The sequence below is a fragment of the Phascolarctos cinereus genome, unplaced genomic scaffold (genome assembly GCF_003287225.1).
Source record: "Phascolarctos cinereus isolate Bilbo 61053 unplaced genomic scaffold, phaCin_HiC Scaffold_5;HRSCAF=322, whole genome shotgun sequence".
Lineage (NCBI taxonomy): Eukaryota > Metazoa > Chordata > Mammalia > Diprotodontia > Phascolarctidae > Phascolarctos > Phascolarctos cinereus.
The window spans coordinates 181,262,618-181,334,706 of NW_027555958.1; the positions used below are offsets into that span (position 1 = coordinate 181,262,618).

General features: G+C 38.6%; 1 protein-coding gene across 1 annotated transcript; it reads left to right on the forward strand.

Moving 5' to 3' along the window:
• The first annotated feature begins 19,984 nt into the window (after nt 1–19,984).
• TBX18 (T-box transcription factor 18) lies at nt 19,985–58,696 on the forward strand. Its single transcript, XM_020969933.2, is given in 9 exon segments — nt 19,985–20,835; nt 22,540–22,762; nt 25,233–25,334; nt 28,911–29,082; nt 36,336–36,503; nt 43,577–43,641; nt 53,339–53,433; nt 55,132–55,643; nt 55,645–58,696. Coding segments are annotated over 9 exon segments (1,878 nt in total). The 5' UTR covers nt 19,985–20,507; the 3' UTR covers nt 55,858–58,696.
• Nucleotides 58,697–72,089: the final 13,393 nt, after the last annotated feature.

Here is a 72,089-nt window from a genome sequence, read left to right on the forward strand (position 1 = left end):
TGAAGTGGATAGAGTACTGGGCTTGGAGTCAGAAAGACTCATCTTTCTGAGTTCAAATCCAGCCTCAGACACTTACTCACTGTGTGACCCTGAGCAAGTCACTCAATCCCTGTTTGCCTCAGTTTTCTCATTTGTAAAATAAACTAGAGAATAGCAATAAGAGATAGATATTCAATTAATGAAAAAGCAGGTTTATAAGCCTGAGCTGAAAAAAAAAAAGACTTGAAAAAATACATAGCCAGTCTTGTCCCTACTGCCTTAACACCCTCAATCCCAATTTCATCATTATATCAAACACACTGCTAGAAGTTTCAATCACCAAAAGAAACCAGGTAGCAAATGATCACTTAGCATTTCTCCAGGTTGCACAGAATTGAGTCAGAGCTACAAATGTTATGTTCCCAAATGTATCCACTCTCCTACTATTGTATCTATCTGTGTGTTCCATAGATAGACTAAGTAAGCTACTGTATTTTCTCTTTTATTTACTAAAGTCTGGGCACAAGTGTCCAAAGTCTACTCTTAATAAAAAGATGTCACCTGGCACAAAACAATAAGGAGGAGGAGGAGGAGGAGAGAGGAGGAGAAAATGGCAAACCACTCCAGTATCTTTGCCAAGAAAAGCCTAATGGGGCCACAGAGTCAGGGACAACCAAAACAACTGAAGTCAACAACATTATTTGTGAAGTATTATGAACATATGCCGTGGAATATGCAAAGATGAATAAGACACAGTCGTGCTCTCAAAAGTCTTAAAATCTAGGAGACAGATAAGGCAAGGACCCAGACCAAGGGGGTAGAGTCAGAATAGATAACAAAGAGCATAGTCAAAGTTCCATAATGAAGGAGAAATCATTGGGATTTGATGAATGAGTGGCTCCATAGCTATATCGATGAATCATAGAACGCTTTTCAGTTATTTCCTTAAAGTCTGAAAGAGAGGTGGCACAGAGAGTTAATGTTGGAGCCAAGAAGATCTCAGTTCACATACTACATACTAGTATACAAATTAGCTCTTCGACCCTGAGCAAATCATTTAACTTCTTAAGGCAATATGTAGTTGAAGAGGAGATGCATATTTGCATTGGCAGGGGGAGTTTTTGCTAGGACTTTCTTATAAAAATAGTTGCTAACATTTATATAGTGTTCATGATATACTAAGAACTCTACAATTATTATCTCATTTGATCCTCACAACAATCTTGGGAGGTAGGTGCTATTATTATCCCCCATTTGACAAATGAGGAAACTGAGGCAAACATAGGTTAAGTGACTTGTCCAGCTAGGTAATGTCTGAGGCCAAATGTTGAACTAATTCTTGACACCAGGCCTGATATTCTGTCTACTGTGCCACCTAGCTGCCAATGAAATGAAATGAATACAAACAACGCCAATGAAAACAAATATGAAAACCCAAACTGAACCTATTACAGTCTGGTATAGTGGAGTGAGTGCTGACCTGGAAGTTGAGGCTAGCTATAATACACAGCGCACACATATAGCTGCTTCAGTGTTAACATATGCTAACTAGTGGGATAAAAGCTCTAATTAAATGAGTATTTCTCGATGCATAAAGTCAAACATTATTAATCAAAGGAACAAATAATATTATCCTCTAACAACAAACCACCAATCTGAGTCTTAGAGGTTCTAATCAGTGTATTACAAGTGACTCATGGTAAGGTTTCCTCTCTGTACGGCCTGGAGGTTAAGTATCTCCCTTCAAGACAGTCTTCTGGCAAGTGTGCTTCACTTCATTCAGAGCTTCTCTCAAGCAAACATAAACCGCTTGAATATAGAGCATAGTATGAATGAAAAGTCTGAGAGACAGGTTCTGGGTGGTTAATATCCAATGTATTTATTATACTATATTATAGCTAAGAAATGATTAATAAAATGAGGTCAGTGGCACTCTCAGGAACCAAAGACAAACTTTGGGGGCCCACAGAGTGGGTGTTCCTGACAGATGGAAATCAACTTTGATTGGTTAACAATTTTAACTGGAGAATAGATATTATAATGAGAGGTGGGCTTATTCTAATGAGGAGCTGGGGGACATGCTTTTATTCTGTTACTCTTAACTATATCTACCCAGTCCTAAACAAAAGGATCTACCTCCATCCGAGCCATTTAAGTCCCAGTTGGGCTGGGTCCCATCCAAGATTGAGGAGACTGTTACCCAAATCTCATTATCAGCCCTGTCTTTCAGAGGCAGCTTTGACTTAGTACAGAATAAGGAAATAGAAAGGGATCACCTGATATTAATCTGTTATTAATATAAGAGAAAAACAAACATTTCTTTCAATAGGAAACACAAAAGCCAAACCGAGTACTCAATAATCTGGAACCTTTGGTGTTTCATTTTGTTCTATTTTTTTCATAGTTCTAGTTAATTATGGGTGTTCTTAAGTTACCACTTAATCTGATTGCTAATTTGCTATATAGATTACTGATAAAATTGTTTTAAATATTTTTTCAGTAGTCTTTGTCTTATGAGAGGGTCCTCATATGTTCATCAGTTGTTTAAGAATGAATTCATCTTATTTCCTATATCATACTGCATAAATGCTTAGATTCTTATTGAAAAACAACTTTCTCAAAACAGCTCAATCACAAAATGGAGGCTTGATACAAAATGAGGTCAGTTATGCTAAATTGAAAAATGAATGCCTCCTAATCTTATTAAGGTGCTAAAACTCATTCATATTACATGAGCTTTGAGACCTTAGACAAGTCACCTTCCCTCTTGGCCTTAGTTTCCTGGTATATAAAGTGTGGAAAATGGACTAAATGATATTTTAAATTCTTTCCAACCATAACAATCTAACAGTCTCTTTCTTTTCCCAATCTGTGTTTCTTTCCCGAATAACTCATTTTTATTGGTAGAGTAGTACCCCAAAAAGCTGGTGCTATTCTTGGTGTCAGGAAGAACTTAAATTAAAATTCAAACCTCTGGCACTAGCCATGTGACCCTGGACAAATTATATCCATGGGCCTTGGTCCTAGATTAGATACTAAATCTACTACTTATGTGGATATGGTAGAGGAGTACAGGGAAGAAAGGACAAAATCTTCAAGTTTCCACTCCACAGGCTTGCTCTGGCCCCAAATTCCATTTGCATGGGCCCAAACCTCTCATTTCCTGATTAGAGAAAAGGCCTGAAGTGCATATAACCTGAAGGAAGGTAGAGATTCACTTAAATTCCCAATAAGGTGCAAAAGATTGGTATCATATCCTTTCCCAGAAAACAAATTTCTATAGAGTTAAGAGAGCAGGATGAGGTCATTGAGAGGCTATAGTAGAAGAAAATGGGGCATTTCTTGGGGAAGGAGGGTCAGAAAACAGGAATTGTGATCTTTATAGAAACATTGGGACACACATCTCATGTTTCTCAGTTTTGTTTACATCTTGGTGGCTTGATTGCTTCAAGGGCTAGGACTCAGTTTTGTTCTTCTCCCAAAGTGCCTAGCATTACACTGGGCACCCAGGAAGCTAAATTTATTTTAAAAAGTGTTGATTTATTAATTAATTGTAAGTTCTTCCAGACAGGGCAGAAACCATCTCATTTTTTTTTGTAATCACCCCAATCTAATTGCACATCCACTTTGTAGACTGGTTCACAAAACCCTAACCAGGAGAGAAAAATCTAGTGGTAATTGAATCCATCGCCCTGCCCCAAAGTTTTCCAGTAAAAAGTGGGGAGGGGGACATTTTATTTTTAAACTCTGCATAACATGGAGATTCTGCCTCCTCCCAATCTTGGGCAACACAGGCTGAGCTGAGTCATTATAGTAGTTCGGGTACGCACCAAGAACTCCACCCATTCCTGGCATATATTGGCTGGTTTAATGAATGAACCAGCAGGCAGAGGACTATGGTAACACAGGTCAAAGTGTTGCCTGTCTCATTGGCCCTTGAGGTAGTTTTGCCATTTGACTGGAGCTAATGCCATTAATTGCCACAGATATTGTGAGAGCCAATGTCAGTTACCAGTCACTATTGACCACATTCCAGAAGAAATGAGATCCCAAAGTGAAGTAAACAATATCAACTTGGAAAAAAAAATGATATATGGTCTGTTCACTCTTAAAAGTCAAAGGCAGGGGTAGCTAGGTGTCACAGTGGATAGAGTACCCTGAAGTTAGGGGGACCTGAGTTCAAATCCAGCCTCAGACCAAACAGCTGACACTTATTAGCTGTGTGACCCTGGGCAAGTCACTTAACCCCAATTGCCAAAAAAAAAAAAGTCAAAGGCAGCACCAATATTTGATGTGTCTATCATGTTGTTGTTGTTTGTGTTTTCTTCTCAAAGAAGACCAATGACATCAAGAAGGTGATGTCTTCACTTGCAGGTAAATTGGATTTAAGTGAGGGACGGCTGTGAAAACTTGCCAGCCTCACTCTCTCCTCTGGAGCCATCTGGGTCTAGTGGAAAGATATAGATCAGGATGACTGGAGATGGCCCTGGATGTAGTGGGAGACTTTGACCTTTTTAAGCTAAATTCTTTCCCAGGTCTCATTTCTGTCTCAGGCAACACCTATTCAGTGATTAAAGTTAGGTAAGAAATGAGGCAAAAAATAGCCTCTTTTACATAGTTAAAAAAAAAAAAAGGAATATATAAACTTTGAACACCGAAACCTTGCAAGATGTCTTGGGGTTTAGAGGCTAAACTTTTTTTTTCTTTTCCCCATTTATTTATTGTCATTAAAAAAAAAACTGGAGCACTTAACTCTTTTGCCCCATGTAGTTTCATTTATGATTTCTTGAAATATAGCATTGGAAACCTAGGCTTTGATAAAGCCGGTTGGGATTCAAATGCCTTAAATCCAAACCACTCTAGCTTTCACTGATTGGCCAAAAATAGGTCCCAGCCCAAGCCTCACTTGGTTGTTGTTTAGGTTTTGATGGCTCAGAGTGAGTGTAAATAGAAATTGTTGCTGTTTTGGCCAAAAACCCTGAGGGTCTTCCCCTCTCAGATTGTCTAGCATATTGACCGCAACTACATAAAACATTTCTTCTCTTTTGTTGTTTTTGTTTTTTAAAGACTTTAAAAATAGTTATGCATCCAAGAGCCCACAGACACCTAAAATACAGGTTTGTCATTTTTTCTTTGTCTGCAAAGATTCTGCTAAAAGTGATTAGAAACAGTTGATCTACTTGTATAAATTTCTGAAAGCTGCCTTTAAAAAAAGCACTGCTGAACAAATGAGGGATATATATGTATATATATATATATATATATATATATATATATGTATGTATGTATGTATATTGAAAAGCTAACTCAATATAATTGGGTTTAAAATAGAAAGCAGGATAGCTCTCAATTCTGATACTTTTTTGTAGGTAGAGTTGGGTATGATGTCCTAGGAAAGGTCTACTCACTGTGCAAGGATTTGGAGTATGTCATGTTATATTTTCTTTTAAAACTTCAGAATAATCTCTAGCCACTAAGTGCTGCCCAACCTCAGTTGGAAGGAGTTTTCTTCAGGGCTTTAATGCCTTGCATTTTACACCAACTAGTTTCCTGGGCCTCCACTAAAGTGATACCCTACCCTGGCATGAAAGTGACCCTGGATTCTCAAAGTCTCTGCAAGGGCCACACAACCCATGATAAGTCGGGAACAGCTCAGGAAAGACTTTGAATTAAGAATCTTGCCATGCTTAATTCATGGTCCATGGACAGCTGCAGAATAACTCTTTTTTTTTCTTTTTCAGCAACCTAATCCATTAAGACCCTAAAGAGACTGTAATCTGTGTTTGGCAGATGTAATTACCGTGCAGACCAGATTGAAGATCCCTGAATTACTGAAGTATGAGGTGCCTCAGACCCCCTGGAAAAGTTGCACTGGAGATCTTCTTGCTCCTCCCTACTTTGTCCTTTAACATCCAGGACTCTGGACTAACTTGCATACCAAGGCTTAAAACAGGCATTTTAATCCAAATGGTTTCTAGCTCCCTACCCCTGTGGAACTCAGCTCAGGAATCCCCAGGTTTCCAGCTTGGGTATAGGGAAGGAACAAAGCCCTAGCTGCCTAAAGGCAGTGTAGTGGGGATGGAAAAAAAAAACATAGCCTCTGGAATCAGAGGACGTAGCTTCCAGTTCCATTCTTATTACCTGTGTGACCTTAGCTGTGTTTTCTCATTCCTAAAATTATGAGAAAGTTGAATCGGGTGATTGCTAGGTTCTTTTTTTTAGCTCTTCCTCAGAGATGTGAGGACAGAGCACATCCTCACATCACCTCTGCCAAGCCGGGATCCCAACGAGAGGTAGTTTCTCTGAGGCTTAGAATATACTCTCTTTGAGGGAAGGGATATTTTTGAGTGAGTTAATCAAAAGATTGATTAACCCTTTTCTCAATGCCAGACACTGTGCTAAGCGCTGGGGATACAAAGAAAACAGTCTCTATTTTCAGGGAACTCACGTCTAAAGGAGGGAGACTACGTAAAAAACGACTCTACACAAACAAGATCTCTTTAGGATAAAATGGGGAGTTACGTCTTCGTACAAGGTTCAGAGCCTTGTACATCGCAGGTGCTTAAATATATGCTTGAGGATTGGAATGGAAGGGAATTCACTTAATTTCAAGCGAAGTGGGAGCAGACCCGTAATAATTAATCTAATTTCCTCCCTATTCTATTGATGGAGTACGGCTGCCGCATCCCCAGAGACTTTGCTGCTATTGTTCCCAGGGACCAGCGGTCACTCCAGGGGTACTGAGCTCAAGGGCTGCTCGTTTAGCACCCTGAACCGGAGAAGGGGCTTGTAGAGAAAGGACCTCAGAGGTCTTCTGGTCAGGAGCTGCAGTAGTTTGGGTCTTCGGAAGCCGGTTTTCTAACCAGCTTCGGTTAGTCCCACGCTCCACCTGGGGATCCGTGACCATCCAGTAAATTCAATTCCACAAATACATTTGGCGCCTGCTCTTCCCAGAAGCAGAGCTTGAGCCTTCTTTCTTCAGGATGGTCAAGGCGGGAGAGGAAAGGCTGGGGAGGTGGGTGTGGAGGGCGGGAGGTGCTGCTGGATGATCAGACTCTTAGGCTCTAGGCTCCGTGTCCCCGGGCCAAGAAGAATACCGAGCGTGAGCTGCTAATCTGGGCCTGGGGCCGACTGAAGGAGAAACAACAGATCCTACAGAGCGTTTGGGAGGCCAGTCCCACCCGCGTGGGAAAGTCACCCTAGACAGAGTGAAGGGGAAACGTTAGTCGGCAGGGGCCACAGCTGGGTAGCTCTGTAGCCAAGAAGGTAGCCCCATCCAGTGTTGGGGCCTCGCGGAGTCTGTCAAGCAGGCGGAGAAAGAGCCCTCCTTCCACCGTGGCTGCGGCTTTCGTTTTTGCCGGCCAGGCGGCAGCTCACAACCTTCCTCCGAAACTCGATCTCCATCTGGCCTGTCCTTCGTAGCCGCCAGATTGCGGATGAGTCTCGGAATTACCGGGAAGAGGAAAAAGAGGAGAGAGTAGCAAGAACACCTAAAACACTTTAGAGAAAACCCAACCCCACGAGCAAAAAGAGTTCTTTCCTCCCCTCCTACATCTACAAAGCGAGTTTCTTTGCTTTGGTAACTTGCCATTCATTCCCTTCGGGTTCCCTTAAGGTGTGAGACCAGAGTTCTCCACTTCCCGCCTACCTGCCCAGGGTAACTTGTTTTACTTTTGCTTCGAGGACACTGGAAAGAGTGGAAATATGGAGAATTTAGGGAAGGAACCTGCTATTGTAATTTCACTCAGAGCTTCTTGAAATCCTGCGCACTGTTTGAAGGGCCCGAAACTGAGTTCGGAGAACTGGACTCTTAAATAACCGGGGAAGCTGTGAGGGCGGGAGGGAAAGTACTTAGGTCTTCGGCAGTCACACAAAACCTCACAGTGTTGCTAGATCAGTATCCGTTTTCTTTTTCAGAAGAACATCTTTCCTTCTTTTCTTTCTTTTCTTCTTCCTTCCTTCCTTCCTTCCTTCCTTCCTTCCTTCCTTCCTTCCTTCCTTCCTTCCTTCCTTCCCTCCTTCCCTCTTTCCTTCCTTTCTCACGTCGGGCTGGATACAAGAGGAGTCCAGAAATAATCGATAACCGTCCTGTAGTCTTTGAACACCAAGGGGCTGATAGGACTTTTCAAGACAAAAGTCTCAGGAAATGATGCATTCTTCACACTTTCCACTGAAATAGTTGTTATTTGCACTTATCAACTGAAACAAGTTAGTCCATGAATCCTGGCTATTTGTTGCATAATACATCTATTCATACCCTAAGAGAGAGAAAAAGTTGGGGTGTGGGGGTGATAGGAAGGAGAGGAAAAACAGTGAGAAAGCAAACTCCAGCTACTTGTTGGTTTATTTTAAAACAGGTGGTTAATAGCATCATCACCAACAACAACATTTATTCTACCACTGGCCCAGAGACTCCATTATGAAGGCGGACACTTTTTTTTTCCCTTCCGTGGTTGGAGGAGAGGAGCGGAGATGAGTAGAGAAAGGGAGGAGAGGAGGAATGAAGTCCAAAGTTGCCATAATTGTATTTGCCTTTCCCTTTTCTCAATAAAGATCAATCGTGTAAACTGATTGCTTAAACAATAGGATCAGCAGTCAGTTATTATAAATGCAGGAGAATTTTTTCCAAACGCTATTTGCCTGATGTGTGCTACGAGAATTGAATTTTAATGACTGAGACAACTCTCCCATTGAAGGGACGGCAGCAATCAAAAAGCTAGGGCTGCATTTGGAGTCACACTATCCCACCTCCGACCTTGAAAGCGGAAATACCGACTTTTACTCTTGGACATTTTCCCCCCTGCTTTTTCTCTCTTCGCTCCTCCTTTGCCTTTAACATTAAAAAAAAAATCGATTCTCCATTATGAAAATTTACTGACCCAAAGAGGGAGAATTTTGTGGGAGTTTTGTACCTATCTGTTGCTTTGGGCCTCTCTTCCCCCCCCCCCCAGTTCCCACCTCCTGGCTCCTGTAAGTCCCTGAGAATAGTTCCTAGGCAGAGCTCCGCTTGAGCCTGCACACCAGACCCGCTCCCGGGCTCCACAGCTCCTTCTCCACTTACCCAGAAATGACAGACTGCTGGCTAAGGGATCCAGCCCGGGGCTAAGAAGAGAGGGGCTGTTGAAACACCAAAGTCAAGTCAGGTTTGGGGTGCGATATTTCACAGTGCCGCTGGGACGCTGATTTATGTTCTTGCCCTATGAAATAGTCCAAACTCTTTGGCTTTGGATTATTTTTTAATTTTTTTATCAATTGTTCTTCCTCTCCATATCACGCTGAGATAGCTTTAAGTAGAAGGGGGATTTTATTTATCACCCAACACGTCTTAAATGTATGCAGACAGAAAAGAGCTCACTCTGGATCTCTGGCTCAATTTTGAAGCCGTCGGGGAATCATTTGACTAACTTGCTGGGATCTTTCACATTCGAAACAGAAACGCAGCTCATGGTTCTGCTGTAAATCAGACGACTGTCTTCTACTATGAAAAAGAAATATCTTACACAAAGGGGGAGAAAAGAAAGAAAACAGAGAGGGAAAAGGCAGTGTGGCCAAAGCAAAATGTCCTTCAGAAACGAAGATTAAATTTTAATTCTAGAATAAAAAACTGTTGGAGTGTAGGAGGTCTCCAATGGCATGCAAATGTGAATGCCCTCTAATGGGATATGAACTCCAATAGAGCGTTGGACCTGGAGCCTGGAAGAACTGGCTTCAAATCCTTCAGGCACTTAACTTACTCTGAGCAAATCACTTCACTTCTCTCAGCCTCAGTTTTCTCATCTGTAAAATGGAACACTAAATAGCACCTGCTTCCTAGGGTTGTCCCTCACAGTGAATATTAAATGAAATAGTGAATGTACAGTGTCATATAAATGTGAGCTCGTAAAAATACCTAGCATTTATACGGCGCTTTACTCGTGGTGAAAGGTAGGCGCCCAAGTTGGTGTCCTGGATGATTTGAGTTTGCATCTTCCCTCCGTCCCCTACAAATAAATCAAAATCATTTCCAGCATCACATTTCTCTCACTCGCTCGAAGCGCTGTAGACTCCGAGAGTGCTACCGAGTTCTGAATGGACGGTCTACAAGAAGTCTGGTTTTATTTGAAAAAGTGCGAAGAGTGAAGTAAGGAACAGGTAGAGGTGAAGTAGTCACAAGCACAAGAATTAGGCAACTTCAGGCGTTTTCCTTTTCCCCACTTTCCGCAAAAACTGATGAGAAGAGTAGATAGCTCTTGTCTGCCTCCCAGTCAGTCCGCAAAACAATGTGGAAACCTTAGAACAAAGAACGCTCAGATTTCCTGCCGCACAATATAGATCTAAGGATCAAAGCCTGGGTTGGGAAGAGTCCTCAGTGAGCCAGAAACTAGAGGAAAGCGGGAGAAGAGAAAACCGATACAGACATCCATTCAACAACTGATTGTAACAAATTTAAAACAAAACCAAACATCTCTTGGGGTTGCGCCTCTCTACAGTTATGTCACATAGCGCGCAGCCCAAAAGACACACCGCGTTACCACAACCGAGAGAAGGACAAAGCTCATCATTGTTCTCCTACAGGATGTTTTTTTCACTACAAGAAATTTAAGGAGAGAGAAACTCTTCGAAATTGTGTCCCAGGGGGCCTGACCCTTGTACACCTGCAACATTCATAGGGTTGAATTTAAAAATATGTATACTAATTTAAATAAGTTTAATGAAACCCAATTGGATAATTTCAGTTTATTTTTTTAATCACTAAATAAAGAGACCCCAAGAGGGCTGGGATGCTTACTTGAAATTCTTGTACTTGATATCAGTTTAGCGATATTACAGAGAGATGACAGTGGCAGATTAAAGATTTTTGTTGTTGTTTTTTAATGGTCGTTAAGTAGGGAATTTCTCAATGAAGGGAAATAGGGTGTTTCACGGCCATTTCAAACAATTAAGATTTCAAACCAACAAAGCTTTATGTTGTGGGCGGAATCACTTTGCTCCCTTCTTGGATTTTTGTTTTGCTTTGTTTATAAAAAGGCAGAGTGTCTGTGATTTCATTACAGTCAGGAACTCCTGCCACCAAAGAAGATTTCATGGAGAAGTTAAATGACTCGCACAAGGTCACCCAGCCAGTACATGGGAGAGGAGGGGCAGACTCCAAGCCTTATCCACTATCCCCTAGCTGACTCTCGTTTTGTGGGAAAAAATAAAAATTGGATATAACATTTCCCAGGGAAGATCATTGGCAAGAGGCTGAGGATTCTGAGAGCAAATTGGATTTGTGCATTTTCCCCGCAAAAAAAAAAACCTTGTTCGTTTTTGCAGTTTAATGCATGTTTATTTCTTAATCATAGTCTGTCTGAACAAGCTCTAAGGTATATTTTACATCGAATTATTCCCTACTTCTTCCAAAGAGGAATAAAAGGAAAAAAGGGATCCTCCATTTTTTTTTTGTATGAGCATCCTATTTTGTGAGTTATTCTTTTGCCAATAGATGGCATAGTGTCCTTTCCATTCCATTATAACCAGACCAAAGCAAAGAAGAAAAGTAAGCCTCCAGCTTACTGATTTTTGCTTCCTGTTTTTCTTTCCTTTTCCTGATTTTAGTGCATAAAGGTGGGTTCTCCTCTTGCGGGTACAAAAACACAGATATCTCCAAAAACAGCATATTTCCCCAAAAATTAAAATTACAGATGTAATACATACTAAGAACCCTATAAAAATCGTTTACAATTGTTACTTTAAAAAAAAAAAGAAATTTATAACTTTCATATGTACCTTCCTTGTGTAATAGGCAACTGCCATATGTTTCCTAGTTCCATAATTCAGTTTTTCCTGGACATCTGTAGCAGGTAGTGAGTGCTTCTTAAAGCACATTTTACGTAATATGAGAAGTAACCTGCACTAAAGACTAAAGGTTACCACAAAAATCCAAGTCTTTTTAGAAATGCTAGCTATTCTGAATTTACATAATTCATTAATCAGCCTAAGAAAGATCCTTCTCCCTTCTTCAGATCATTACTTGGAGATGTAGTCCTGTCTATATCAAACTTTCAGTCAGCATTTCAAAATGGCCCTTTTTTGGGGGGAGGGTGTTGAGGTCCTTCATCTATTGTGATTGTTTTTTTGTTCACTATATTCAAATGGTATTTTCACTGCCTTCTTTTCATCTTTCTGAAAAGCATTAGCAATATCTCTCTGTGTGACTTCATATATGCACACTATTCGCTTTCATTTGGGAAACAATATAAAATGTTTATATTCATGAAGAAAAACATACTAAACTTTATTTCCTCACATTTCTTTTACTGTTTTCATGAATCCCCTATTTTCATATTAGAGTAAAAATTATACAGGGAGGAAAGGGAGGCCATGTGGCCATGTATTTCTACTAAGATTTTTCATGTTAAGTGTTTAATTGCCACATCAATGTAACACTATTCAGATGCTTACTTGAATTTGGAGAGGCATAGTACTTCATTTAGTTTAAAAAATATTTTCATTAAGCTTTAACTGAAATCTTTTATCTGTAGTGACAGTATGGATACTTCATAGCCACATTTTGGACTGTTTATACTTTCAGCAAAGTACATAAATGCACATAAATTTTCCACTGCTTAAAAGCCACATCTACAGATGTGCGACACAAGAACTTAGCCCAATTTTCAGCCAATTAGAAATTGTAATGATTTTGCAAGAAAGAAACATTGACAGCCAAAGCAGGCAATTCTTACAGCAAAGGGGCATCAGAGGAAATCTGGTGCCAGTTTCAATTCGGTTCCCAAAGTCAACATGTTAAAGTAAATCCTCTCATGAAAGAAAAAGTGAACTCCAAATAAGTTGTACAAAGAATGTGAGGTCCTGGGTTTGAGATGCCAATTCAAATGTGATTTTTTGATACAGCAGACTTGCCAAAAGTTAGCAAGGCGCCCATTTAAAATATTTTATTCAAAATACCAGTTCGTTCTTTTTCATCTTTTGATTTATGGGTCAAAATATGAGTGGTTGAAGGGTCTCGTCATTTCCCCTTATATTATTTATTTATTTCACTCTTTTGCTAACTTCGTTACTTCCTGTCCACCCACGAGACGGTTGTGCTAGCTGCAGATGGAGTGAGATATATCAATGAGAGGTTGAAGACTGGAGTGTATTTTTTTTTGACTTTTTAAATCATGAGAATGATTGTAAATAATACATCTTGGGGTCCAAATGTGTGACTCGACGAGCCGATATATTGGGGTTTAGGAACGAGTTTGGAAGACGTATTTTCAAAATACAGAGCAGAGAATCTGACACCCAACTGTCCACTCATCAGGAAGTTCCCTTCCTGATTCTCCGTCTTGTGTACAGGCTGGTTTCTGAAATAAGTGGGAAACTAACTTCTCAGATCACTTAGGGTCAGCACCGAAGCAATACGTTCAGTCCGAGATTCCTTCATTTCTCCCCACCTAAACCCTAACCCCCACCAGCTGGCTGACTTTTCTGCAGAAAATCCAAGCTTTGCCTCAGAATGAACAGTTCAAACTGTTAGACCCTCTTTAGCTATTTTCCAGAGAGAAGTAACTACGGGTTGAAAAATAAAGGAGCAGAGAGGAAAAGGCTCAGAGCTTCTTTCATTTGCAATTCGCTTACTCTGATACTTTCTTTTCGCGATAATTTTTTGATCTTAGCTAATACGGGTCATGAAGTGAAGGGTTGTTGTATGGGAAAAGATGCAAACGCTTTGGTGTTGGTGGCAGCAGCAGAGGCCTAGGGAGGGAGCAGGGCGGGGATGCTTGTACACACTCACACACACACACACACGCACACGCACGCTAGCACACAAATGGGCTACCTGATAAGTAGGAGAATGAGGAGAGAGATTTGCGAGATTCTTCCTTTCTTTCGGTTTGGCCTGCTTATTCCAAAACGTCCAGTGCTACAGCTGTTAAATTGAATTCATTTAACCTTGCTTTTAGTGTGGTCTACACATCTATGTTAAATTCACGGAAACCTTTTTGATACTAACTGAAGTGCCGTAATTTAGGCATCGATTCTACAGATTCCCTACCCCAAACCTTATTCATTGAGATTAGAGAGCTGGAAAACTAAATGGGAGGGAGAGACAGAGAGAGAAAGCACACACACACACACACACACAGAAAGGGAGAGGGAGAGGGAGAGGGGGAGGGAGGGAGGGAGGGAGAGAGAGAGAGAGAGAGAGAGAGAGAGAGAGAGAGAGAGAGAGAGAGAGAGAGAGAGAGAGAGAGAGAGAGAGAAAGAGAGAGAGTCAGAGAGAGACAGAAAGACGCAGGCAGAGAGACAGAGACACAAAAATTGAAGGAAGGACGGGGAGGAAGAGGAAGGGGAAAGGTAAAAAGAGAGATTGAAGAAAAAAAGTAAGGGGAAGGAGGGAGAGGAAAGTGGGGGAGAGAGAACAATGGGATGCTAGGTCCATTTTATGACGCAAACCATTTCATGAAACCTTCTAATCAGTACAGGGATTTTATGCAGGGTTCCCAATTAGGAGGATGCTTTTCACTAGAATATGTTACAAAGTAACTGAGCCAAAGTAAATAACTTCGCGTTGGTGCTTTATGGAATCGCCTCCACCCTTCTGATCCCCTCCTTTCCCTTCTTCTAATGTAATGTCTTCATTTTTTTTTTTTTGACTAATGAACAATTTTTTCTTGGTGGAAAGGAAGCCAAAGAAAGCCTTGACCCTTCGGAAAATTTGTGGATCTTGTGATGATTTAGGACTTTAGAGTTGTAGTTCATTATACCAAATAGAACCCTTGAACTTAAAAACAAAATGCCCATCCTCCCAGTAGAATGTATTGTCTAGGAGGTGCCTATGTTTGATGGCTAAAAGGGAAGGGGTGGGGGATGGAGACGCAATCTCGCTGGAGAACATACTCTTACCCACCAAGGTATTTTGAAAGAACTTCACTAAGTGAGGGAAAGGAAACATATTAACTCGTTACTCCGAGGCTCAGAAGCAAGGTCTGTTAAAAAAAAAAATTCAGAAACCTGAACTCGGAAAGGGTCAGGGTCAGTAAATGGACGGTTAATTGTATTTTGAATACTAGTCTCCCACAAAAAGTGCAGTCTCCGCTCTCAGATCCGCTGAAAATTCCGCGAACAAAACCAAGTATTTTGAAATAAAATAGCTCATACCTGCTATCGGGCCAAATAAAATGAATCACCAGACAATTTATAAAAGCAATTGGTGCTTTAAACGCAACGGAGAGAGGGCCAGCAGGACAGAATGGCTTTGTTTCATATACACGATGCTTTCCAATCTCTGCTACTTTAAAGACACCAAGAAAAATAACAACGGGACCGGACAGGTTTAAACACACACGAACGCACGAACGCACACGCACACACATATCCCTTTGCTTGCTGGTGTTACTAATGGCTAAATCGAGATTACACTCGGTTCCATTTACTCCAAGTTAAAAAAAAAAGTAACCTTTCTTCTCATTAAATTTAGTTCTTTCAATGGACTTTCTATTTAATATCCCTACACTGGTGGCAATATTATCATCAATATTGCTGTTTTGTGAGATAGGAACTTGATTTATTTAGGGAGTACTGCTAGCTTAATTCACTCAGTAATTGTTAAAATCCAGCCCTTCCCAGAAAAGATTATTTCTCTTTAGATAGCAGGTTTGTTGGAGAATGTTTTTGTAGGAGTCTAAGAAGGGACTCAATTCTGAGGAGCTTGTTCCCTTTCCTGAGGATAGACTAACATAATAAACACTTCCAACCCTCTGTGTGTGCTGGCCCTGTTTTTTGCGACATTGATTTGACATTTCACTTGTTCATAATCTAAAACGCAGCTCCCCAGAATCACTGGAAGTCTGAAGAAAGTAGCTACCGAAGTCTCAGGGCTCTGACTTCACCAGGGGCTTCAGAGGCCTCGGAAGTGACCTGCCACTTTATATATCCTAAAAAAAAAAGTTTTCATTTCCTCTGACTCTCTTTCTGATTTCAGAGTGTTGCTAACAGATTAGATCTGCTCAGTCATAGAGCCCAGAAAAGATGTCAGCCAATTCAAGCAAAATGAAATGGAAAGATTTCTAGCTCAAATGAATTATTTGCTCCTCCCACATCCCCACCCCCAGAAGCTGGTTGGAATTATTAAAAATCTCTCACCTTCTGCCTATCTCTCTATAAATGTGACATATTCATATATTTACATTATATCTATAATTCAGACTGTGTGTAGTAAATAAGTATATGTACATACAAATCCAAACATGACATATGACTTTAAGAGATAGTTGTAGATTTATTTTTAATGTAACAGTTGTAAAGGTGTATTACACAGCCATCTCCATTTTTATCTAGAAAGATATGCTAGCATAGGGAGTTAAATCCACATACACACAAATTATTGAGTTAGAGGGAAAGGGTCAGAGATTAAAGAGACTGGTTTTACATAATGTAAAATCAATGTAGATTATATTTATATAACTAGATACCGAAACCAACAGGTACACAGATAGAGCAAGAGAGACACCCAGACAAATTGGGAGAGCTTAAAAAAAATAGCCACTGCTAATTGGTTTGAGAAAAGTAGCTCATTTATGTATCTGAGTCTAAGCACATAAACACATATACATCTTAACACTCAGACTACGTGTAGATTACCCAGACTGGGCTCCTGGCTCTATTGTTTAATATCACTTGGTGTCAAGGAGGAATGGAATTAAAGAGTCAGATAGAATTCCATAGTCTCCAACCCTATAAATATGGGAATGTAATTTGGGGAAAAGTTGGTGTCCCACCTGTAGCAGACCTGGCTGGTTGAAGTTACCTGCTTTTAAATCTGGGGGTTCCTTCTCTCATCCTTGGTGCCAAGGAAGGCTTGCTGAATTTAGAAGTAAGAAACATTGAGACTTTAATCTTGCTTCTTCAAGGCCATCTGGGTAACCTTGGGCAAGTTACTTAGCCTTCCCAGGCCTGTTTGCTCATGAGGGAGCCCTTTGAGATCTTTTCCAATTCTAAACCAAAGATCATCACTCTGACTTTAGAAAGCTCCGAGGAAGCAGAGGACTGGGGCTCCAGAAAATAAAGAGAATAGTCTGATTCTGGCCCTGAGGGGCCATAGGGATGTCTATTCTTGTTTTCCAATCAATTAGCTAAGGGACTGATTAGTCAAAGAAGCTGAAAGTGACAGGGAGGACCTTGCAAATTTCTACTGATACGTTTTCAGTTCAAACTTAAATATTGGAAGTCCTAAATATTCTCCTTTTCCTTAACTATTGTATAATTCAAGCAAAAACAGATTGGTGAGCCATTATCACAAAGACAACTAGGATTGTGTAAAACTGTCAAAACCAGAAGTATCTCCTTTTACCCAAGTCTGATTAGATTTCTGAGAAATAGAGTTAGAGATTCTACTTCCCCTGGGAGTACCTGGATTAAATTGAAGATCCAGTGAAGGATGCTGTTTAGGGAAATAGGGAGGGGGTGTGGGTTAGTGGAGTTTTGCAGTGGGGGTGAGGGATATCACGTGAAAGTAATGGGGGAGGCCCAGGAAGGGGTGGAAGGGTGGAATCAGCCACTAAAATGTACTGGTGGAGTCTAGAGACTTGGTGGGAAATGGGAGATGGAGGAGATTGCGACAAAGGTGTGTATGTGTGCGGGGAGTGATAGTATTGGGCAGAATATTGGAGGCTTTGCAGGTGATTTGCTGACATGAAGCGATCTTCCCCATCTTGGGGAATGGTCTAGCTGACTAGGGTGAGGGATGCACAGTCTTTCAAGTTAAAGCATTCTCCGAAATCTCCCTACCCAGAAAATGTGTTGCATTTGTTCTCCTTTATGGAGGCTGCACTCAAGTGGGGCACTGCTTTCTGAACTCAAGCCTGAATTTACAGTACTTGATTTAAGACTAGGCTCTATCACATAACCACGCACTGTAGCAGCCCTTCAAGAGCTAAAGGAGAATGAGAAGCAGCATTATATGGCCTCCTCAATCCCTCTTCAACTCTCTTTCCACAAGTTTGTTGCAAGAACACAAGAAGTTTCTGTATAGGGAGCTAGCCTAGAAATCAAGAAAACCTAGTTTAGAGACTTACCCCAGTAAATGTGAAATCATGGATAAATCAGTTACTCTCTCGGTGCTTGGAGACAACTCTCTAAATTACTGACCCATCTTTGAAATTTCCACACCTAAAAACTCTCATTATTGGTTTCCTTCACCAGTGGAGTCACAGGTCCAGACCAAAGCTGCACGTCCAAGTCTTGCTGATAGTTTTATGTCCCTGACTTTAATAGGCGTATCTATTCTGTTCAGCTCACCTCACACTGGGGGATAAGCCTCGTTTATGCATTAGATCAATTGCATATACATATATATATATATATATATATATATACATATATATGTATATATACATATGTATATATATATATACACATATATATATACATATGTATATATATATATGTATATATATGTATGTGTGTGTATATATATATATATATATATATATATATATATATATAAATGCAACCAACACACACATACACCCCATACAACACCCTCAAATCCTTCCCAAACATTTACTAAAATGATTCTTGCCAATAAGAATTCAATCTGATGTCGAAATCACTATCATTGAATAAAGACACAAAACTGCCGGCTAGTCTCTTTGAATGATTACTGGACCTCTACTCTTGCGAGGCATCTTAAGCTGTGAGATAACATTAATCCTTTACATTACTGTGCACTGCACTATTACTTTTTTCCCCCGCAGGCTATGGTAAAATGGCCCTGTAGTGCATATATTATTTTAATCTGACTATACAGATTGTCGGAATAATTTTTGTGAAGACGGTATTCCAAACTACGCAGTTGGATTATTTCCTCCAATAAGATGGTTTTCTTCCTCCTGCATCCTATAGGGAGAGATTGCCTTAATATTTCTTAAACTGTATCATGCAAAAGATTGGGTCATTTAAAATTGAGTCTTGTAATACATTAAAAAAACTAAAAGTGAGAAAGTTGAGTTAAAAACAAAAATTACATTACACACGTTTCGTCCCACTCGATCTGTGTTCCTCCTCCCATCAAACACAAAACATGGAGTTTTCAAATGAGATGAACACCGTAAGTACTTCTCACAAAGAGATGAACTCTCAAAAGTTAGAGAAATGAAATTTTATTGAATACCAGAGAAGTGACTCGGCCCCTAAATTGTACGTAATGGTAGTGGGCTTTTAAAAATCCATTCATTTTTATTTTGCATAATTTCTCAAATATGTGCCCTTAAGAACATTTTTAAAACGTGCTCAAAAACCATGACCTGAATGTTAAAATAATTGAAAAAAAAAAAAGAGAGGTGTGGAGCAACACTTTTAATAAAGTGGCGTGCCATTTGGGATCTGTTTGGTTTCAATCTATGAGAGCAGAGACTGATTGGGGATGCAAGCTTCTGATCACCTAAACTTAAAGGAATTTACAGTTCTCCGATTCCACACGCTCCCACACACCATAAAACGTTTTTTTTAAAATCCATTTAAAAGAAATCTCGGTGATAGTGGGTTCCTTCCACCCACCCACCCCCCACCCACTCAACCCCCCTTTAATGTATGCTCGTGACTAACTGCTCTGCGTCGAGGCCGAAAAGTTTCGAAGTGCTTTTCACTTGGAGGACTCCTAGCCTTCCTATCCTTTAAACTCGTGGCTAATCAAAGCAGTCGGCCTTGCACCCTTTTGAGATAGTAGGAAAGGGATCAGATGCTTGACCTATGTGTGTGCGCGTAGAGGTGGGGGAGGAAGGGGTAGGGACCTAGGGGAAGGGCGAGGGTGGAGACTGGCAGGAGATAGGGGAGATCGAGGGGGCATCCGTGCTGGCTGTCGGACTGAGCCAGGCGGCGGCGCATGGAAGCCCTCCACTTTTACAGCCTTGTAAGGAAACGGGCCCCGGCTTCCCCCAGGCCGGGCTTCTGGGATTGGTGGTTGGGCTGGGTGATTGACAGAGTTCTAGGGCTCCACCCCGCCCCCGCCCCTTCCCAGCCGCTTTATTGACACTAATGAGCAAGTTCTTCCCACCGCTCTCCTGCCTGGAAGTGCTGACAGATCAAGGCAACAAATTTCAATTACAAGACTTAATTTGTGTCCGCAGAGGGTTTTTTACCCATGTCAGTTCTTTCTGGCGCATCAGACAAGGCAGAGCTTGGAGGAGAAGAAGGAGGTGGGGGGTGGCAGTGAAGACTCACATCCCTGGAAAAAAAAATAGGAAAAAGGAGAGAGCACGCAAAAGGATTAATTAAAAACAAAACAAAACAAAGACAAGTTGGCGGAGGCGCCGCTGATGACTCGGATTTAAGGAAAATCGGGAAGGAAACGCCAAATTTGTTCTTGCCGGCGGCAAGGAGGGCAGATCTGAAGCTGCGGGCGGCAGCGCGTATTTTTTGTTTTGTTTTGTTGTTTTTTTTGGGGAGGGAGGAGAGGAGAGCGAGTGTGTGTGTGTCTGCGTGTGTGTGAGTGTGCGCGCGCTAGTGTGCGTGTGTGTATATGAGAGGTGGGAGCGCCGCGCGCGTGTGCTGGGGCGGCGGGGATGGCAGAGAAGAGGAGAAGCTCGCCCTGCAGCATGCTGAGCCTCAAGGCTCACGCTTTCTCTGTGGAAGCGCTGATCGGCGCGGAAAAGCAGCAGCAACAGCAATTGCAGAAGAAGCGGAGGAAGCTGGGCGGAGACGACGCCGTGACCGCCGCGGAAGGAGGCGGTAGCGGCAGCGGCGGTGGATGCGAAAAAGGCTCGGTGGAGGGAGCCGAAGGCGCCTCTGTACCGCCGCCGCCAGGGGCCGGAGCAGGGACTGGCGCGGGGTCCCTGTCTGCCCGGAGTTGCGCGGAGATGGAGCGGACCTGCGGTTCCCGAGGACCTGCCGGTGAGTCCGTCCCTTGCTCACTTCCATCCCCAGCGGCCCGGGGCTGCACTGGACTCCAGGAAGAGGCAGCCCCTGGTTCCAGACCTAAGTAGGGTCTGCCACTGGCTTCAAGGCAATTCCCGGGGGGCAAAATGCCCAGGCTCTGGGCCTCCGGCGGCTAGGGATTGCTGTGGGGATATTCCTCTGCTTAGCAGGTTTCATTTGGGCTTTGGGATAATCAACCGTAGGCAGGAGGGCTGCGTTGCCTTCTCTGTCCCTAGCTCCCCCCCCCCAGCTGCGGCTGCTGAGATGTCTGCACTCCTGCACGCGCAGCTGTTTACACCCGTGGGTGGCAAGGCACAAGTAAGTGTCTCAAAGTTACTAGTCAAACTTCCTCACTCTCCACTCTCTGATTTAAAGACCCGCTGGCTGATTTTTTTTTATTTGAAAACATTACCTTAGCCTTTAGGCTTCTGGCTCACACTTTTTGCAGCCTTCTAGACCCCCTCGTTTATATCGTCCCGTTCCCCGACCCCTTCAACTCGTGCCAGTGTCGCGGCCCAGCAGAGATTCTCCTGCTTTCATTTTAAAGCATTCTCCAGTCCTAAAGACACAGTGGGCTATTCCCTTTCTAATGGTTTTTAAAATTGACCCTCCAACCTCCTTAACACTGGAAAACATAAATTGACTACAGAGCAACTTAGCCAAGAGGGAGATAGTGTTTTCACGTTTGATTTCTTGTCTCTGGCTTCGCACTGAGGGTTCAGTTTCCTTTTTTCTTCTGGAGCCCTTTTGGGACGGGAAAAGATGCCCAGGGACAACAGGTTGGTTCGAAGCGTCGGGAACTAGGTTGTTTTGTTTGTTTGATTTTATTTTAATTTCATTGCAATCCTTGAAATCAGGTATTGCCAGCATGTTTAGTGGAATAGCTCGGGAGGCAGGAAATCCTCCTTGCTGTCTTAACCAGGGCTGATGAAAAGGATTTTGTCAAGTGGGACCAGCAGGCTCCTTGTCAAACTTCAGTGAGATTTCAGGGTCCTGCCCGTTTGTTACCGTCTACTTTCTGGCCCAGGCTGGGGCAGCACTTTGAGGAGGGCAGGACTTGGCGCAATCAGGCTGGGACTGGGATGACTGAATTTAGTGGCTTTTCCGAGGCTTTCTCTTGCTTGGTGGAGTGTAAGGCTTACCAGGTGGCCGGCCGTTGCTGCAACTTTTTTTCCTATCCCAGTGCCTGCTTGGTTTACTGCTGGGTTCGAGTATCGGGTATCTCTCTCTGTTGCACCCTAGTCCCTCCCTTCCTGGCGGGCGTTTTCTAGTTTCAGCCCTAGTGTGGAGATCCCAGTGCAGGCCCATGCGGGCGGCTCCAGGACTAGGAAGGTGGTGAGGGCCCGAGACTAGGCCTGGGGTTGGAGAAGTGAGTTCTGGCCTGGCACCACGACTCTTCCCTGCTCCAGGACTGAGCCCTTCTCCTAGTTTCCACAGATAGAGAAGCTATAGCAGTGAGGGAGGTCTCAAGCAGCACTTCTCAGATTGTCAAATAGTGAGGGCTGTGAGGTTGGGGGTTAATGTGTTATAGAAAACAAGGGAGGATATCCACTTCGCTTTTGGTTTCTTTGGGGCACTCAGGTCACAGTCTTGACTTCAGGCTCAGCTATCTCTCCTTTTATCCACCTTTTTCTCCCTGACTGCATAAACTGTGTTCAGTAACCCCTCTCTCTTTTGCAGGCGGCTGTGAAGACGGTTTCCAGCCCGGAGCCTCCCCAGCCATGTCCCCGGGAGCCTCTCCGAAAGGGTCCCCAGTTCCTCCGCCTGCCCCTCTCCCGGTACTGCCTCAGGCCGGGTCCCCGCTACCCTCCCCGCAGGCACCCCGGGTGGATCTTCAAGGCGCAGAGCTGTGGAAACGCTTCCACGAGATCGGCACAGAGATGATCATCACCAAGGCCGGCAGGTAAAGGGCCAAACTGTCGGAAAGACCAATTCTCTTTTACTCTCCTCAGTAAATCAGTTGGAGAAGGTACAAATAATGGCTTTCAGTAGGTGGGCCACCGGCCTATGTGGGTGCCCTGCTGTGGCACCTTGGTTAGAACAGACGGTCAGGAAGAGGAACAGACAAACGTTCCATATTTGTCCCCTTTTTGCCCCTCTGTGAAAGGGGGACAGAGGCAAAGAACTGGAGCTGCATTAGCTGTGGAGTAGAGCAGTGAGTAGCTTTTGGAAAAGCAAGCTCAGTAACACAGCGCTGAAATCCAGAAGAAAATAACTGTGACCTAATGCAGAAGGCCATTAGCATTCAGATTCACCATGGAAATCAACTTTAGATGTGGAGTTCTCCTTTTATACAGTTTTCCAAAGCCTTAGAACATGTGAGGAAGCTCTACGTTGTAGGACTTTTTGGCATTTCGACTTCCCGTCCTGGGAGTTTTGCATTTTCAAATCCATATTTAAGGTTACCCATTGGTTCTATCATCCAGTTCTATTTAAAAAAAAAAGTGTGAATCATCCAAATCTGTTTTATTCTAAGATTGGATTGAGATGAAAATAAATTTGAAATTCAGTAATAAATTATCATCTTGAGCTTTGATCTGTGTTCCTGTATTGATTGCCCTCCCTTTTGAATTTGCTCTTTTTAGTACGTGGGTGAGGGATCCTCCCCAGTGAAGTTTTCTAAATTACGTGAAATCAGTAATACCATCAAACTTTTTTTAAAATAATTAATTAATTTTTTTCAAAGACAGTTTTTAATAACTGTAGAGATTTATACAAATGGTAAGCAGGGCCTAAAACCTGTAGTATATCCCTCTAACTATATAAAATAAACTGATTCATATCCCAGGCAATGAGAAAATAGAAGCATTTGGAGCTTTAAGTTTCCTATTCATTTAGCACAGTCCCAAAGTCTATGAATAATACGTTTTTCTTAAAAGGAACCTTCTCCCCTGCCCCCCCAAAAAAAACTTCCAGTGGGTACAGATGGTAAAAACCTGCGCAGCATAAAAGTATCCAAACTTATTAGAAATTACAAAAACATATTTTATTGAATCCATATGCTGCTTTCTACATTTTCAGAGAGGTTTTTTTTTTATTAATGATCCAAATTCAGTCTTCAATAGCACAAAGTAACATTTGTCTTGTGTAGGGTCGAGTCAAAGACTTTCTCTATCTTACAGGTGCACTGAAATAACACTAAAAATGAGCTAGCCTGTCAAGTACTCTCATGCCTAGTTAGAAATAATGGAGTTTCTTTTCTATAGATGCCTTCTTTAATTGCATTCATATTTTAAGTGGGGAAGACTATTTAGTTACTTAGTATTAAGTAGTTGAGTTAAGAACTTAGAGTACCCTAAGTCAGATTAACTGTAAAAACAGATCTTGGATATAAGTCATAGCAGGACAATGTTTTATTTTAAAATTTAAAATCTTGATTTTTTTCTTTATCTGACTCAAGACTAATTATATGTTACATAATTTCTTACTTTTGCTCTTGAAAGCACTCACATCTTTAAAAGATGAGTTAATATGGCTTGAATATTACAGGATAGTGGCATCCTAAGGAGGCAGAGATAGATGAAAGGTTTTCCTAAATGTCGTAGTTAGCCAATTATCTAGTTATCCTTGCTAAACAAGATTAAACTATTTTGGTTATTTGTTGTTGTGAGGATTTATTATTATTTTGGAAGGGTGGAGTGGGTGGTATATATACCTTGTATTTGGTTTCTGCTTTCAATAAAGAAGTTTTACTATACCTTTCAAACTTCGAGTAACTTTTGTTCTTCACCTTTAGCACGTTGCAGACAGGAAGTCCTGTCTCAATAAAGAACATATTGTTTCGGGTAGAGCATGGCACCTTGGCTCCTTGTGGCTTTTTATAACCTTTGTAAATTTCACATTAGAATCTGCTTCCCTCACTTCCCAGTATTTAAATTCCCAGTCTTCTACTAAATACACTTTCTTGTTTATGTATTTGTATAAAACATACTACAAAAACTTTTATCAAAACAAATCCATTGCTAACTTTAGTGCATGCTATCTCTATGTCCACTTCTTTACCTTGAAATAAAAGGGAAATTGCAGCAAACTTTGATATATGTACATGTTATAACAGATTGCATCTTATAAATCAGTTTTGATAAGTACCATTTTTTGATTGCTTGGCATTTATTTGTATCAAAAATAGAGATCTGAAGAGAACTTTGTTCAGCTCACAAAATTCTCCTTTCTTGTTCCCCAAATCCTTCTTGGTAGCATGTGGGGATAGAAGAGAGACAGAACTGTTTGATTTTTGTCTTTTTTATTTCCAATGTATACCACAGTTTTTGGAACATAATAGGTACTTAGATTGAATTGACTTGATTAAATAAACATCACCACATTCATTCCTTTAAAAAACAATAACTTCTTTCCCCCTTTATTTTGTGTAGGCGGATGTTTCCTGCTATGAGAGTGAAGATCTCTGGTCTAGACCCACATCAACAGTATTATATTGCAATGGACATTGTGCCAGTGGACAATAAGAGATACAGGTATTATTAATGACCATGCAGATGAGCTCAGGGGCTGAAGTTTCAGAAGGAACAGAATCTATGAAATTCAATTGATAGAAGATTTTTGTTTTTAGGGGTTTAAGAATTTTTTTTTTTCATTTCAGAGTCTAAAACCTTGTGCTTGGGCCAGAAACAGAACGATCATGAATTTTCTAGGACAGTGTTTTCTACATGTGGTGCCCAGTGCCTATGTAGATGAGGGCTCTTTGTTTTGTTTCACTTTGCTGGATGCAATCATTCCTCTGACTCCATGAAAGATATATAATAGGGAACATTTTTAGTGCCTGTTTAGTTTCCTGTTTAAAATCTCTACACAGATCATTTTGCCTTTTAAATTAGCTTTCTATTTTCATTTTCATTTTGGGAGTAAATGTGTGAATAATACAGATAATAATATTTGCATCTTGATGACCCTAAAAATTTAACTTAGGATTGTTTCCCCAGGTTTCAGTAACCCTCAAGCAAATGCAGTATCTTTTTGGTACATTAAATTGAATTTGGGACAGATTTTTAAAATTATATTTCTACAAATTTCCAAAAACACTTGCAATTTTTTGTGATTTGTTACCAACAAGATAAAGTACCTATGTGTTTGATAATAATAAAATACTATTTATATGTGGGCTATTTTTTTGTTTTAATTTTTAACTAAATAGCAGAAAGTAACACCATTAATTTTCTGACACTTGAAAAGCCCTACAAAACTAGGGTTTTTTTTCCCTTCTTCCAGCCAACAGCACTGTTTTAAAAATTACTTTTTATAAAATTTGGGCTTTGTAGTTACCATTTATAAATACCACTGACCACCAAGAAGGCTTAGAAAAGGTCATCTGGAGCACAAATTGAGATTTTGTGTATCCTCTATAAAGTTTAGTTCCAAATTTCATAGACAATATATTCTTTTTTTTTCTCATGAAAGAATTAGAAAGGCCACAAAAAGTCACCATTGGATGTTGAGATTTTAAAATAAGTATTTACTAGTATAGGAGATAATTGTTTTTAACTTTACTTGTCTTCCCCATTTTGTATTTTGTGTGAAGGACCAGAATGGTCGAACAAACAATCTTACTTTTAATGGATTGCTAAATGAGATTAGGTTTATGTTCCATATAACTTTTTTTGTTCTAGATGGATAATTGCTTTATTTAAATAGTTGAATGGTATTAGAAGAGTAGATAGATTTAATTAACAAATGGAAGTATAGAATATGAATAAAGTGAGTAATAGCAAACAGTTTTATTGATCTTAATTTTTATTGTACTGTGTTCTATTTGCATTTTGTGTATAAGTATTTCTGAGAATTTTAATTGAAATTATTATAGATTTTAAAATGAGCTTTGAAGATGAAAAGTATACATAGTGCTAAGAGTGACTATCTGATTGTATCAGAGAGGCATAAAAAGCCAATAAAGTTTGTTCTTTAACTGCAATTTTTTTAAATCCACATTTGAATCTCAGTTTTGTCCTAAGCAGTATAAAATAACTTAGGGTAAACTAGAAGAAACCATCCATTACTCTTCTAAACCAGCTTTCCTCAATTTAATTTTGGTTAATTTGCTGAATGTAAATTATTCTCTAGCTTTTTATAAGAACAAAAGAGGAGTGAAACAAGAAAAAAGTTTCCAATAAAAAAAATAAGATGTCAAATGCAGTGTTCCCTCACATTGTAAAGTATTTTAGCTCCTGCTTTCTGCACAGGAAAATATTATAGTTCAGTATTTACATTTATAATGTTTGACAAAGAATTATAAAATGCAACTTTGCTACTATTAGTGGGAAATGCTTTTCAAAATTGTTTAATATGTATGGCTTTTCAGGTTTTTTATGACATGATCGTGGTTTTACCTCATTTGCTAATAATTTAAACCATCCTTGCCATTCATTTTTCTTCTATTCCTCCAGAGCTTGCATCTTTTTCTTTTGGTTGCAGCAATACTGGATGTTAAAAAATGCATAATAGGCTCATATTCTAAATTTTAGAAGGTTATTTAGAAAGTAAAGAACATTGGTGATTTTATACCCTGGGATAAAATGAATAGACAAAATTAACACACAAGAAGAACTATTTATTCAGAAGGAGACTTCCAAAATAAAGTAATTAAAGCAAGGCTTATAACTGTATAATCATTAGGTATTTTGTTTCTAAAAAGGAGATCATAGGACAGAAATAAAGAATGTTGAAATTTCAAAAGAGAAACACACTGAAATGTGTGGATTTATCTGAAAGATGTAATTTCATCTGAGAACTTATGGAAATGTTTTGTATTCTTTGAGTAATAAATTGATGGCCTAAGCAAATAGATATTATTTCTGATAATATTGTTTGACAGTCCCTTGAAATTACCTTCATGTTGCATTTGAGAGAGAAAAAAGAACTAAAAAAAACTATCTCTGCAGATAGTTTGATTTCTTTCCCTCTCCCCCTTCTTCTAGATTCATTAATAAGCCCAGATCCAGGTTTTAAATGAGTGGATTTTAGATTAATATCAATAAATGATGCCGTCAAGGTCAGGAATGGATTGTTTTTTAAGAAGATAAAGGTTAATTTCATATTGTTAGTTAATTTCACCGAATGACCACATCTGTATTTTGGTATGATCCCAAAGTGAATTGGTATATTTCTCTACAAAACTATACAATCAATTTTAATTCTTTTTGCATCATCTTCATAATAGGATTTATACTTGGAATAGTACAATTTGAAAATTATTTGAAAGTGTTCTGTATTTGGGGGAATTGTTTTATAGAAGTATTTATTTGGTTAACATCTTGTCATTAGTCTTTAAAAGTATGGAATCCTAATATAGACAGAGAAAAGAATACATATAAAGTTTTATATTTCATGAATATGTACAAGTTAAAAAATAAACTGAATAATTTATATTTAGCTTATATAATATTATAGCATTAAAAATAAGCTAAATAATTTATATTTAGCTTACATAATATTATAGCATTAAAAAACCCAAATAACAACCAACTGAGAAGAAAACTGTAATTGAACTTCTCTTATTCCCACCTCCCTTCCCCTTCCCCCAACCTCTGCTATTGCTGTAAATATTTGAATATAAAGAGATTCCAAGAAGAAAGATGTACTATATAAACTGACAAGCTTTTCCAATTTTTTTGAGATTTTGCTAAGTCTGCAGCACAGTTTGAGGGGATTATTTGCCTATAAATGCAAGCACCAATCTCCAGACCAAAAAACAAAACAAACCAACAAACAAAACACAATATAATCACTGTCATTGTCACATTTTCCAAATATTAAGATGTTCAGTATCTAGTAGCTTGAGGTTGAAATGTAAATTAAAACGTTGGTCCCTAAGAATCAAGACATTTATCCTTTACATAGCATTCATATCAAGCTCATTGCTACTGAAAGCTGTCACTGAGAGTCTCAAGAAGTACAAAAAGAAGTTTTGCTTTGTTTTGTTTTTAACCCGAATGGGTTGGGGAAGGGGGAAAAATAATTTTTATTCTTACTGAGTTGGTGCCATTATTGATCTCCCATTGATCCAAGTTGCTATGGCATATGCTTCTGTTCCCCGCTAGGTATGTTTATCATAGCTCCAAATGGATGGTGGCAGGTAATGCTGACTCACCTGTGCCACCTCGAGTTTACATCCATCCTGATTCACCAGCTTCAGGGGAGACTTGGATGCGGCAAGTGATTAGCTTTGACAAGCTGAAGCTTACCAATAATGAGCTGGATGACCAAGGACATGTGAGTGCCTTGCCTTGCTTAACTGAAGCAAGGAATCACTTTTCTTTCTACACAGCCATTGTTGTGCCTTATTCAACTGAAGGCAAATGAACTGTTTTCTAGTCTTTCTATCATTTTCCTAGACAAAGCACCTATCCACAAGTCACGTAAAATTAAATTTTGTTTTCTTCAAATGGCATCTATGATCAGACAATCCTATGAGAAGCTTTAGATGTTGAGGCTGAATTTTGTGTTTTTACCTGATGAAAAAGAAAAACCAATTAGACCTCTTTTTTTTTTACCACAACATTTGTCTTCAATACCATGAGGTGCTAATTAACGCACTCAGAATATGAACAGCATGGAGCTGGGTAGACTCAGATAATGATTTATTGCATACCTTATGCATTGAGTTCTTTTCCCAGCTGAAGTTCATTACTTCACAATAACTGTCTCAGGCTTATGCTGTTTGAGTGTTCTGTTTGCAAGTTCCAAATTATTTAGTTATGACATTATCTGATGTGACAAAATATGTTATATTAATATTTCTTTTCTTCTTTAAAACTACTGGAACATGGCATATGTGAGCCAATATCTGTCCAGTTTCCCTCAGTGACAGAGCTGTTCTTGACATTTTAGCAAAAAAAACCCCAAAAAACATTAAACTAAGAATTCTTTTTTTTTTGCACACCATTATTGTCAACAAATACAGTAATGCTATACATATGTTGGTCTCCTTTCAGAACAAACATGGAATAGTGTGAGGAACATTCTGATAGATGAAAAGGACATGTTTGCAAAAGGATTGGGGTGCCTTCAATCCTGTCCTAACAAATACATATTAAAAGAACACTGCTTGGTTTCAGAAAGGAATGAGAAAAAGTGAGCATCTTTGATAGCAAATTATGACTTATTTTGGAGAGAAAAATTATACAACCCTAAACCAACACAAATCTTTAAAGAATGATAGTTTTACATATGGGATGATGGGAACAGGATATGATTTGTAAATCACAGACAGATTCTTGTGCAGCAGGCCTTTAAAAAAGACATTCTTGTTGAACCTAATAAAAACTTTGGGTCCTCAATAGTTTTACTTATTGATTGGTTTTTGGTTGCTCTGTGTGACTTAGATAAGGTCCCTGTGAATTTCATTACTAAATGTTTACGTCAGATACTGCATTTTATTGTTTGCCTTATTTAAAAAAAACTTTAAATTTATATAACCAAGTTAAAACAATTATTTCTCATTTGCCTGTAGTAAAATGCATTTTTAAAAGATTATTACAATTTAATATGCGATATTAAAGGGGGTATAGTGGTCATGCTACTATGTTAAATTTCAGGAGCATGTGGGTATAATATATACATTAAAATTCTGTTCAGTGCAGCACAGTTTAACTTTTATTCAAATATAAGTAATTTTAATGAGTTCTTCAGTTTAAGAACAGGTCTTTCAAAGATATAAAAAAATCTGAAACTTTAAGTTACTGAATTGCAAAATCCGAATTCTCTTCTCAATACTTAAAAGCCATATAATATTTGCAGTATCCTAAGGTTCAGTCAAAACATTCTTCATGAAGCTATGCCATTTAAAATTAACAGAGTATTTTTTTTTCTTTAGAGCTTTCAATTTGGAAATAATAGTAGCTAGCATTTAATTAAGTACAACAGCACTTTAGCTTAGCCATATTGAACTGGAAGTGGCATATTGGATTTCTTTACAATTTTTTTTGAAAGGCTGTAAGATATAAAACCTACTGTCAAATCCAGATGTTTATAAACATTTCATTCTTCATTACTAAGAAAAGTGAACTGTTTCTGTCAAAAACCCCAACACCCCAGAAAAGTGTCCTTTCCAATGGGAGATTCCTCTTAAAATTGTGCAATGTTGTGCAAAACATGTGGAATGTTGCTCTGAAGGGATTTGTGGACTTTAGAGTTGCTGTGGGGAATAGCAAAAATTTGTGGATTTATCAGTTGGTGAAGAGAAAACAGAAGGACCCAAGAGTATCTTCAAGATAGTAATCTGTCAAATAAGAATCAATAATTCTGTCAGTTCACTTAATAAAATAAACTGTGCCCACAAGAGAATAGCGGTGACTCAACCAGGCATTTAATTTACCTCTCGTTGGCTAAGACAACAGCACTATCACATCAATTGTATTTATAGATAGCCATATTTATTTCTTGGTGTTCCCTGTCACAGTCTTACTATGATATCCAGCTTAAATTTTTTCCCTTTAAAATTCTAGAGAATGTGTCATTTTTCCAAAATTAAGACATAAATTTAAATTTGAATTAAATTTTTGACAGTTTCTTTTTTGAATCATGTTATTTAGTCTTTCCAGTCATGTCGGATTTTTGTGATCCCATTGTTGTTTGTTATTTGTTTGTTTGACAAAGATACTGTAGTGGTTTGCCATCTTCTCCAGCTCATTTTCCAGGTGAAGAAACTGAGGCAAACAGGGTTAAGTGATTTGCCAGGGTCACATAGCTAGTGTGTATCTGAGGCTGTATTTGAACTCAGGTCTTCCCTACTCCAAGCCTGGTACTCCATCTGTTGTGCCAACTGGCTGCCCCTTTGAATCCTGTTTTGGTGCTTTAAGGGAGAAGGTAAAGTATAGTGTTTTTATTCTAGCTCTGCCACTCACTAATGTTGTAGGAACCTGGGTAAGTCACTTAACCTCTCTGAGACTCAGTTTCCTTGGCAGTAAAAATAATAATACTTGTAATCCTCACCTCAGAGGGTTGTTTTGAAGTCAGCACTTTGAAAACCTTAATGTATACATGAGGGTGATTATTCTCTAGCTTGACATCATTTACCTTCCCCTTTTATTCTTTTTAATCTCCTGTGTTGAGCTGGTTGAAAATTTTTCTGTACACAATGAATCAAGGACTTCATAGTCACTGAATTTTATTAATAAATAATGAAAAGAAAGTGGGAAACTATCCCAGTGTTGAACTATTCCGCAGCTGTAATTTCTCAACTAGTCTTGGTACAAGACTATTTAGATCGTAACCGTCAGTGAAGTTATGTATCATAGTGAAAATAACCCATATCTGATCTGTTCTCAATACAGTGTAGGCTGTATACTGTAGGCCATGCTTCTCTAACTGGCCTTTCCCTTTTCCGTCTCAGAGCTAATCATCCCAGCCCTACTTCTCATATTATTGCAGCTTATTTAGCTTTTGGGGATAGGGTGTACATTCTTAATTTTGTTAGTAATGGTGGCTTGTCCCATCTAGTCACACCAACTTCAGCCATACAGAATGAAATTCCCGAATAAGATTTTTCCCATGGAAAGAATGATTCCAGGTAGGGTCTGGATGTAGCCGGCTATTGGCCCCTGATTTCAGCCATGCACAGGTGTGAAGTGAAGGAATTGGTCACAAGGAGCTTCAAAGAACAAATCTTTCATTTTCTAATCCTTTTTGATCCCACTTCTTTATTTTTTCCATACCTGGAATTTGGATGGTGTTTAAAAATTTCCAGCCCTAGCAAAATATGTTTCCCTCATGGGCTGGACAGTAAGTTATTAATCAATCAAAAAACATTTATTAAATTCCTACTATGTGCTAAGATCTAGGGATATAAAAAGAGGCAAAAGACAGTCCTTGCTCTTGGACATTCTCCCATTAAACCAAGGGATCCCTAAACTCATCAGTGCTCATGTAAGTGACACTGCCTTCTCACTGACAACATAAGCCAAATAGTTAAAACAAACATGTATTAACCTGCATAATGAAGAATGATTTCTTTTTTTATGTACATTGGACCTTGCGGAATTTCCATGCATGCTACAAGTGGAGGCAAAGGAAAAAAAAAAGGAGACCTGTGAACATGCCCAAATACACTGACCTAGTTTCAGTGATAATGAAAGGAACCATTATCATCAAGGCCTCTTTGTTTAGCAGGCCAGTGGTTCTAAGGATTCTGTCAAATCAGTGAAAATTGTGTTTTGACCACTTCCTCCAATTGGTTAGCTGTCCCTTTAAAAGGCGATGGTGTTATTTTATAAATAAATTGAGGTTTACTTTAGAGTCTTGCAGATTTTTAAAGGGTGTGTATGTCACTCAGTTAATAAGCACTTATGAAGAACACTTGGGCAGCTAGGTGGTGGATGGAGTGCTGGGCCTGGAGTCAGAAGGACCTGAGTTCAAATCCAGACTCAGCCACTTACTAGCTATGTGAGCATGGGCAAGACGTTTAACCCTGTTTGCCTCCGTTTCATCTATAAAACGAGCTGGAGAAGAAAGTGGCATAGCAGTATCTTTGCCAAGAAAACTCCAAAGGGGTCATGAAGAGTTAGGCACAACAAAAGACAATTACTATGTCAGTAATAATAATAGCTAACATTGACATAGCACTTTAAGCTTTGCAAAACACTTTAAATGTCATTTCATGTCATCCCCAGAGTAACCGTGGGAGGTAGGTGTTATTATTCTCATTTTACAGATTTAGAAACTGAAGCAAACAGAGGTAAAGGGACTTGCCCAGTGTTAAGTGGAAAGAACACTGGACTGTAAGGCAGGAGATTTGGATTCATGTCTTCAAGTTAGTCACCTCTTGGAATTTCAGTTTACTCTTCTGTAAAATTAGAGTTTAATTAGACAATTGCTAAGTGAGATAATATTTGTAAACTACTCAGTGTATTGCCTGACACATAGTAGGCACTTAATAAATGCTTAATTTTTTCCCTTACTTTCTTTTTTAAAATTTGTTTTATTTTCAATCCACAGAACAAAGCAAGCATTTACATAACACAACACGATAAAAAAAAGATAATTGCACATAAAACTGTAAATCTAACATACACGTTGTTGAAAGGAGGCAACATAGTATACTTGGAGGAGTGCTGGATTTGGAATCAAAAGATCTGGGGTTAGCAAAGTGTTTGGCACATAGTAGGTACTTAATAAATGATTGATGACTTGCCCAAATCCTGACTTTGATACTTGCTACCTTTGTGACCATGGACAAGTCACCCATTCACCCCTCTGGGCCTCAGTTTCCCATGGGTTAGGTAGGTAGTATATTACGTTGATCTACCAACTAAATGTGAGAAAAGTACTTTGAGAACCTGACAGTGCTATGCGAATGTGAACTTTTATCATGGGGAAAGCATCAGAATTGTGCTGTAATAGGACAGAATTCTGGATTAAAAGTTGAGACCTTGTATTTGGTCCAGGCTCCATAGCTAAGTGCCTATATGATCCTAGGCAAAAAACCACCTCCCTGGATCTCATTTTCCTGATGTGTAAAATGATAGGGCTGGACTAGATGGTTTTTCAAGTTCCTTCTTGCTCTAACATTCCATGGTCCTTCTACAAAAATAAAGTGAGATGGAGCAGCTAAGTGGCGCAGTGGATGGAGCACCGACCCTGAGGTCAGGAGGACCTAAGTTCAAATCCAGCCTCAAACCAAACACTTGACACTTACTAGCTGTGTGACTCTGGGAAAGTCACTTAACACCAATTGCCTAAAAATAAAATAAGAAAATAAAACGAGTTTTCTCTAAATAAGAGCATTCATGCTCTGAGGACTTTGTTATGCACTACTGCATTGCGGGAAAACCTTTCCCATTATTTGTATAGTTTTCCAAAGAACTTCTAGAAACCAGTTGTAAAGCAGAGATCTATGGTCAGGTATTGCTATATGAGGGAATCTTGGAATCTCATTTCTGGAGGGCCCTGGGAACATTGAAAATCTATCTGGGATGGCAGATTCCAGTTAAGGTTGTAATTGCTTCCATTGAGAGATCTTCAGTGTAAGAATACCTTACATTGTTAGAATACCTTACAGGAGCGAGTCTAACAAGGAGAAAAGGTTTTTTTTTTCTTTTGTAGCAGCAAAGAAATTATCTTAAAGTCTGGGTTATCCATATTTGTGCAGGCTCAACTCTGGTCCTCCTCAATGATTGCTGCTAGTGTTCTCATCATGGTACAGAGTAGAAACAGTGCTAGCTTTCATACCAGAACACCTAGGTTCCACTGTCTCTACTACTCAGTGCCTGTGTGAGCTTGGGCAAGGACTCAACCTCCATGGACCTTAGGTCTTTTCCAACTCTTAGATCTTGCAAACTTAAGCATTTTTAGGTGTTGCTGCCCAAGCTATATTTCATATGATTTTATATATGTACATATATAAAATCATTTTTAGAAGGCGTTTTCAGCCTCACAGCTCAGAAAAGAATCTTTGGGAATATGATTTCAGATCCAATTTCAGCCATCAGATTTCAGAAGAGATTCCTTCAAATTAAGTTCAACATTGAAAAGCAGCCAAACACAGCTTAATTGCAATGACAAATCTAGGTCCTAGAGTACATATGATGTAATACACTTCCCTCTTGGTAGAGGTGGCAGGGGAAGCAGGAGGAGGGTACAGGAGATGAATGTTGCATCTGAGTCAGATGAAGTTGTTTTCTCAGTTAACTTTGCTGAACTATTTTTCTTTCTTGTGAGAGAGGGTCCAAGGAACTAGAAAGGGTATGAGGAAATGATTGTAGTGGAAAAACAAAAGACATCAATAAAACTAAAAGAAAATAAACAAAACCTCAATTCAGCTAAAAAGAATCTCAGCCCTTTGAATGTCTACAGCACCATGGGAAAGACGAAGGTAAACTCACATGTTGCATATCCATTGGCAATGCTTAAGGAAGTTTATGAATGCTCTTGTGATGATTTCTCAAGCCCATTGATAATTTATGATGCTAAATTCTCTACACTAATGAAGTGGATTGGGGACAGTAGGAAGTAATGTCTAATCTGAAAGTATAAATAACTCAAGAGGAGGGAGACCTTCAAAGAAATTTATCACTTAGTGGGCATGTAATTATTACTAATGGATCAGGCCTATTGTCTGAATAAAATTGGGTATGTGATAGCTAAATTGGTGGGATTAAACACATTTTAATCATATTATTTCAGGTGGTTTGAACCCCATTTGATGTAGAAATATAAAATAGTTGGGGTGAATCATTTCCATGTTAATTCCTGTATATGAATCATGGTTATGAATATATTTTCATGAAACTGGCATAATTCACACAGCTATAGGTCAGGGACTCATAAATACAGAAACTTGCATTATCTAGAGACTTTTAAAATTGTAGGGATGTTTCCTGAATGTGCTATTTATGTATTAGTAGGAAATTTTATTTCCAACCAAGATACATCATAGGTTGTTTAAAAAATTTTCAGTGATGACCAATTGATGATGAGGGGAGATCGCTGACAATTGTGTGGGTTTTTTTTCCCTTTTCTTATTACAGATTATTCTTCACTCTATGCACAAATACCAACCACGGGTGCATGTCATTCGCAAAGACTGTGGAGACGATCTTTCTCCTGTCAAGCCTATTCCATCAGGGGAAGGGGTTAAAGCATTCTCATTTCCTGAAACTGTCTTTACCACTGTCACTGCCTACCAGAATCAGCAGGTAATTACCTCTCTGTCTTTCATGGACTTCTATGCCATATTTTTTACTCTAGGAGAAAAGAAAAAGTTAACCTTGTCAGTTTATGATGAAATATTATTACAGTCTGTATTAAATGAAAGGCAATGGGCTATGATGGATAGAGATCCAGTCTTAGAACTAAGGACACCTGGGTTCAAGTCTTGCCTGTGATACACACTGGCTGGGTGACCCTGGGCAAATTCCTTAATCTCTCCCAGTGCCCCAGAACACTCTCCACTATTCTACATTGCAGAGCAGTCACTGATGTGCATTGGTAGAGGGAGTTTCCACACCAGCAGGGTCTTGAGCAATGAAGTAGCAGATCTAGACCCTATGCTAAGTACTTAAACCTAAAATAATGGTATTGAGGTAGGAATAATTCTTCAGTGCTCCCTCAAACAAGATTTTTCTAGCAAGGGCTTGTCACAATAATCTTAGTTCCATGTTGCTCTGGTAAGTGTATTCGTTAGGCACAGTTTTCTTGTGGTAATTGAGGTAATTTGGTAGATCCATGATGCTGTCAGTATTTCTTTAATTGGTATCATGCCATCTCCTCCTCTGAGATCTTTGTCTATATTGTCACATAAACCCTATACAGTAGTAAACTAGAGGCCTTTCTCTTGTTCTTTTAATATTTTGAGTGGACTAGTATATAGAAATAGAACGTGATAGAGAGAGGAGATAGGAAGGCAGAATTAGAATCATGAAGGCCTGGATTCTAGTCCTGACTCTGACATTTATTAGTTATATAACCATGGGTAACTCACTTAACTACTGTGTGCCCCCAGACAACTCTTTTTTTTTTTGAGTCAATCAGGGTTAAGTGACTTGCCCAGGGTCACGCAGCTAGTCGGTGTGTGAGGCTGGATTTGAGCTTGGGTCCTCCTAGCTCTAGGGCTGGTTGCTCTGTCCACTGTGCCAATACCTGCCTGCCACCCTCACCCTATGTCCCCCAGCTCTTTAAAAGATTATATACTTGCATTATATATTCTTTAAGCTATTATACATACATATATATATATGTATATGTATATAAAAGATTATATGTAATCACAGATTATTGCTAATCAACATTGATGGAGTTTCCACACTAAGAATTCCCCCTCACCCAAATGAAATAATAAATGGAAAGACAAAATCAAAACCATTCTACACTTGAACTATCCATCTGTTGCCCTATATTCTCTCCTTATGACCTGCAATCCCCTTTTATTATCATAAATTTCCAAAATAATTTCAAAAAAATTACTTCACATCTTATTTGCAAGTCATCCTTGGTAAGATCCTAAAGCTTTCTCATACCCAACCTGGGTCTTTCTGTTGTTCTGGGGATTATTCATCATGCTAATTTTTCTGAGATCTTCGTGCTCCATTTTAGGGTGGTGAGTTTGCTTATGAGTGTTGAAAACTGATATTATTAAATACTATATATTAGATATTATATACTATCTTATAATTCTATATTATATAATATTATTATTAGTTATTATCTAGGTAACAGAAAAATAAAATTTCACAGATGAGTTGTGCTGAATGGAATGAAGATAGAAGTTCTCTTTCTTTTAAAACATTTAAAAAATATATCACTTTCAGGCTATGTCTAGATAGGCCAAGTGAACTAGACAACTCTATCTCCAAATGGTTTCACAAACACAGTTTTCAAAAGAAAGAGCCAACTGATTGAAGGTAATATTCTCTGTGTAGGCCTTTTCCTGTGCCCCTTTTATGATTTCATTCATGTAGGAAAATCCTTCTACTAATTCAGGTCGACACCTGCTTTACAGTTTATGGTCTTGGACAGTTGCCTTGGAGATTAAGTTACTTGGACAGTGTCAACTCAGCCAGTCTTTGTACAAGGTGGGACTTGAATCTAGGTCTTCTGGACTCTAAGGCCAGAAAACCGTCTTCTTGGTTGTCTTCTGGTTTGTTTCTTTGTTCGTTTGAATGGTCCTCATACATTGCTCTACTTCTTTACTTTCCGTATGTGAACATCTCATCTAAGGACCCAAAATTTTATCATTTGGTTTTAGTTACTTTTAGAGGAGAAGGACTAGAAGTGAACTTTGTCATTTTGAGTCAAAAGTCTCAGAGTCATTTGGGTTTAGGAATCAACAGGCCTTCCTTTGGGGCAGAGATACAAAACCTCTCCCACATAGAAACACATGTCCAGGCCTAGAAATGGAGCCTTTTTTTTACTCTCTTTATTAATGGCAGAGTGGTGGTCCTGGAAAGAACTGCGTATTTGGAGTCAGACAACCTAGGTTCAAATCTTGGCTATGCCACTTAACACCTGTGTGACCTTGGACAAATCACTTCACTGCTCTGAGTCTCAGTTTCCTTATCATTAAAATAAGAAGGGTCAGTCTAGATGTCCTCTAAGGTCTCTTCCATAGCTCTAGACTTATGATCCTGTGAAATAAGAATGCACATAAATATATAAAATGGACCATTAAACTCTACAAAGAGTTTTCCAAGGGATTTGAGAATTAAAAGGTCTATCGGGAGAGTTTCAAAGAAGAATACTAAGAAATTATAAATCTATATATAGTTCTAAATATTTTAATACATCATATGGAAGGATTTTATAATGGGGACTTTTAAAAAGAGTTTGTAATCCAATGTACCTTTAAATATCAAGAATTTGGTTATTTTAAACTAATTTTATGATTTTTAATTATTTACCAAATTGCCTATTTATCTCTCTGTGCCAGAAAAGTGTGAGAAGGTGGAAACTTAGTTGCCTAAATAAAGAATTGATATACTCAAGAGAAGTTTACCAAAAAAATGCTAAGGCTCAATTAAAGAGCTACTGATACAAGAGGAGCAGTAGGACTAAAAACATATCAATCACAAATCCATCTTTGACTTATTAAGTGGATCATCTTTGCAAATTTCTACGGCCCAAAAATTTCACATCCCTATAGTCAAACTTAGGAATGATTCCCACCCCACCCCCAACTAAAACTCAGCTTGTCTGGCCCTCAAACTCCATCATTGGGCCCATGGTTGAAGACTTTACAACTTAGACTTCGTTGGTCTTCTTGCTGTTCCTCAAATACGGTCACTCTATTACCTGACTGAATTGTCACTGGCTGTGCCCTATGCATAGAATTCTCTCTCTTCTTAACTCTCTGCCTTGTGGTTTCCAGATTTCCTTCAGGTCTCAGCTAAAATTTCACCTTCCAAAAGAAACCTTTCCCTGTTTTGCTCAATGCTGGTGTTTCCCTTCTGTAGATTATCTCCGGTTTATCCTGACTCTGCCTTGTTTATACATAGTCTTTTGCACTCTCTCCCCGTTAGACTGTGAGTGCTTGGGAAGATTAACCTTTTTTTTTGGTTGTTGTTTGTTTGCTTTGCTTTGCTTTCTGTTCCCAGCATGTAGTACAGTGCCTGGTACGGAGTAGGTAATTAATAAATGCTTACTGATTGAATTTATTTGGCTAAGTGGAACCTACCAGGGTTCACACTATGCTGACAGAGCCTTTGAAAACCTACGCTTACACATCTGGGTAGATCTTTGTTGTCAGTTTGTTTCAGTCATTTCAGTTGTGTCTGACTCTCCATGACCCCATTTGGGGTTTTCTTGGCAAAGACACTGGAGGGTTTGCTGTTTCCTTCTCCAGCTCATTTTACAGATGAGAAAACTGAGGCAAACAGGGTTAAATGAGTTGCCCAGTGTCTGAGGTAGTAAGTGTCTGAGGCTAGATTTGAACTCATAAAGATGAGTCTTCCTGATTCCAAGTGCTCTATCCACTGTGCCACCAAGCTGCTTCAGAGTAGATCCTTAATGGAGGAAAATTCTTCATGTCAATCAACAAGTATTTATTATGCACCTACTGTGTGCCAAGCACCTGTTAGGTGCTGGAGATACAAAGACAAGAATGTAACAACCTTACACATGTCCTTACAAGAAACAAATCCTATAACATTTGTTAAGCGCCTAGTATGTCTGTGTGCTACAACATTTAGAAAAAATGTGACTCCGGCCATGTTACAAGGAAACAAAAATTCCTTTAGTAGCGGAGCAAGAGTCCTGGCAGATTGAAAGGAAACACTACATGCATAACATATTATGACCTTAATAAGACTTTTGAGTCTGTTGCTACAATAAATGCTTATAATACGCTGGGAAGACATTAATTTAACAGGTGATGTTTAAGTTAGGCGATGTCCATTTAGCATGATGGAGGTTTAGTCACTGACTGGTGGATTACTGAAAATTTGTAGAGATTTAGATGATACTTTTTCTTGTTGTTGTTTTCCATACAGGTAATTCCTAGCCTTGGTTATTGAGAGTTCATCAGAGGTGTCAGACTCGAGGCTCAAGGGCCATTTACAGTGCCTACTTTTTAAAAATTAATTTTATTTATTTACTTGTTACATTTTTAGTACTCAACTGTCTCCCACCCTCCCTCCTTACCCCTCACTAAAGAAAGTCACCATTTGACACAGATATATACATATATATGTGTACATGTATGTATATGAATATGTGTATATGTAAAATCCTATTATGCATGCTTCTATTTATCAATTCTTTTTGTGGAGACGGATAGCATCTTCCTTCATAGGTTTTTGTAGTTGACTTGATTACAATACTCAGAATAGCTTAGTCATTCACAGTTGTTCTTTGAACAATATTGCTTTTACTATATACAATATCTTCTTGGTTCAGCTCATTTCACTCTTCATTATTCCATGCAAGTCTTTTTATGTTTTCCCTAAAATCAACCTGCTAATCATTTCTTATAGCACAGTAGTATTCCATCACAATCGTATGCCATAACTTGTTTAGACATTCCCCAATCGAAGGGCATCCCCTCAATTTCTGTACAGTACCTAATTGAGTGATTAAAATGCAATTGGGAAATTTTAAAGAAAAATAAATACAAGTTACAATATAATACAAGTTACAAATAAATACAAATTAATTTGTGGTTTTCTAAGTCAATATGCCACCTGCAAGGATCTGTTTCTACTTGAGCTGGACACCACTGGTTTACATCATCCTTCCAGAAGATGGGATTCAAAGGATGATTATTTCATGAAGTGGAAGAAGGAACTACAGCGAGAAGCCAAACAATAACCAACAATTTAGAAGCATAGTCTAGAGCTAGACAGGACCTTGGAAGCCATCTTGAGCTAAATTCTTCATCAACAGATGAAGAAACTGAAGTCTGGGAAGGTTAATCAACTTGACAAATGTCATGCAGTAGAAATCATTAACTCAGGTTATCTGACCCAAGAAACAATACAACTTCCACTGTATACTCCCCCCCCCTTAAAAATAAAAAAAAGAGAGAGATCTAAATTTAAAGTGATTCTTACCCAATTGTTGATATGAATAGACATAAAAACAGAACAAAGTTTGCTGAGGACAAATCCAAAACAGTCCTCCTGAGGAGAGAAAAGGCAATGTACAAGATGGGGGAGAGATGGTTAATATGCCAGAATGCCCTAAAATAATCGGGGCCTCACAGAACATTGTAGAACAACTATATGTGAATGAGCCAAGGAGCGTCGTAATTGAAACAGAAAGCACAACACTGTGTTATGTTAATGATACTTCAGGACCAAGGAACTAACAGGTTATCCTCTCCTTCTTTCTATCCATAGTCCATAATACATGAGTGCTGTTGTGTCCAGATCTGGCCTATAGAAATTATAATGTATCTCTAGAACTTGGATGAGGGTTCAAAGGAGACCTGTAAAGATGATTAGAGGGTTGAACAGTAAGAGCCACAAGGAAAAGTTATAGGAATCTGCATTTTTTTCAGCCAGGATAAGAGAAGGCTTAGTTAGAATTTAATAACATCGTTGAAGCGTATAAAGTTGTCATATACATAAGATGATAATCAGCTCTTTTTTTCCTCCTCACTAAGGGAAGAGAAGAAAGATCATAAGCTATTATAACAAGAGCTCCTAACATTTCTTGTGACCTCTTGGGCAGTATGGTGAAGTCTATAGACTCCTTCTCAGATTAATGTATTTAAATGCATAAAATAAAATACATAGGATTACAAAGATTACCCCCCCCAAAAAAATTAATCACATTGAAATACATTTGGGGCAGCTGAGTGGTGGAGTGGATAGAACACCAGCCATGGAGTCAGGAGGACCTGAGTTCAAATTAAAACTAAATCAGACATTTACTAGCTATGTGACCCTGGGCAAGTCACTTAACCCTAATCCCCTCCCCAAAAATACATTTATCAAAGTATATTTTAAAAAAACTTCACAGACTCCAGTTTAAGAACCCCCAAGCTATCAGTTCAAAAATATAGAGCTAGAGGAGATCTTAGAGGTCTTCTAATCTAATTCCCTCATTTTGGCAGTTGAGGAAACTGAGGCACAGAGTGGTTAAATGACTCACACAAAGTCAGGTAGGTAGGTAAGTGGCAGAAGTGATGTTTGAACCCAGGTCCTCTGACTATGCAACTTTTTTCCTCTCTTCCACATTGCCTCCTGAAAATAAATCTAAGGAGAAATTTAAGTATAATAATGATTGTTACAAATTAGAATAAGGTGTCAAGAAGAGTTACAGAATCAGTTTTGAAAGAGGGCTTATATGGAGAACACATTTTTACCTTTATTAAGTGATGTATATGGCTCTTCCTGAAGGGATTCAAGGGATGAACTTGAATGGATTTCTCAAGTTTCTGCCCAGTCAGTTATTTATAGTGTTAAAGTATTAGAAGACCAGAGGGTAGCTCTACAGTAAAGCAAAGGTTCATGTTATCATTATGAATTCTTAGTTCAAATCTTGCCATAGACATTTACTAGCTTCTTGACTCTGAGCAAATCACTTAGTTTCTGCCTGCCTCAGTTTCCTGATCTATAAAATGGAAATAATAATAGCACCTGCCTCCCAGGGTTCTCATGAAGATAAAATGACATAGTATTTGTACAGTACTTTGAAAACTTTAGTGCTACATAAATACCATTATTATTGTTATTATTCATTCTGTGGACATTTTTCTTCATAGTAGTTTAGGTTGTAAAGGTATATTTGCTCATAATTTTTGCTTTCTTCAACACGACTTTTTCTTCTTTAGATTACACGACTGAAAATTGACAGAAACCCCTTTGCCAAAGGATTTCGCGATTCTGGCCGTAACCGGTAAGGTTTTGATATGTGGTTTATCAGTGATAGAAGTAATGATAGATCTTATTTATTGACTATTTTGTCCTCCTTATTTTAAATTATAAAACATCTCATTCAGACTTCTGTTACTGTGAAAAACAGCTTTACTCTACAAAAGTAATGTCCAGTAACTTTGGAAAGTTTATAGGTTTTGTGGTCCACTGGTGGCACAGTGGATAGAGCACCGAGCCTGGAGTCAGGAAGACTCATTCTCCTGAATTCAAATTTGGCCTCAGGCACTTACTAGCTGTGTGACCCTGAGAAAGTCACTTAATTCTGTTTGCCTCAGTTTTGTCATCTAGAAAATATGCTGGAGAAGGAAATGGCAAACCACTTCTGTATCTTTGCCAAGAAATCCCCAAATGGGGTCATGAAGAGTCAGACACAACTAATCAAAAAACAAACAAGACAAAACATAATTGACAATAACTGAAAAGTACTAATTTGATATTTGTAATTAAGCTAAGCTTGGGGATGACCCATCATGATAGCTTGGGCTCAATCTATTAGCCTAGTCCATTTATAATAATGTATTTTGGGACTGGACCTTTCTTGACCTACAAGCATCGATAAAGCCCAATGTCATAGAGTGTCTTTTCTTTAAGATGACCAGATAAAACATATGAAAGCCACATTATTCCCCCTCCCCATTTTATTTGTCTTACCTTTACATATTCCTTAGTCTCCAAATTGTTATATCTCCTTTGCCAAAGTTACTTACTTGCTTAATTTTTTAATGTTTTTACACTTGGGATTATTCCTACCACTAATTTCTCCTGCTTTGTTGCCTTTTTTTACTAATCTGGTTTGCAAGCCAGTGGTTTGTTCTGTGTGTGTGTGTGTGTGTGTGTGTGTGTGTGTGTGTGTGTGTGTATGAGTGTATGTTTCCTCTCTGTGGTTATGGCTCTATTCCAGTACAGCTTGTAGTGGTTATTTGATAAAACAACTAGTTGATAATAATAATTATGACAGTGGTTAATAGCATACATAATCTAAAAGTAGGGCAGGAACTAGTATAATCTCAACATTCCACTTCTCAGTCCAGAGTTCCACCTAGAATGCTACTTTGTCTTTTATGTGATTCCCCCACCCCTGCACTCTAAGAAACAAATAATTTATAACTATTTTTTATAAAAAAAATTCCTATGAACAACCCCATTGTCTCATGGAAAGATGGTTTTCATAGGATGTATGAACAAGATCCATAAGCTAGTTATTTCAGTGGGGGAGGAGAGGATGAATCCTCATAAATAATGTGTTGTGATTCCTAGTAGCTTGTATCTCAATTATGTGTTTTGTGAGATAGAAGAATCACAATGAAAGCTCCTCTTGAAATCCTTTATTTTCACTCAGAGAAGGTGGCCTGTTGTACTTGAATTTTTCATTCTTGTTTTACATGAAAAGAAACAATCTTACATTAGGAAACTATGTAGTCCTGGTTGAATTTTCAGTGAGTTCTGTTTTACCCAGTTTACCAAAAGTACACATTTTTCCTGAAAAGTTAGTTATAAATTGAACTATATATTAATTGATTCACAAGCATTTATTAAGCACCCACTGTGTACCACACGCTGAGGATACAAAGACAAAATGAAATATTACCTTCTCTCAAGAGCTTACCTTCATTTTAGGGAGATAATATGTGTATATAAATGGTTGTTTATAGCATATAAAATAAATACACAGTAGTTTAGGAAGGAAAAGAGCAATTTGTGCAAATATTGCTGGTGATAGCAGTTTTGAGGGAAGTCAGTTAAAACTTCATGTAAAAGGAAAGTAGTGCCTTGGTTGAGTCTGGAAGGAATTCTAGGAAGTGGAAGGGTTGGTTGGTCGTCCTTCATTCTCGAAGAGGACCAAAATGACATCACTCTGCTAGAGTCAAGTTACAGTGTGTCTGACTATGGCTGACCAGACCAGTACGAGCTTGGAATGTTCTGCCACAGGTCAAGCACAAATACTCCATGTAAATGTTTGGTGTGGGTTCTCTAAATCTGTGCATCTTGCAGTTCTTTTTATCTATTTCAATTCTGCTTTGCTCATAGAGTACAGCCCCTCCTCTGATGAGGGTATCCCATGCTGAGCGGTCCTGTGCCAGTGTCTCCAATGTCACACAATCAATTCCAAAGTTCTTAAGAGAGACCTTAAGAGTGTCCTTGTATTGCTTCTCCTGACCACCATGTGAATGCTTGCCCTGTGTGAGTTCTCCATAAAATAGTCTTTTTGGCAAGCATATGTTTTGCATTGGAACAACATGGCCAGCCCAATTGAGTTGCACTCTCTGAAGTAGAGTTTGAATGTTTGGCAGTTTAGTTCGAGAAAGGACCTCAGTGTGTGCTGTCTTATCCTGGAGGGGAGAAGGTTAAGGAAAGAGAGTGTTCCATGCGAGGACAACAGCAGTGATGAGATGCTGTGTGTGAGCAGCAGCGGGAAGGCAAGTTTGGCCAGACTGTAGAGTCGCTGGAAGGGGAATCATCCATGAGACTGGAAGATAGGTTGGTGCCCAATTGTGAAGGGCTTTAAAAACCGTTTGGAGGAGAGATTTTATTCTAGAGAGGATGGAGAAATACTGGAATTTATTGATTGGACTTGTAGTTTAGGAAAATCACTGTGGTAGCTGTGTGGAGGATAGGTGGGAATGGGTGAGAGACTTGGGATGGGAGAGCAGTCAGGAAGTCATTGCACTTAGTCTGCATGAGAGATCAAGTGATGAGGACCTGGGTGGTGGCTTTGTGAGCGGAGAGAAGGAGAATTCTATAAGAGATGTTGTGGAGGTAGGAAGGACAAGAGGTGAAAGGTAGAAGATGGGCTTTGTTGTTGTGGTCGTTCGGTTGTGCTTGACTCTTTGTGACTCCATTTGGGATTTTCTTGTCACAGATACTGGAGCAGTTTGCCATTTCCTTCTCCAACTCATTTTATAGATGAGGAAACTGAGACAAACAGGATTAAGTGACTTGCCTGGGGTCACACAGATAGTAAGTGTCTGAGTTAGGGTTTGAACTTAGCTCTTCCTTACTCCAGGCTCAGAGCTCTATCCACTGTGCCACCTACCTGCCCCGGAGGATGGGCTACCTAAGAGAAATATTTGGGGAACTATGTAGTACTCCTTTTTGTAAAGTGGTAAATCATTTAAAAATTGTTTTTTCAGAATTTTGTTTTTTATCAATATTGGGTCTAGACATCCTGCATTGCTTGTGGCTTGTTTTCAAAGTTGGATTTTAGAAGTGACTTTTAAAAGTAATAATAATGATAGTCACAAGTAAAATAGAATGAGTATTTCATTGGGGGTCAGAAGACCTGGGTTTGAAGCCCAGTTCTACCACTTAATACCTCTGTGACCTTAGACCAATCATTTCACCTGATCAGGCTATAAGGTTTGCAAAGATTAGCTATGCAACAATAAAAACACTGATCATTCCACAAAGAGAGAGCTTGTGGTAAAGGCTAGTATGAATACATATGAGACGACACTCAGCCTGTGTTGTCTACGTGGTAGCCAAAGTTTGTCATTTAAGATCCTTCAATTCAACAAGCATTTCTAAGTCCTTACTATGTGGAACATACCAGGAATATGAAGACAAAATGAGAAACAATTCTAGCCCTCAGAGAATTGGAATGAGAGTGGGAGGAAAGAGGTTAGAATAAGACATTTAAGAAATAAACATGCTATAATTTGAGAATAGAGACATGGGGGATCAGAAAGGACTTCCTATAGGATGTGGTACCTAAATTGAGCCTTAAAGCAAGTTGAGAATTCCAAGAGGCAGAAGTAAGAAGGGACATGATGGTCAACTTGTACAAAAAACATGGAAATGAGAGAGGGAAGAGTGAACTTGGACATGCAAAGGAACAGGAAATAGTTGAGTTTATTGGAATAGAGAGTAACTGAAAGGGAGTAAGTGAATCAGTCTAGAAAGGTCTGCAGGAGCTAGATTGTGAAGGGCTTTAAATGCCAAAGTAGTTTATATTTTATCCCAGAGGTAATAGAGAGCATTGAACAATTATTTTTAATGAAAAGAAATTAGCAAAAAATAGCCATTCAAATCGGTTGTTTAGTTTGACTTCAATAACAGCTTGGTTGAATTTTTTCCTCTTACTTTTTTTAAACTTGTTTTGTGTTATGAAAATTTGAGCTCCCTTCTTGTACGTAAATTCCCTCTGTCCCTTTTCTTGGGTTCACTGAAAATATAGGAGTGAATCCTATATTTGCATTAATTTTTAACTTCTTAATTGTTTCAAAATATTTGTGATTACAATTTTTATATCTAAACACATAAATTAAATGAACTAAACTTTAAAATTATCAGTATGACATGAAAATATTGGCTATCATGTGGATTGATGACTAGTGTAAAGATGCATTATATTGACTTTTCCAAAAAAAATCAAAACCACAGATAGATAAGATGTGTACTTTGAAAAGCTAAATATTTTTAAAACTGCAAACTCTCTACTACATGAATTTAAAATATAATTTACTTTGACTAACAAAAACTGTATTTTTATAGAAAAGAGAGAACAGTTTTACCTTTTAATGTCATTCATTTCTTATTTACACAATTCAACTCGACAAAACCTTATTAAGTTCCTTCTATGTATCATAAACTCTGTTAGGTATGGGGAACAATAAAGACCAAAAAAAAAAATCCAACTCTCCAAAGGCCCTGCCTTCAAAGAGCTTACATTCTACTGAGGGTGGGAGGGATGCAGACAGGGAGGTAGATAATAGCATCTACAGAGAAGTAAATATAAAACATTTTAGATATTATTTCTGGGTTAAATATAAACCTCCTTTGGGGTGGGGCGACAGGTTAGACCATTTTAATAGATGTGATAACAAAAAAAAGTCATAATGAAAGATTGGATTAGATTGATTTCTTGTGATTGCCTCTGCTGTACACATAATCTATTTGACCCACTTTAAAAAATTGTAATTCTAATGTTTTTTTTCATATATATAGTAAACACATTGGACAAGACAAGACGTAAACAAAGGCCTCTAATTGTTTAAACTATATAAAACAATTCTCTTTAATTAAAAATGCTCCTTTCCAACCACTTTACAGTCCCACAGGCTGTTTTATAGGAATCAGTAGCTTCAGCCCTCAAAAGCTCTGCTGCAGGACATTTCCAGAGTGAAAGAGAATTTATGTGCTGAAAATAGTTTCCTTCTTCAGCAAGGCCTCAGGTTTGACCCTATAAAATTTTTTACTCAGGAAGGTACAAAAATTTCTCCTCTTTAAATACTTCGGGAAAAACATAACCATTTTACTAAATAAACTTGGCCATTTGATAGCGTAAATTAGGGTGGTGATAAAATGTGGAAATTGTTCGAAGGCATCTTGTATAAATTATCGCCTTGGCCTGGCTCCTCCAGGAGGGGCCTTTTATCTTCTCTTTAACTAGAAGCAAAAAGTCTCCATTACTGCACAAAATGAAGGCTTGGGTTTTTGTTGTTTTTTTTTTTTTCAAATGTCCAGGTTCAGCTAATAAATATTTTATAACGGTTTCCTGCAAAATATCTCTGATCCTTTCTGGGGCTTGCAGCCCGAAAACAGCAATCTCAGAAGAAAATATTGATGGCTTCACATCTGATCATTCATATATTTATAACCTTTCCATATGTCTCCTCTAAACCTGGCCTTTGGGCTTTGTTGTTGATGTTAGCTTGTCCCCAGGCAATTTTGTTTGTGAGTTTACAATGAGAACATTATGAACTTGCAGTAAAAAGATTGTGGGTCATAGATTTAGAGGAGGAAGGGAACTCAGGGATCATTTAATCCACCCCCCTCCTTTAAGAGATGAAGAAACTGAGGCCTGGTCAGGTGAAATGATTGGTCTAAGGTCACACAGAGAGTAAGTGGTAGAACTGGGATTTGAATTCAGGTCTTCTGACCCCCAATACAGTGCTTGTTCTATTTCGCTCTCCATAAATGATTCTCTTCTCACATTGCCTTTAATTTCAGGGATTCTTAACTGGTTTTCATGGTGTAGACTGCTTTAGCATCCTGGTGAAGCCTATAGACCCCTTTAAATGTACAAAATTAAATATTTAGAGTTACCAAGAAGACCAATTTATTGAATTACAGGTATCAAGATGTTTTTCAAAAAATATTAGACCCAGGTTAAGAATCTTTGTGCATTAAGCTTAGTCTCAAACTAGCTCATATTCTTTTGAAGTGATAAGGGTATAAATTTTAAATTCTCAATGTCAAGTGACATAATGCATACAAAGTAATCTGCAAACTATAAAGCTCTCTATAAAGTCAGTTAATGTATTAATAATATTATTGTGAAACATATAGTCACATCCCATCTATTGTCCTATATTAAAAAAAACCCCAACAACCCTATAATAATACCATTCATTAAATGGTGTCTACCTAATTTATCTGAAGAATATACTAATGTGACCCTTTGGGTTATCAAGTCAAGCCCATCCAATGAGCATTGATTAAGAATCTTCTGTGTGCCTGATCATGTGTTAACCACTAGGCATAGGAGGCAAAAGAACAGACTCTGTTCTCAGGACACGCTCAGTCTGATTGGGAGAGATAATGTGCAAACAATTATGTAAGGTACATACAGGATAAATTGAAACTAGCCTTAAAGGGAAGGCGCAAACATTAAGGGAGACTGGTAAATCTTCAGTTCAGCAAACACCTATTTAGAGCCTCCTGTGCTTTCCAGATACCCTGCTATGAACTGAGACTAGAAAGACAGAAAGGAACATAGTCTGCACTCGGGAAGCTCACACTCTACTGAGGGAGGGCAACATGTAAATGGGTAGTTAAGCAATAAACATTTATTAAGTCCCTATTATATGACAGTTACCATGCTAGGTGTCGAAGACACAAAAAGAGGCAAAAAACAGCCCAAACCTCAAGGAGTTCACATTCTAATGGAGGAGACAGGCAAACAAATATGTATACACTATAAATAGGAAATAATTAAGAGAAGGAAGGAACTAGAATTAAGACGATTTATGAAAGTCTTCCTATGGAAGGTGAGATTTTAGTTGGAACTTAAAAGAAGTCAGGGAAGCCAGTAGGCAGAGATGAGGAAGGAAAGAAAGAAGGAAATACAAAGTCTTAAAGTATAGTAATTCCTAAAACCATCAAAATGGAAATACAAAGCAATTTTGAAAAGCTTTTTGGGAGCAAACTTAAGGATTCAAAGTAGTTTAAAAAACATTATATTGTAATCTAAAAGTGCACACATATTTAGAATTAATATTAAGTTCTGATATATTCAGTACAGGCAACATGGAGGTAGAGATTTATGTAGCTACATCTGCAAAACTCCTCAGCAAAGAAGTGTGCTTTCAAAGCCACACCACCGTTGGATGGTTCTGAATCACAATTTTGTCACTGATGTGTGGTCTCACTTAAGAGCTGTGAAGAGAACGTTGGTGTGGGGGAGTCGGGGCACAAGCCTGTAGTTCCTTCTATGGGGGGAGGCTGAGATTGATCGATCTCTTGGGCTCAGGAGTTCTGAGCTTTAGTTGTTTATGTCAGTGGCTAGGGATGTGCTTCTACAAAATTCTGCATTGGGGAGAGGGGGCACAGGGCTACCAGCCTGCCTAAGGAGGAGGGACTGGCCTAAATCAGAAGACTTGGTTTCAAATGAACACTTAATTACTAGATATGTTTTCTTAGGGCAGTCATTTAGCCTTGGAGCTTCTGTTTCCTTATCAGTAAATTGTGGGTAATTATATTACCTACCTATCTCACAAGCTGTCCTGAGGTTTAAATGAGCCAATGTGTATAAAGTACTTTGAACTGGAAAGCTTTGTAAAAATACTGTTGTTGTTCTTTTGTCATGTCTGACATCTGACTCCTTGGTGTAGCAAATATAATGGAGTGGTTTGCCATTTCTTTCTCTAGCTCATTTTACAGATGGAGATATTGAGGCAAATGGAACTAAATGACTTGCCCAGGGTCACACAGCTAGTAAGTGTCTGAGGCTAGATTTGAGCTTAGGAGGATGAATCTTCCTGAATCTAGGCCTGTCACTCTATCCACTGTGCCACTACTAATTGTAGACAGAATTTTAAAGTTGAAAAGACCTTTAGAAATTAACTTGCCTAGGGAGACTTAATCTGAAGTCTGTGAACTTGTTTTTTTAAGAAATAGGTAGGTAACTGAATTTCAATATAATTGATTTCCTTCATAAGCTTATGTATTTAATTTTAGACATTTAAAATGCATTATTCAGAGAAGGGGTCTATAGCCTTCACCAGACTTCCGAAGGCAGCCACGATACAAAAAAAAGTTAAGAACTCTTACTCTAGCCCAGTCTGACCATTTTACCAACAAAATAAGCTAAAGCCTATGGCAGTTGTTAGTGGCAGAAATGTTACTATAAATTAATCCAGGTTCCTGATTCCTAATTCAGTATTCTGTAGCACTATGCTATGTAATCTCACCAGTGTATTCATTTTCTGCAGCCAGAACAGACATTTCCTAACATATCCATTTTGTAGATTTCCACTACCATGACAGATGCTGGGTTTGTAGAATCACAGAATCTGAGTCAGAAGAGACCTTAACAGTCATGTAGTCTCTACCATTTATGAAAGAAATTCGACGCCCCACCCCCCTCCACACACACACACACACACACACACACACACACACACACACACACACACACACACACACACACACACACACTTTCATAATATACGGGGCAACAAGAGGTCTTGCAGCCTCTGCTTGGAATCCTCTAAACAGGATTATCACGTAGAGCATGAATAGGTGTGATCTCCAGGAGCCTTCTCCTCCTTCCACCCTAACCCTTACCAGCCCCTCCTTGTAGCAGAGCTGGTTCTTAATCTTTTTTGTGTGTGTCATGTTTCTCCTTGCAAGTCTGCTGAAGCCTAAGGATTCCTTTTCAGAAAAAAAAATTCTTAAATGTATGAAATAAAATACAAACGACTGAAAAAGAAGTCAAAATCTAGTGAAAATAAAGATGAGGTTTTTTTCCCCATTCAAATAAATGACTCCTGTAAATTTTATTTACACATTGTTTCTATTTACAAAGCTAATGATGTGTCTTTGCAGCATTACAGCCACTCAGTACACTTTTGATGTTTTCAAATTGCTTTATGTAGGTTGTCATGTTTGAATCTCAAGACAACCCTGAGGTGTAAATGTGATAGCCATTATTATCATCTCCGTTTTACAGAAGAAGAAACTGAGCCTTATAGAAAGTAAGTGACTTGTCCATGGTCACATAGCTAATGAATTGATAATACTCTACCCTCGGATACTGGTTAGCTGTGTGAACCTGGACAATACATGTAACTGCTGTTAGCCTCAGTTTTTCCAATTGTAGAATGGGGATAATAATAGCACCTACTTCCTAGGATTGTTGTAAGTATCAAATGAAATAATAATGATAATGCACTTAGCACAGTGCCAGGAATATAGTAAGTGCTATGTGAAGCTACTATAATTCTTCCTGCTTCCTTGCAACAAAATTGTATGAGGGTCCTAAGGTTTCTGTTCTGTCTATAGCAAGCACCCGACTTTCAAAAATGCATGACTTAAGAGGTTAGAATCTATAATCAGCAGTATTTTAATCAAATATTTAAAATATTGTAATAAACTATTTGTATTAGAAAGTGTGGAGCAAACTGAAGCTAATTGAACTTTTGTTTTTCAACATTTAGAATGGGTTTGGAAGCTTTAGTAGAGTCATATGCATTCTGGAGACCCTCCCTAAGGACTCTCACATTTGAAGATATCCCAGGAATACCCAAACAAGGTAAATGAAAATCCTGTAAAGTCACATGGGCCAGATATGCAATGTGGTTCTGATGCCAAACTAGGGCTCAAAAAGTTTATTTTATTTTCCTCCCCAATTTGAAAAAGAAAAACAAAGCCTTTGTAACTGATATGAATAGTCTAGTAAAACAAAGTCCCCCTGACCATGTCCAAAAACATGTAACCTTCTGTTCCTTGAGTTTTTCACCTCGGTCAGAAGGTGAGTAGCAATGTGTTATATGAGTCCTCTGGAATCAGGGTTGGTCATTGTAATGATAAGAATTCTTAAATCTTTCAAAGTTGTCTACTTTTGAAGTGTTGTTATTATTGTATCGATTCTTCTGGTTACGCTCACTTCATTCTGCATCAGTTCATATAGGTCTTTCCAGGTTTTCTTTGAAACCATCATTTTGCCAATTGAGCTAATTCTTAAGACCATTGCCACCAATGGAAAAAAATGCATGATCTTGTCTCCCCTGATAATGGTAGCCTAATCCCCCTGCCTTTCACATTCCTCGGGATCCCTCTATATTCAAAGTAGTGGTATATAGGGATTGTTCTTTGGGGCTTGAAAAGATCCATAATTTCACCAGAATAAGTGGTGCTTCTATAGGAATCACCCCACCCCTCTCCCTTTCCCTCCCAGTAGTGGATGTTTTCATGAGTTTCTGTGGCCAAAGAGAGTCATCATCTGTCCATACTGAGCCAGGGTGTACCTCAGTCTTTACTAAGCCTACATTCAAAACTTTTCTAGCTTGTACAGAATTACTATAAATTGTACTCTGTTGGCAAAACTCTTGAGGACAAAAGGTCAGTTGTATTTTGCTTCAAGGCATTGGAGTGTGGAATAGTAAAGAAATACAAGATTTGCTTTTTAGTTGAAACTTCGTGATTTCTTTGGTGAGGGGAACTCCTGGCATGAAAATTCCTCCACCTATACAGATCAGCAACTCAGCTGCAACTTACAGTCTTAGAAAATTAGACTGAGGAGGAGGGAATTGGTGGTAAACCCCAACAACAACAAACCTCTTAGATGACAGATTGAGTCTTGGATATTATTGGATTAGTGATATTGCATGGAAAAAAGGCTTTACCGCCTTCACCTTCAACATTGTCTCATTCCTTCCCTTATCTATCATTCCTTGCCTTTTCTACTATCTTCTCAAATCTATTATATATGTGTATACATATATATATATATAGCTATATATATATATGTACACACATGTGTGTATATGTACATACCTATGTGTGTATATGTATACACACACGCATACATATATGGGTGTATATGTATATATGTGTGTGGGTGCATACATATATACCTATGATGTGCATTCTACAGGTCTCCTATAGGGAGACAATATAGGTTCAAAGAAAACTAATGGGGAACAATGTGAAAGTGGGAAGAGGAGAAAGAATGGTGACAATTTCAGATCAAGGTAAAGCAGGAAATTAAGTTTAGATTTGATAGAAACCTTGGGAAATTCAGAATTTGTAATATTCACTACAGTACTGAGACCAGTTTAGGAAGCAACTTTAAGATCATCACCACTTTTAAGAGGGGAATCTGAATTCAGGAAGCTCTCTTGTGATTAAAATCCTTAAACATGTCTTTAAGTTCTTTAATTTCAAATGAAATTGAATCAAAAGATAGCTGAGTGTCATTGGCTGTTTATGTTTTATTAATCTTTTGTAGGAAACACAGGCTCATCTACCTTACTTCAAGGTTCTGGCAATGGAGTCCCTACCACCCACCCTCATCTTTTATCAGGTTCTCCTTGTTCTTCTCCTGCCTTCCACCTTGGGCCAAACACAAGCCAGCTATGCAGCCTGGCACCTGCCGATTATTCTGCCTGTGCCCGTTCAGGCCTCACCCTCAACCGGTACAGCAGCTCTCTGGCTGAAACCTACAACAGGCTCACTAACCAGACCAGTGAGACCTTTGCCCCACCAAGGACCCCTTCTTACGTTGGAGTTACCAGCAGTACAACCGTGAACATGTCCATGGCTGGCAACGATGGAGACACATTCAGTTGTCCACAGACCAGCTTATCTATGCAAATTTCAGGGATGTCTCCCCAGCTCCAGTATATCATGCCTTCACCATCTGGCAATGCCTTTGCCACCAACCAGACCCACCAAGGCTCTTACAACACTTTCAGGTTACATAGCCCCTGTGCTTTGTATGGATATAACTTCTCCACATCCCCCCAAACTGGCTGCCAGTCCTGAGAAAATTGTTTCTTCCCAAGGAAATTTCTTGGGGTCCTCCCCGAGTGGGACCATGACCGATCGGCAGATATTGCCTCCTATGGAAGGAGTGCACTTGTTGAGTAGTGGGGGTCAGCAGAATTTCTTTGACTCTAGAACCCTGGGAAGCTTAACACTGTCATCATCTCAAGTGTCTGCACATATGGTTTGATGGAGCCTTTAATCAAAATGTAACTTTTTTCTAGTATATTTTCTGTTCTTAGCCGTACGGAAAGACTATCGTTTTGTGACTTGTATAATGTGTATATAATAGAAGAGGAAGGTACAGTGAACCTTTGAATTTGCTCATGGTGAGATAATATATATATATATATATATATATACATGTTATATTTCCATGCTGTGTATACATAGCCTTTTGAGTTATTCAGGCTATACAACTGCAGCCTCCATCTGGCAATCCCGTTGTACAAAGCGTTTGCAATGTATACAACATATTAAGCTCAAATTCCAAAACTTTTTTAAACACAAAATGATATATTTAAAGACTGGCCCTGATAACTAAACATTTTTAACTTAATTTATCAGAAAAATTCTCTAAACATTTGTTACACCTGTGTTGATAATCTACTACTTATGACTGCTGTTATTCTTAGAGATTTGGAAGGTGTGGAGATCTTAAGTGCAGAAGGTCACTCAAAGACAACATCATACATTCTGAGCTATCCATAAGAGTAGAATAGCTTTCTTTCTTTGACTTTGTTCTTATTCAGCAGGGCTAGCATGGAATCTTGGAAAACAGCCTGGTATAGTAAATAGATGGGGCTGCCTCGAGTGTCAGACGATCTGGGTTCAAGTGGTACCTGTGATGTGTATTTACTATGTGACCACAGGCAAGTCATGTAATCTCTCCCTACACATTTCTCTGAAACTATAAGTTATAGATAAATCTCACGTCTGTAGTGGAATTCCTATACTGTGAATCCCCCATACGAATGAAACTACAAATCTAGGCCAAAAAAAATTTTTTTTAATCCTATGACCTAAAGTCCTTTGTGATACTGCTTCTTGGAAAACCAGCAACATCACTGCATTAAAAAAAAAGAAAATTAAGGATTTGTTTTCATTTTCATTGCTCAGCAAGCATATTAGTGATTCTTATTCCTCTACAGAGAATGCATTTGTAGTTATTTTAATTTTTGCTCAAGTATTACCTAATTCTACAATCAAGGAGACTGAAATATGTCTGTGTCCAGTTGTCTTCCAAAGTATATGGCACTCATATTTTGATTTTCACTAGAGAATGCAATATTTTAATCCTAGTAAAATGAGAAAGCGAGAGAGAGAGAGAATACTTATTTTTAATAATTTAAATCCAGCTCCACATTCCCATGATTCTAATAATGAAATACAGGAAATCTCTATTTTAAATCAAAAGGATTAATGTTGTCAGTTTCCCCCTTAGCTGTGCTTGGGTCAGGGGTGTGAGGGTCTCTCTTGCTTTGGGATCTCACTACTAATTGCCTAGGTTGGAATTCTTGACCTAAGGTATATAGATGAGGGGAGGGAGGTTATGGTTTTTATTTATAACATAGTGTCTTCTAACTCCTACGGCTTGGACACTCGCCCTTGTAAGCTGCCCTCTGTCAGAGTCTTTTCCTGTGTAAATTGATATGCTGCCTTTTGGGTTTTAAATAACACTACAAAGAATTTCTGTGGGTCATCTCCATGAATCTGCCTTTTGGAGTCTCTCCTGGCATACTAAATAATAAGGAATTTCACTGGAGGAATTGTAAAGCCATTTCATCTTAACATTTTCAATGCTAAGGGAATTTTTAACCTGAAAACCAAGAAAAATGCAGAGTTAGCTTTGACTCCTCTCTCCCCATTTTGTATGTAGATCTGGGGGGAGGTTGTAAAGCAAATTACTTTAATACTCTTATCACAAGACAAATGAAATTAGCTGTATAGGGAGAGCCGTATTCCTGACCACTCGTTGAGAAAATGAAACAAAACAAAACAATTGGACCTTTATGGACATTTCATATGTGTCAGGCTAACAATGCTATGAGTTTATTATGCCTCTGCACTGAATTAATTGGTTGAATTCAGAACTTCTTAACCTTTTCGGCAATCTGGTGAAGCCTTTGAACCCTTCTCAGAATGATGTTTTTAAGTGTACGAAATGAAATACATAGAATTATAAAGGAAACCAATTATATTGAAATTTAGTTAGCAAATTATTTTTAGAAATATCAGTTTATGGGCCCCAGGCTAAGAACCCCTTCTTTAATCCATCGTTTTGGTCAGAAAAAGCAGTGTCGGTCATGATTTGTTCATTAATACAGCCTCAGGTATTTAGGAATGCCATGAGACTTAAACAGAATCTACATGGGACAGGACTCATGGTTTCGATGCCTGGCCCATTTCCTTTCATGTGTTCTATATTCCCAAAGCCTGAGTTTCAGCAGTTCAGCATGATTCTTATTTTATTTTTTTTTTACAATTAACAGGAAAAGATTGATGTAAACTTTTTGTAATGCCTCAAAAAAACATAGTGGGCGTATCAGCACTCTGCTTGTGTACAATAACTTCTGTCTGGACAAAGATTTGGAATAATGCTAAGAAGACTAAGTGTATGAGTAGATGCAAGGCTGTATGAAAGCTTGTTAATATTCAAGGAGAATTCTCAGTGCCTTGGGAAAACAGGAAGAGGTACTCATTCACCTCCATGTGTGTGCACATAAAGAGTATTTTTTTTTGTTGTGGTCAGTGATTTGGAGATGATTCAATGCTACAGATGTGTTGCTTGTTTGCTTATTTTTTTTTTTAATTCAAGGTCATTTTTATTTTCTGCAAGACTTCACAAATACTACTCAAATTTTTTTTTCCTTTAAAATCTTACTGTAAATAGTTATCACTGTGCCACCATAAAGACTTGCTTTTGTTATATTAAATAGTATCATGCATTGGTATCTGTAATTATCCATCCATATTTTATTACTACAAAAATGCCACAGAAATTATATTAAAGTATGTATCTGAACACATTAGCTTGTACGAGGATTATTGGAGTGTTTGCCGTGTGTGTGTGTGTGTGTGTGTGTGTGTGTGTGTGTGTGTGTGTGTGTGTTTTAAAGAGCAGTCCGTTATGAAGCAAAGCTATCAAGTGAAGTTCAGGGCCTTCCATTACAAGGAAGAAGAACAATTGGATTACTGTACATCTCCTGGATGTTAGAGCAGTGACTGTGCCATTTAAAGGTAAAAGTCATGACAAATGCTGAATATATCAAGGTTCTCATTGTAGAAAAGAAGACATAGGATTTTCTCCCCCTTCTCCTTTTTCATCCTCTTCTGAGTATAAGAGAAGAAAAGAGCCTGGGTGCAAATATGAGTGTCTTGAAAGCTGACTGTCTGCTGACTGATCACTTTTAGGTAAACAGGCTGGAGTCTATTCCAAGGCATGACAGGAGGGGGTAAGGGCAGCCCAGTCATGACCAGTCAAGAGTTTGGAAATGCACAGTTGTGTGGGTGAGACCTTTCTGGCTCTAAAGGGAGGGTCATCAACCTTTCTAGAGTGAGGGTGCCAAGTTACTGACCCCTGCTCTTTTGGAATGCCAGGTCATGGGGTTTGGGGAGAGATGCTGGCAGCAGCTTTAGGCATGGGACACTTAAAAGAGTCTTCTGGTACAAAAATCACTCCTCTCATTTATTCTTTCAGTTAGAGATTCATTTGGGCTAACAAGCCTCTACTTTAAAATACTGATCCCCCTTGGGAAGGGTAAACTTGGTAATAATTCGAACTAAGGTATAAAATTAATTAGATTTTTAGCTTGGTTTTCTCTTTGCATCATCTAGTTAAGGTTGACTGAGGGAACATGAATTTCAAAAGTGTGAGGGTAGGGTGGGGGGGGTGAGTTAAGTAATTTTGGAGCAGGTTTACTTACAAGACTGGGAGAGATGGGATTAGGGCACTATGAGTGCATTAGAGGCCAAAGGAGGGGGAAGGCTGTGAAAGACAAATTTTGAGTCATAAATTTCAAGCTTGAAGGGATTTTAGAGGTTATTAGTTCAACCTGCTTACTTGGCAGATGAGAAAACGGAAAACTAGGCGTGTTAAATGACTTGCCCAAAGTCCCATGGGTAGTAGGTAGAAGAGTCAAAATTTGAACTCAGGGCCTACAGCTCCAATTCCAGTGTACTTTCCACTCTCCTGTGCTACTAACATTGTGATTTTGCTAAGGGCGGAAATCAAATAAATGTTATTTAAATACTAGCTGTTGAGCTTTGTGGATAGAGCACTATACTTGCAGGCACGAAGGCCCTGAGGTCAGATATTGCCTCAGATACTACTTACCCATGTGATTCTGAGCAAGTCACTTAACATCTCTGACTATGGTCTCTAATGTCCCTTCCAGGTCTAAAACCAAGATGAGAAAATCTTTTGGCCTGTTATACATTGCTAATTGTGATACTACAGCATTTCTTTCATGTATTTGTTCTGGCTGTATACCTGTGTATAGACTGCTTTATTTCTAAAAATTACTCCGAGGTTGGCATTTTCTGTGAGTTATTTGTTGACTGATCACCATAACAAGTGAAGTTAACTTATAGTATTAAAATGGAGATTAATAGTAACTGCTGCAGCTCACACTGCTGTAAGGTTTGCAAAACATTTTCTTTATAAACAATCCTGTGAGGTAGGGATTGCAAGGCTTGTCCTGATTTTTACAGGTGAGGAGACTGTGGATATGAGAGGTACAGTTATTTGCCCTTGGTCAGACAGCTAATAAGTGTCTGAGCAGGGTTTTAACCTAGGTCTCTGAATCCAGTTCTCCTTCTACTGCCTGTTTTGAAGATTTGTGCTTTGCTAGGTTTTCTTTTTCACTTCAGTTTGCTAGTAATTCCTCCCACCTTAATAGAAGGGTTCTTGAGTTGCTCTGACACTCTACCCTGCCCTGCCCCTCCCCAAATTATCTTCTTATGGCCAACTTTCTGAAGCTGAATCTTTTCACGCCCAGCTATGCTGATCCTTTCCAATCTCAGAAGGCTGCTCCATTCCGGATGAAGTACTTGGTGTGGAAATAAATACATCTAGGGGTTAGCAGGGCCTACCAAAAAGGTGATCTTTGAACCTGAGTTCAAATTTCAACTCAGACACTTATTAGCTGCCTGACCCTTGGGCAAGTCATTTAATCTCTCTGTGCCTCAGTTCACTCCTGTGTAAAATGGGAATAATTGTAGCATCTACCTCCCAGGGTAGTTGTGAAGATAAAATGAGATTAAGTTCCTTAAGCCTTTTGTAAAACTTAAAGGGTTATATAAATGCTTCTCCTCCTTCATCTCTTCCTCCTCTTCTTTCCTCCTATAATTATTACTCGTCTTTGAGAGCCCAAATTCACATCCACAACACTATTGGTAGGAACTCACTGCATTAAATTGGGAATTGGTACAATTAAATCATTATATCATATTTTCATCTTCTGTCATTTAAGTTTGACTCTGCCATTTAAGCAGTTATATACTCTCGGAGAAGTCATTCCCAACTCTCTGAATCTTAGTTTCTTAATCTGTAAAATGGGAATGATAGTATCTCCCTACAAGGGAGTGTTTAAGAGGATCAAATGACAATAGATGTAAAATTCTTTGTACCACCAAAGAATCCATTGAGGTAATGTTTTGTGATTCATCTAAAATGTTGATTAAGTGGTGAGTTATATTTGGTGCTATAGCGCCCAATGTGAAAAGTTAATTGGACAGATACAGGAGACTTCTAGCAGCTTATGATCTGAAGTAGACACTGACAATATATAGACAAACAAGTAGAGAAGATTGAGCTAATATTGCCAAAGTACTCCAAGTTGCATCCATAGAGAATATTGGTTCATTCTGCAATTTTGTGATTCTTCTGTCACAAATAGTAGATGTTATTTTACTTCTATTTAGAGGAAAAAGTTTTAAAAACAAAATTTTTTGTTGAGCATAAACCTGTTTTGTGATCAGTAGATTTTGATTTTGGCAAATTAGATTTATATTCTAATATAAATAGAAATATTGGGTTAATTAGATTATAAAATAAATTTATGTCTCTCACTGTAGGAAAAAAAGCTAATACTTTGTTGCTTTATTTTGTAACTAAAACATATTAATCATACTTTTTTCCCTTGATTCCGTTTCTTTTTAAAATATTCTCATTTGCATGGCATAAACTCATCATAGTGCATATTCCAGTATAGATTAACACTTGGATAAATATGAACTACAGCCAATTTGAGAAAGTCATATTTTGAGAATGCATTTAAAACTTCATAGAAGTGGACTCAACATTTTCTTAATTATTATTTATGTGAGACTAAGACCTAATAATAGGAAGCATCATTGATTACTAGGTAATTTATTTAACTTAAAGTTAGATCAACATATATACCCTTATCTTGTGCTTTTAATTGTATTAAGCAGTTCACTAGAAAACAAATTGAAGCACTAAATATACCTTCACATTAAAATAATTCCCATAATTTTTACTTCATCCTTAGTTACAGTAACAGATGGTCATTTTAAAAATGCTTTTGTAAGGGCATGCATACAGTGGTTGGCAGAATTTTTTTAATGAAGTTTAGAAAAGTTGGCAATACCACTTCCTCTTGAAAATAGACTACGTTTTAAAGAGTAGGAGAGGAAACATGGTACAAGGGGAGGCAATTTTGGATTTAAAGTAGGAGGACTTGGCTGGTTCAAATCCCAATTCCCATCCAGACACTTACTCAGCATAACCTTGAAAAACTTAGCTTCCCTGGGTCTCAGTCTTCTCTAAGTTATGATGCTGTCTCTGCAGGGTCTTGAGTTCTACCATCTTTAAAACAGAAAGTACATAACTCTGTATATTCAAAGCTGAGGCAAAAACATTTGGCATCTCCAAATGTTTTCTAAATTTTGAAATGTTGAAGTCCAACTGGGAAAAAAAATGACAAGGGGCTATAATGATAGCATGCTTTTCAGAAAAAAAATGATTCTTCATTGATTTCTTTATGAGACAATGCTAAACGGTACTGTAGTTCTCTTTGGAATGTTAAATAGGCCAGATGGTTCCTTAAAAATATGTGTTCCAATGCCAAGGTACAACAGGAAAGCATTATCACCTTAACTCCGGGTTTGTTTTGTGGTTTTCTCTGCAAACCATAACATCATTTTAATGTTTGTTTTTTTTTTTTTTTTTTTTCCAATTTGGCTCTGTGAACTGGGCTATAATGAGAGATTTTTGTGTTGGTCCCATGATTGGGAAAGACTTGAATTGTTTAGAATTTTGCAGAACTCTGAGACTGTTTTTCCTAAGGTATTTTAGCAAGGAAAGCCCCTGGACATTTTGGGTAGACTCCCTATAGCAAACTTATGGGAGAACATCGATAAGAATCATACCATATGGTCAGGCATGGATGGGCTGCATTGTTCGAGGAAACAGGCCTATAGATGAGATCATAGTTCCATTGGAAGATTGGAGTTACTTTGGCTGACTCCTACTATAGAGGTTTGTATATTGTCTCTATCGCCTTTTTTAGAAAAAACGCAAAAAGCACCCAAAAAATCCTTTGTTGTTGAGTCGTTTCAGTTGTGTACAACTCTCCATGACTTCATTTTGGGGTTTTCTTGGCAAAGATACTAGAGTGGTTTGCCATTTCCTTCTCTCACTCATTTTACAGATGAGGAAACAGAGGCAAATGGGGTTAACAGAAACGCAAGGAAACTTTTAAATATGAAAAACAAACAGGTATATGAGGGAGTCACAGATGGGGAAACTGAGATTACCCAGGGTCACACAGCTCCAAAGTGTCTGAGGCCAGATTCCAATCTAACTCATGAATATGAATCTTCCTGATTCGAGACCCAGTGCTCTATCTACTCTGCCACCTAAATACCCCCTCAAAAAAAACCCCCAAAATAGGCCTATGATTTGCATTGATGTAGCCAGCACCTCTATCTGTGAGGATCTCTCTTCATCGGTGAAACTTCTTTGCAATTTATAGTCAACGGCGTGAGGTCACTGAGAGGTTGCCCAGACTCACAAGGCAAGTATGAGTCAGAGGAGAAAATTTCACCGAGGTCTTCTTGATTCTGAGGCCTCCTACTTCTCAGTCTTCCCAGTAGTTTGTCCAAATACATTTCAAGGAGAATTACCTCCAACTGTCCAGGAGAGTTCAAGTCAATTGCTTTGTGGATGAGTTGCCTGGAAGTGAAAGAGGGGCCTTAAAACTAGGTTTGGTATTTGACTTGTTTTTGAGTATGTTTAAGTGGAATGGGGCATTGTGAGTTATATAACTACAGTTGCTCAGCTTTTCCTTGAAAGTGCTGTGGTAGAACTGATAGGCTAGGGGGCTGTAAATGACATCAGTGAGGATGACTGAGTTTGGAAGAGTAAGGGTTCTTCCAGTTGGCCATGTTGGACAATGTATAGGCTGACAATGTCTTGACTCATTTGTAAGCCTGAGAATTCTTCCTCAAATCCAGAAAGTTGGGTATCTTTTAGTAAATTACTTGGTGAAAGGTATCCTAATCTCCTGACTAGTATTCCATCACTAATCACAAAACTCAGAAGTAATACAAGGCCACTGGTCTTTGTGTGGAGCCAATATCTGGGAAGGTCTTATGGCCCATAAGCCCCACTAGCACCCACCACGGCACCTGCTTTCTCACCCAATTCAAATCTTGTTGCCTTGAGGGGTCATCAACTGACCCATAGAGTCACAGGTTGTATCCTTTGGGAGACCAGGCTTCCCACCCACAGTGTGATTGCACTGACCAAGGCAATTTTTCATCCATGCCTTGCCCAACTTCAGTTGGATTTTTGCCCCAGGTACCAGAATAACCAGTTACAGCTCTGACTAGTAGACATGTGGGCTCTTATAATTGAGAAGAAATAGAAAAAAGTGTTCCCTTGCTGAGGTGAAGATTCTTATGAACAAAATCATCTAAGCAGCATTTAGATATGGACATATACAACCCAAAGCTCTGGGTTTCATTTCCAGTCTCTCCGTTTTGGTTGGATAGGAGTGTGCATCATAAGGTAAAGTAACCTGGAACCTTGAGAACAGAGATTGTGTCACTTTTGATTTTTGTATCCCCAGTGCCCAGTGCAGTGTCTGGCATATAGTAGGAGTTTAAAAACTACTTGCTGATTGAGTGACTAACCAGATATTTGGTACCCCAAGAATTCCCCTGCTGTTTCTTGCTGCCACCACTTCAGATTTCTTGCCCCTTCTTCTTCCTCTTTGCCTTTATCAGGCTATTGTCTAGGAACTTCTTCTACCCCACTCCCTAACCTTTCTCACACCTTGTCAGTCCCCCTCACCTGGATGAGGTCTTCAGTGCTGGGACTGGCACTGAGAAAGGAGAAGGTAAATCCCAGAGACTGGAGATCTCTGCCCACCTCCTGAAGTCCCACCCATTGGTGGTGTTTTTTCATTTCCTTATACCTCTGCTCAGAGGCTTCATCCTGATCTTCACTACTACCTCCCATCTGCTCTGTTACCTCCCCCCACCAAAAACAAAAACATCCGCCTCAACGCCAATGAGGAAAACCTTGTGATAGCCCAAATGTGATTTCTCTTTAGCCTCACGTGTGTGTGACTGTCTCTATGGCTCTAAATAAAAATTATCAGGAATGGGGTGCATTCAGGGTACTTAAGCTGTAAACAAACTCAGTGAGTACTCATAAAGTACCTATTATGACCAGGCATTGCTCTAGGCATTAGGGATACAAAGACAAAAAGAGTATTTCCAGCCTTCAAGGAGTTTGCATTTAACTCCAAATTCTGTTTTATTTCCAATTGGTTTCTCCTTTGTCTAAAATCAAAACAAAATTAAAAATAAGAGCATAAAACACCTCAAAAAGGATCTTTTCTACAGAGGACTGTGCCAGGAAGAAACATAGACTAAAGCAACAGGTGGTAGCAGTGGAAAGGGAAGGAGTAAGGCCAGTTCCTCAGTCCTCAGAAGGAAATACGCACATACACACACACACACACACACACACACACACACACACACACACACACACACACGGAGGGGCACAGCAGGAAGCCAACAGAAAAGAAAAATGGGGGAAGGGAGATAGGTTTCACACTGGCAGGAGTCTCTGGGTCCCCAAGGACAAGATCTGAAATGTAACTTGTATCTTCTGGAAGACACACCACTTCAGCTGGGTATTCTTGAAAATATTTCTCTAATGATGATTCCCTAAAAGATAAGAGGGTACCAAAGCGTGAGAAGAATAATCTGACATTCTAGAGCATCCAGATACCACAGATAACCAGGGGACCAGGGAAGCCAAAGAAAGAGAGAGATCAACCTTACCATAGATTTAGAGTTCAAAGTTAATTAGAGATTATTGAGTCTGACACTTTATGGATGAGAAAATTGAGGACCAAGGAGGTCAGAATCAGAATTTTGAACCCAGATATCCGTCTACAAATTCCAGGGTTTTTTTTTTTACTGTATCATACTGGTCCGTATCTTTATTTTTACCCTCTAAAATGCATCCATGACATTGTCTTGATTTAATATTCTCCATGCATGGCTTGTGAGTTTTTCTTCCTCATTTGACTTCTCCCAGGAGAGAGTTGACTTAGCTGCCTATGGCCTATGTTAGATTGCTTCTCTTTAGTGTTTAAAGCTTAAAGTCTAGACACTTATTCTAGCAAGAGTTTATACAATTTGGCAGAAGGTAGTCAGTGAGACGGCTTTGAGGAATTTTTGCATATCCCTACCCAGGACAAGTCACTTAACCCCATTACATAGCATATATATCTATCTATCTATCTATCTATCTATCTATCTATCTATCTATCTATCTATCTATATATATATATACACACACACACACACACACACATATATGTATACATGTATATGTGTGTGTGTGTGTATATATATATATACACACACACACATATATGTATACATGTATATGTGTGTGTGTGTGTGTGTGTCTGTGTGTATAGGCTAGGTAATGGGGTTAAGTGACTTTCCCAGGGTCACACAGCTAATAACTATCAAGTGTCTGAGGCCGGATTTGAACTCAGGTCCTCCTGACCCCAAGGCTGGTGCTCTATCCACTCTACCACCTAGCTGCCCCCATCAAGCACTTATTCAGCACTTACTATATGCCATATACTGTGACAAGTACTGGAAAACAAAAGAAAATGAACGGATTTAACATTCAACAAGAACCTTCAATGTTCAAAGGTACTATATAAAGTCTAGATAAGAAACCCGTGTTCTCATGGGGCTTACAGTTTGGAGGGTTAGGGAAGAAGGAAGACATAAATATATCCCTGTAACATACAGTACTTCATGAGAACTCTTTAATCTTTCATAAAGTTTGTGATTTTATACAAGTAGACAACCTTTCTATGGAAATCTATAATATCCTTTCCATGCTTTAGAAAGTAGAGAGATAGTTTTATGTGATGCTATAAACAAACAAATTCTTCACTTAGTGGCCAGCCTTTTGGCGATTAGCCTCCTCTAAGAGATGCCCATAGGGTCATAGGATGATAGATTTAGACCTGAAAGGGATATTAGAGGTCATCGAATCCAGCATTAAGGATCATATTCAAAGTCTTGCCATTTTGGCATAGGAGCTGCCATAGCTTGATCTTCACTAGAATATGCTTTGATAACTTCTAAGCATTTAAGTGGAGAAACAGAAGGATAATACTGGGTATTAAAACCACATTGAAGGGCATTTTGAATTATTTTCTTTATTTCATTATATCTCTATTGACTGTAGGGAGATGGATTTTTCAATTATAGCACTTCTAAAATGTTTGAATTATTGAAGGATTATATTTTATTTGGATAGAGTAACCACATTGATGGCATTTAGGATTCCTGTAATATTGTTGAAATATACATTTTTTTTTAATCAGAAGTGATTTTGTTAGTATAGAGAATGTGGGGTGATAAACTTTCTCTACCAAAGTGAGCAAACGTCTTTACAATTCCTAGTGTTAGGGAGTTTCCTGGGTCACTGGGAGATTAAATGACCTGTCCAGGGCACTTAACCTGTATGAACTAGGGTGGCAAAGTCAAACCTATGTCCTCCTGATTCTGAGGCTACTCTCTGTCTATTACACAACACTTCCTCTCTACATCATTATTTCAATGAAATTCTATCTAATTCTATCTAATTTGGTCCACTATATAAGTATAATTGTTATAATAAATAATTAATCAATAAGCAAAGATTGACTCATTAAGCCCCTATTTTGTGCCTGGCAATGTGCTGGGTGCTGTAATACAAAGAATGAAATAATCCCTTTCCACAAAGAAATTATGTCATATAGGGTATCACATAATATTCCTTTGTCTTAACTTAATACCATATTTCAAATTACTTAGCCTAGCATATAAGGCTGTCTCCAATCTAGTTCCAATTTAGCTATCTTTCTAACCTCATTTGACAGGACTCCTCTTCATACTGTTCAGGTTTCTCCCATGATTTCTTGCCCTCTCCTACCTCCATGCATTCAGGCATCTCTGCCTATTGAAATTTTTATCTTCCTTTGAGGTCCTCCTCTGATGCTTTTTTATTGTTGTTGATGCTACCTTCTCTATAAGGCCTCCCCTGATTTCCTGCATGCCAACCACCTCCCCTAAGTAAAAGAATGGTCTCCTCTTCTTCAAAGTTCTTCATAATGCTCTGTTTGAATCTCTTCCCTGCCTTATCACAATCCACTTTGAATAATACTTATAGAGTGATGCCAGAATGTAATCTCCTTGAGGACAAAAGCTTCTCTCACATCCCAATTATGAAAAAAAGCTCCACCCCATTCTCCCTCATTTCTTCCCTAGCATAGTCCTTTTTTCCTTTCTATTTTCTGTTCTTAAGGTTATTGGTACATAAAAAAAAATCCACTCTCACCTTCTCTAGTTGATTTGTTTTGCTTCTTTTTGTGACCTCTGAAGACATTAGGTTTTTGAAGGAGCACTTGTCTCTTCTCCCCTTATAGAATATAAGTATAACACCATTGTTTAGCTTCCTTTCAATTATTCCTGTTTTTATTTTTGTAGGTTTCTCTTGACTCTTATGTTTGCATTTCAGAGTTTCTATTCAGCTCTAATGTTTTAATCAGGGATACTTGAAAGTTCTCGATTCCTTCAAAGGTCTGTTTTTTCCATATAGGATTATACACATTATTATACATATGGTAAAGAAGCTATACCAAGGTGGAATGATGATAAAGTGGTGACTCACAAAGTAGTGGCTACCCCTCAACATAGACCTTCACAAAAGTTTAGGTGACCATTTGTTGATTATGTTTTTGAAGAGACTCTCTTGTCTTGGACTAGATAGGCTTTGAGTTTCCTTCCATCTCAGAGATTCTATGTCTCTAGGTAAGAGCTGTTGATTGACTATAGGATCATGGATTGAGATCTGGAAGGGACCTTAGAGGCCATCTTGTTTAATTCTCTTTTCATATAGATAAGGAAACTGAGGCATAGGAGATTAAATGACTTCCCCAATGACATACAGGAAGAAGTAGCAGAGCCAGAATTTGAACCCAGGTCCTCTGACTCCAAAGCCAGACTTTAAAAGATGCCAGGAGGATTTGAGCTTTAAAATCCCTTCAGCTGTGTGTGTGTGTGTGTGTGTGTGTGTGTGTGTGTGTGTTTATGAGCTACAACTTTGTTTCAATTATAGATTTGAATACTATCAGAGCAGCCTCTGTATTGTGGAGAAGGGGAGGGAAAGCACACACACACACACAAAAGCAACTCCTTTCCCCTACAGATATTTATCCTACTATTAAGTGAGGACTGAAGGGCTGGACCTCTTCTGAAACTTTTGCTTTGGAATCTAAATTGTAAACTTGGGTGATCAGTTCAGACCAAATTTTTCCACTCCCATTTAACAAAAGTCTCATTTTGTCCTGTGAATCATGGAAAGCAAAGTAAAAAGAAAGACAATATTGGCACAATGGATAGAGAGCTGTCTTGGAGTTCAGAAGACCTGGGTTCCATTCCTACCTCTAACATATACTGGCAGAGTCAGTCAGTGAGTCAACAAGCATTTATTAAGCACCTACTTTGGGCCAGGCACTGTGCTCGGCTCTGGGAATAAAAAGAAACACAAATGACTTTCACTTTCACAAAGAGCTTTATCATCTAATGGGGTAACAATATACAAATGACTGTACAAATGAGATATATACAGGATAAATTAGAAATAATCAACAGAGAAAATGGACTTGCACTAAGGAGGGTTGGGGAAGAAAGTCACTTAACCTCTCAATTCCTCATCTGTAAAAAGAGGAGATTGGCCTGGATGTCCTCTTAGGTCCTTTCCAGCCCTAAATCTATGTTCCTCAGGAATGTAGTATCTGACCTTCCATCCTGGATCAACCCTCAACATACACCCACAACACCCCCACACATACACACAGACTCACATTCACCCTATTGGCTCATCTAAAGAAAGCAGAAGCCTCATAGATACTTTTGGGATGTTGTCATAAATTAAAACCTGTTGCACAGATTTATTGACCAGGCTCCATGAGAAAGAACCTAGAGTAATGCAAGAGATTTTTCCCACTCTCTGACCCACTAATGCTTGGCAGAGTATTTGATGACAGATGCAAGAATCTGATGAATACCATATCCTTTACAACAGTTTCATCTTTGTCATCAAATCCCCAGCCACCATGATTGACAATATCCCCTGAACTGGTTTCCCAAGCTGCAAATTTAGCTGCTGTGGTCTCTGATCTACAGTTTTAAAAAAATCATTATGAGACAATTTTTTCCTGTAATTTACTCATCTAATTCAATCCCACACAAATATCCTGGCATTGGAGGGAAGAAGAGGAGGTGGGTATTTGATGATATTGAATTAAACTTCATGCTTATTACAGTATTCTAAATGCTTTGTTAAACTGGCTTCTTGTTTCCAGCAAGATAAGGGATTAAACCCTATAAAGAACAATTATATCATATCACATGGAAAGAATATGTAAGAGAGTTTCCCAAGGACACATTTGATTAGGAATTCCTTCTGTTGACTTGGCCCATGCATAATTTCGACTTTGTTTTGGCCCACTTGGGTATAGCAATTCTTTGGAGACAGGGTGGTAAAAGTGAAAGGAATGCTGGATTTGGAATCAGGAGATTTGGGTCAGACTCTTACTCAGATTCTTACTATTGGTGTGGCCACGGGCAAGCCACTTCTCTGAACCTCAGTATCTTCATCAATATAATACACTACCTGCTTTCCAGGGTTATTGTGGGCAACTCTGTTGTGGTTTATCTTGTCAACTTTAAAGAACCACATAATCTAAGTGATTATGCAATTAAGGATCTGTGAGACAGACATAACCTGTTTATAACTTAAACTACTCAAGCTTATTACATAATAGAAAAGTCTTACGGTGAATTTCCTGAATCTCAAAGAAGTGACTCACCCTTAATCACCCAGTTAATATTAGAAGGCAGGACTTAAAAACTAGTTTTTCGAACCTGATGTCCAAAACTGTCTGTATTGTACCACATTCTTAGTTCTATTAAGTGAACTTTTTATCACTTAAAAAATGAACTTGGCTCAAGTCTTTTCCAGTAAAGAGTATAGAAATATCTAAATGCATACATATATATATATGTGTGTGTGTGTGTATGTATATGTATATGTATACATATGTGTGTATATATGTAATATGTATATAGTTGTTAGACATGTATTGCCTCTACAATGCTTTTAGACACTTGATTATATTCGGTTCAATACCTTATTATCTAATCAGTATGTCTTCCTGTCCTTTTTTGTTTGTTTCATGTGTATAATCTTATTTCACCAACAAGGAGTCATCATAGTACCATGGAAAGAGCTCTGACTTTGAAGTCAAATCTCAGCTCTGCCACTGACTATCTATATGGTTCATTGGATAGAGCACTGGGCCTGGGCTCAGGAAGACTGACTGACTGACTGAGTTTAAGTCTGGCCTCAGACACTTACCAGGGCCTGTGTGGGGCAGGTCATTTAACCCTGTTTGCCTCAGTTTCCTCATCTGTAAAATGAGCTGGAGAAGGAAATGGCAAACCACTCTAGCATCTCTGTTAAGAGAACCCCAAATAGAGTCATGAAGAGTGAGACATGACTAAAAAATAACGGAGCAACAACCAACCTCAGACAAGTCGTTTAATCTCTATTGGTCTCAATTTACTTCTTTGTAAGATGATGGTGTTGGATTAGATGACATCTAATGTGACTTTCAGTTCTATATTTATGATCCTCTGTAAGCTCTTTGAGGAGGAACTACACTCGTGTTTCTGTTGTATTGAGTGCATTGGAGTTGTTCATCCAATATATGCAGAGAGACTAAGTGTATGCATTTACAAAGACAGTTTTAAAAGTATGGAAATATCCCATTAAATTATAGAAATATCTTTTTGTTG